At 50.7% G+C, this 66,428-nt stretch overlaps 2 protein-coding genes and 1 long non-coding RNA gene across 5 annotated transcripts; 1 reads left to right on the plus strand and 2 right to left on the minus strand.

Annotated features, from left to right (window-relative positions):
- Nucleotides 1-637: 637 nt before the first annotated feature.
- On the minus strand, nt 638-27,010 carry LOC115501268. The gene is made up of 4 exons (XR_003964760.1): nt 27,000-27,010; nt 16,079-16,082; nt 14,701-14,711; nt 638-742 (listed from the first exon to the last, which is right to left on the minus strand). It is a non-coding gene; the product is annotated as an uncharacterized LOC115501268 (long non-coding RNA).
- On the plus strand, nt 6,093-25,602 carry LOC115501267 (multidrug and toxin extrusion protein 2-like). The gene is given in 18 exon segments (XM_030296251.1): nt 6,093-6,287; nt 7,465-7,570; nt 7,829-7,893; nt 8,625-8,773; nt 9,485-9,527; nt 12,723-12,767; nt 13,001-13,098; nt 13,529-13,626; nt 14,591-14,722; nt 15,452-15,519; nt 16,752-16,860; nt 17,801-17,876; nt 18,302-18,371; nt 23,342-23,410; nt 23,412-23,484; nt 23,557-23,651; nt 24,309-24,411; nt 25,382-25,602. Coding segments are annotated over 18 exon segments (1,815 nt in total).
- Nucleotides 27,011-27,119: 109 nt separating the features above from the next.
- Nucleotides 27,120-49,847, minus strand: ALDH3A2 (aldehyde dehydrogenase 3 family member A2). Of its 3 annotated transcripts, none has more exons than XM_030295589.2 (12): nt 49,772-49,847; nt 49,484-49,645; nt 46,908-47,139; nt 45,513-45,598; nt 43,947-44,155; nt 42,235-42,352; nt 40,273-40,414; nt 38,119-38,285; nt 36,265-36,364; nt 32,215-32,450; nt 30,979-31,048; nt 27,120-28,929 (listed from the first exon to the last, which is right to left on the minus strand). In XM_030295589.2, the coding sequence occupies exons 2-11, from the start codon at nt 49,634-49,636 to the stop codon at nt 31,025-31,027; spliced, it is 1,467 nt and encodes a 488-aa protein (XP_030151449.1). In that variant the 5' UTR covers nt 49,637-49,645; nt 49,772-49,847; the 3' UTR covers nt 27,120-28,929; nt 30,979-31,024. The 3 variants fall into 3 exon arrangements, with proteins under 3 accessions (XP_030151449.1, XP_030151448.1, XP_030151450.1); XM_030295588.2 differs by having other exon boundaries at nt 30,979-31,102; XM_030295590.2 differs by lacking the exon at nt 30,979-31,048.
- Between the last annotated feature and the right edge of the window lie 16,581 nt (nt 49,848-66,428).

Below are 66,428 nucleotides of genomic sequence, written 5' to 3' on the forward strand. Positions count from 1 at the left end.
TAGCAAACTTACAGGAACAGCACAGAAGACAGACAACATTAAAAACATGTACTTGCATGTACGACAACTCAGAAAGGTATAGTGAATGGATGGCATCTGCCCTATGATAAAAATGCTACAAACACCACTTAGGTGCCGTCAATAGGAAATTTACTTGTTTTAAAAAAAAAAAAATCCAATGCTGGCATTGTCCAGAAAAATGTAACAGGTTTATTTATAATTGTTATAAAGTTGAACTGCTGACACGTGTTCACTGAAGCATTCCGACTTGCATTCATGCTTTATGTCCCCGCATTTGTATTAAAAATTCACTGATGAAAATGGAAAAACTGCCAATACCTGATTTCTGTCCCCGATTTTTCCATTTGCAATCACGTATTTCGGTACCTTCTGACCCCATGGGGGGAGAAATATATCTAACGTTCAGAACTACCAACAACGGGAAGAAGAGAAAAAATTTTTTTTTGTTTTTCAAAGAATGAAATGTTTTCCATCGGAGTGGATTCTTAAGCACGTTCTCCGCGTATGCCGCGCGCTGGCTGGATGTCTTTTGGCATAACTGTCACACGTTTGGCACGGATGGGCACACAGGTTAGTGTCTTCCAAGAGGCCCACCGGGTAGGCCTCCCTTGCCTCCTAAAAGCACCGATAGCCGCGCTCTGGAAGCGCAGGTGTGTTTTGAAGTCCTGAGCAATTTCTCGCACCAGACGCTGGAAAGGAAGTTTGCGGATCGGAAGTTTGTCTAATTTCGCGGAGTGCCGCGGTACCAGGCCCGTAACGATGAGGTTTCTTCACCCCTCCGGTAGAGGGCGCATTCTTGCGAGCGGCTTTTGCAGCCAGTTGCTTCCTCGGTGCTTTACCCCCCGGGTCCATTTGCGGGCAGTCTGCTTTGCACGAACCGTGGCGCTGAGACCTCCTCACTTAGCCCCCTTCTCCTTCGGCTGGAGCTCGGCGAGCTAGAGGCGGCGCTGGCGTTTTTTTTGTTTTGTTTTGTTTTGTTTTGAGAGAGACAGAATGGGAGCAGGGAAGGGGCAGAGGGAGAGGGGGAGACACAGAATCCAAAGCAGGCTCCGAGCTGTCAGCACAGAGCCCAACTTGGGGCTCGAACCCACGAACCGTGAGATCCTGACCTGAGCCGAAGTCGGCCGCTCAACCGACTGAGCCACCCAGGCGGCCATAATAGACTTTACTTTTTACAACATTTGTATGTGTATATAAAAATTGTACAGAACATGTAGAGTTTTATTTCCACTCTCCGTCTCCCCCAGTTTCCCCTATTATTGATTCCTTGCAGGAGGACAATACATTTATTATAACTAAGGAACCAATGTTAGTACATTCTATTAATTAAACTCTGTAACTTACATTAGGGTTCACTCCCGATGTTGTGTGTTCTGGGGGGGGTTGACAAATATACAAGAACATGGATCCACCATTGTAGTATCATACAGAATAGTTTCACTGCCCTAAAAGTCCTCCTTCCCTGCCGTTCATTCCTCCCTCTCCCCTAAGCCCTGGCAACCACAGATCCTTCTACTGTCACCATAGTTTTGCCTTTTCCGGAATGTCCTATAGTTGGGATCTTACAGTAGACAGCGTTTCCAGATTGGCTTCTTTCACCTAGCAACCTGCATTTAAGGTTGCTCGGTGTCCTTTCATGGCTTGAGAGCTCATTTCTTTCTAGTGCCGAATAATGTTCGTTTTTATTCCTGCAAACGTTTTCCCAGTCGGAAATGCCCCCACCATCTTCGGTTCCTGGAGCCTTGCCCTTGGCAGGGCCTAGGTGGGGGCCTCGCTGTGCCTGCTGGGGCTTCGACAGCTGGCTCTGTCCCTCTCCCTTACCTGTCAGGACTGGGCTCTAGGCGTTTCTGTGGGGAAGATGTCCCGTGAAGCTTTGTGGGAGGAGGGAGGGGGGAAAGAAGGAAGGGGTGAGGCCTGGAGGGAAAAGGTGCTGGGTGGAGGCAGAGAGAGAAGGAGGCAGCTGCCTTGGGGGTGCCGGGGTGACCTCAGGCATTTTGGTCAGGCAGATGTTGGTCACCGCTCAGCTGGAGGCCTGGGGACAGGCAGGAGGCCGACCTTATCCTTCCCAGCTGTCCTTTGTTCTGAAGATGTGTGGAGCTGAGGGACCGGAAGGCCGGAGTCCCCACTCTTCCCAGTGGGTAACTGGGAGTCCTCCAGTCACAGGGCAGTGAGAAGGGGTCAGAGAGAGAAACTCTGGTTCCCCGGCCTGGGGGATGTGGGGCTCCGGGCAGCCAAAGGGCAAATAACAGGTTCAGGCCTGGTAAAGTGCAACCAAGTGAAGAAAGGTTAACAGAGGCCCCAACATCCACGGTATCTGGCAGGACCCCCCGCCCCCGGCCAATCAGTCACCCGACGGCAGATCCAGGGACCGGGCCCACCCCCAACAGGACTCGTGCTGGCATTTGCTGCTGCTGGCCTGTGGCAGGTGGGGGGCCTGAGGCCCCCCCACCCTGAGTTTTCTGGGCCATGTGACTTGTCCGGGCCAGTGGCTTCTAGTGCATTTCCAGACGTGTCTCCTTACCCCATGCCTGTGAGCTGAGCCCTTCTTGTGAGCCCTCCAGGTGCCTTGCGAACAGTGGAAACCAACTTCAGGCTCCCCCTCCTTGGTTGAAAGCCTCCTTAACCTCGGGGTGTGTTGAGGGGGTCTTGCAATGTCTCCCCCTTCCCCTTCTTCCGTTTCCCGCCTCCTACTGTTCCCAGGACTTTGTGAGCTTAGGTCCTTCCTCCCTGTGGGGGGTCCTGGGCAGGCCTGAGCCCCCCTCCCCACTGTGTGCAGGAGACTTTAATCTGCTCCACCCTTGCGGGGTGGGGGGTGGGGGTCGGGAGGAATGGGCTGGACAGGGGAGAGGAGACAGGAAGAGCAGAGACGGGAGGGGGGAGGGGAGCGAGTGTGCCTTGGGAGAGTCACAGAGGCGACAGGTGGTCTGCCATTCTTCCCATCGGGGAGCAGAGGCCGTTAGGTCTGGGCAAGCCCTGTGATTAGCTCTGGCCAACGGGCAGAAGTGACCTGTGTAACTTCCCAGGCTGTGTCTTGACATGAGCGTACTTTCCTCCATGCACTTCTGGAATGTTCTCTCCTCAAGCCAACCCCGTGTGGTGAGAAGCCCAAGCTGCCCAGAGAGGCCCTGTGAAGGAAGATGCAAGTAGGCAGTATGCCAGCCTCAGCAGAGCGGGCTACCGACAGCAGGCACCCCCTTCTGGAACTGTCCAGGCTGGACCGGGCCGGCCCTACCAACTTGTAACCAAAAGAGCCAGCTGATCCCAGCAGCCTAGTAGACTCGTGATACAAGTGGTGGCTGACTTAAGACGGTTAAGTGTGGGGCTCATTTACTATGCAGGACATGCGGGTGATTTATCTGTACAGCATCCTGTCTTTGGGGGGAACCCCCTGCCCCACCCAGGGGGCACAGCTCACCCCTTCCCGCCCACTCCCCTTCCCTTCCCAGCGCTGGCTGTCTCCTGCTCCTGTTTCCCAGAAATTGGCCCCTGGGACTGAAGGTGTTGGAGTTGAGTCATCTCAGGGGCTTGTCTTAAAAGCCCTGGGTCCAAAGTTGCCCCGATTCTCTTGTTTTTACGGAGGGCTGCTCAGCTTTCTTCAGCCAATCATCACCGGCCGATCATTATTCCCTGCGCATTCCCTCCCTCCCCCTCCCCACCTCCTCGCTCTTCGGGCATTATCTCAAGTCAGCTCCTCCTGTTTCCACCAAAGAACTGTGATTGACCCCGAAACTGAAATTGGTGCGAGGGAGGACATTGTAGGTCACCACGCCCCTGGGAGGAAGGTCACCAGGGAAGTAACAGGCTCCGCGAGGTCACCGGGGATTCACGGTCCTGATACCGGGAACTGAACTGCTGATCGATGTGGTGTCTGCTTCTCTGAGGCCGCAGGGGATGCGGGACAGGAGGGTGGCACACTGGTCCCCGTGGTGCTGGACAACTTGGGGGGGGGGGGGGGCGCCGACACCCCTGGGCTCTCACCTCCCTGGGGGACGGCACTCCACATTGGCTGTCGCAGCTGGAGTCCCAGAAAACCAGACTGGGAGGCTGAGTCTGCAGGTGGCTGAACAGACACGCAGAATTTATAGTCACTTGGAAGTGGGAGGCGGTGGGGGGTGGTTAGTAGTGGGGTGTAAGGTGTTCCTTGAAAAAGTCTGGAAGCACAGTCACGTGGGAGCATTTGGAGGACTCTTCCTGGAGGAAGCAGTTCCCACTGTGCCCCTGGGCCTGAGGCAGCGACCCTGCAATGCCACCGGGGCCCTAATGCCTTGTTCCTAACCACCCCCCCACCCCGGCCTGGACACCCACCCAGGGCCTGAAAGGAGTGTTAGAAAGTATAGCTTTATCCAGAAGGAAATGTAGGAATTATTAGCTTATGCAAAAATGCTGGGGAATATTGTGGGAAATGCTTTGGGGACGCCCAACCAAGGAGCTGCCTTCTGGAGAACGAGCTGGCCCTGACCTGCTGTGGCCTAGTGCCCCACTGGTCTGCACGGGTAAAGCCTGACCGGAGGCAGTCGGAAGGTGCTGGACGCAGGCCATTTGCACCATATACCTTCCATCCTGGTGGGGGCGGGTTTGCCTTCATTAAACCAGACTTTGGATTTAGATTTGCTTGCCTGCCCCACACCCACGGGGTTCACGGAGGGCACCCCCACCCCCACCGCTGGGGACTCCCACAAAACATGGATTCTGACCACAGAAGTCACTTCGCGGCTGCAGGAGTAAGGCAGTGGACTTAGGCTGGCGGGGTCACTGCTCCCGCCACATGGCTCCCTGTCTGGGGACAGCAGGTGTCAGAAGAGACTCCTGAGGCCCAGGTGCCCTGAAGGAAGGTTTTTGGCCGCCCTCTCAGAAGCGGAAGCCAAACCAGCCAAGAAGGGGCCAAAGGTGAGGAGAACCGGAAAAGGCACTGGAGGATCAACGTCATAAATACTGGTGATGAGCTTATTACTAGGGCGTTGTGGCTTTTACCCGTTGCCCTGCCTTTTTTTTTGGGTCGTATCCTAATAATTACAACGGTAATAAAACGTCTTCTCTTTCCCCTTTGTCCGTGGCAGCTAACGTTACTGTTTGGTGTGCAGGTTGTAGCAATTTGCGCTAGGAGCTCGACAGAATGAGGGAAGGAATATCCATCACGCAGCAGGTGCACAAGCCAGGGGAGCATTTGGGATTCTGCGCGAAGACCAGGTCTGTGCGTGCATGTGGGGAGCAGCGAGTGCACAGGGTGTGTGAGATGTGGGTTGGAATGCACATCTTTGGTTTGTTTTCATCCTCACTCCTCTCCTTTGGCGGGGGGGGGGGGGTCTGCTCCTCCCTCCCTCCCTCCCTCCCTCCCTCTGTGCAGCTCGCACATCCCAAAGCCTGATCTAGGACTGGGCCAAGTACGGTGGTAGTTATGAGCCTCCCATGGTCTGGTCTGCCCTGCCTGTCCTTGGTAGGTCGTAGGCCACCCCTGCGTGGAAGAGAAAGAAGGTGAACTGGTCGGGCCAGAGAGGAACCTGGAAAAAAATGGAGGGCGAGAGGGGTGAGCGGTTTGCCCAAGTGGGGTCACCCTGGCTCTCGGGGATGCTGCCCAAAGGGATGGTGGGCAGAGGCAGGGCTGGGGGTCCCTCCCCAGGTATCCTAGCTCCTGGCTCCAGGCCACTGCCCCCTCCCACCATACGACTCCCGGGGCAGAGCTCTGGACGCTGCCCACCTGGACGGAATCCAGGTTCTGCTGCCCGCCTTTCTGAGTCTCCACTGTTTCATCTGTGAAATGGGAGTCGTCACCGGCACCATCATGCCGAGGGGTAGCATGCCCAGTGCTTCAGCGCAGCCCATCCGGGCCCCATGTGCCCCCACACTGCCCCAAACCTCCTCCTCCCAGGGCTTTGCAGCTGACTGCCCTGGGACCGCCCTGGGACCGCGGACACAAGCCCCCCACAGGCACCAGCCTGGGTGACTCCCAGGTGCCCAGGACTCTATCCTGTCCCCCTCTGGTGGCAGAACCCAGGGACGCTGGGCTTGTGTGATAGGCTGCCGCAGCGGCCCCTCCTCCTGCCCCTTACTCATTAGCCGGGCTGCAAAATAGCATGGGCTTGGCTGGGCAAGGCTGGCTGCTGGAGCGCTCAGGCATGCAGGGTGGCCGGCAGCCCAGTCTTGAACTGGACAGCGTTCGGGACACGGTCCCCCCAGACCGAGGGGGCTGTTGCCCTGCCCTCCGCAGGCTGGTCCCTGTCGGCTTTGGGGCCGAGGCGTGGACGCTCTTTGCCCTTTCCGGACCCCTGGTAAGTAGACGATGTGAGGGGCAGGCAGTAAGGCCGGCGGCAGCTGCCGTCCAGGTGTGACAGGGCTACACCAGGAGCCGCTCACACCTGTCCCCAGGAACTGCCCACATTGACCATGTCCAGACTGCACCCGAGGTCACCGCCCACAGCAGGTGACTACAGGACAGCCGTCCCTGGACAGGTGCATGGTGTGGCAGTGGGGCCTGACCTCGCTCAGCAGCCCCACTCAAGGAGGGACAGGTGTGTCCTCCTTAGGAAACAAATGTGAAGGCTGGGCTAAAATCCCTAGGGTGACGAATGAGACCATTCATGCAGGAGTCCGGGGGCCTCTGCTACAGGGGGAAGAAGGGAGCCTCTGCCCATTTTACGTCCCATGGGAAAATTGCTTTAGCTACCCTTTTTTTTTTCTGACCACAAAGACGAATCAATATGGGCACCCCATAAAAGCTGCAGATACAATGCGGGGCGCCTATGTGGCTCAGTCAGCTAAGCGTCCGACTTCGGTTCAGGTTGTGATCGCACGGTTCGGGAGTTCAAGCCCCGCATCAGGCTCCGTGCTACCAGCTCGGGGCCTGGAAGCTGCTTTGGATTCTGTGTCTCCCTCGTTCTCTGCCCCTCCCCCGCTCGCACTCTGTCTCTCTCTGTCCCTCAAAAATAAGTGAACGTTTAAGAAATGATTCAGAAAAAGAAGAAAGTCAGTCATCTACTCCCCCAACCAGGACATAGCCACTGCCAAGATTTGGGTGAATTTTATTCCATGCCTACCTTTTTGCATGTATGTGACCTGACCAAATGATGAGAACATCGGTAGAGTGTTGGATGCTTGAATCAAGCTCTCTGGGCTCCAGGCTCTGTGTGTTGCTGAGTGCTTTTTGTGCATTCCTGCACTTTCAGGCAGGGAAACCGGAGCCTGGAGGTTAACCACAGAGGTTAACACAGCTGCTGACGCCAGGACGGGAGCAAGCCTTGGGTCACCTGACTTCCAGCCCCGATCGCTGTGTCTGGCTCAGCCACAATGCCAGCTTCCTTGGGGCAGGGGATTGGCCCCAGGGCCCTGTGTTTTTCTGTTTTGTTTCGTTTGCAGGGTCTCTGGTGTGAGGCCCCCCACAGGACCTGGAGAAGCCTCTGTGTGGGGCTGGGCTGTACAGGGCCCTTGAGCCTGGCTGCTTTTCTCCAGTTCTTGTTCCAGGTGCTGGCCTTCATGATCCACATTGTGAGCTCGGTGTTTTGTGGGCACCTGGGCAAGGTGGAGCTGGCGTCAGTGACCCTCTCGGTGGCCGTGAGTATAGCTCCCTGCTCCGTTCCGCCCCCAGAAGACAGCACGAGGGCTGACAGCTGCATTCAGAGCTGGGACCTGGGGGGCCTCGCCCAACGGCACATGGCACGCGCAGGCCGGGCCTGGCCAGGAGGGGGCAGTGTCTCTGACTCAGCTGTAGGTCAGAGCTGCTGGTGGGTGGCCTCCCCCAGATGGAGGGTCCCCTCCCAGGGTCCCCTCCTTGGGCCCTGACAAGCCCTGTGTTTTCTCCTGTGCGTGGCTCCAGTTTGTCAATGTGGAATTTCCATAGGAATAGGCTTGTCCTCAGCCTGTGACACCTTGATGTCCCAGGTAGGTGTGCCTTTTGGAGTCGGGCGATGGGGTGCCCATCAAACAGGCGGCGGGGGGGGGGGGGGGCACTGGTCCCGGCCTGCCTGCAAGGATTGTGTGCCATCAGGGAATTAGACCCTTCATTTTGAAAGAGTCTGAGCAGACGGGCTAGAGAGCCATGGAGGGAATGGGCCAGAAGCAGTTCCCTGACCTCACGTGTCAAATGCTGAGGGTGCACAGAGCAGACCCTCCTGCCCCCGGGGTGGGGGGTGGGGGTGCCACAGCCCAGCGGGGCTCAGCTTTCCTGGGGGGTGGGGGGGTCTGGACTCACAGTGGGCCCGGGGACCTGGGCTTGGTCCTGGCTGCCACTTATCAGCATGGAGACTTGACAATGCTCTCAGAGCTTCCCTGAGAATAACGCCTTCCTACTCAGGCGCTTTTGAAGAACCGGGGACAACGGGTAGACAGAGCCTGGCGTGGAGCTAGTGCTCAGCAAATAACCGCTATTATGATTCTACGAGCGGGCTGAGCCCCTGCAGAGGAAGCCCACGCCCCCCCCCCAACCATGCTGCGATCAAAGGGGGCCAAATGCCTGCTACCGAGGCGTTGACGGGTGCCTGTCGTGTCCTGGGTTCGTCCCCATGGCACCAGCACTGGCTAGGAGGTTGATGCCCTGGCTGGGCTCACCCAGGGGACAGACGGAAGGTACTGAAGGTGTGAGCAGCTTGACCCAGGGATGGGCTCTTTTGCAGAGCTTCGGGAGCCCCAACAAGAAGCACGTGGGGGTCATCCTGCAAAGGAGCACCCTGGTGATGCTTCTCTGCTGCCTCCCCTGCTGGGCACTGTTCCTCAACACCCACAACATCCTGCTTCTCTTCAGGCAGGACCCAGCCGTGTCCAGGTACTGCTTGGCTTCTGCCGGGAACCCGGGGAGGGACCCCACCCCTCCCCCCAACCATGCTGCCAAAGAAGCCATGCCCTAGGCCCCCGTGCTTCTCTGGGTCACAAGCCGTCACAAGTGCAGCTCCTATGGGGAAGGTTCTTGGTTTTCGGACTCTCCCGCCCGGCATGCGATTCCAGCTGTGACCAGCAGGGGGAGGAGACAGGGCCAGTTTTAATTCAGGAGGAAAGGCAGAAAAATGGATGGGATTTGCCTGTCCCAGCAGGTAGCTGGGGCTTCCCAGATGCTTTTGGAGACTTGAAGTGTGCACTACACCGTCTTCCAAAAAAGAGACAGAAGGGCTGAACCAAGTTCAGATGAATCACACCGTTTGTTAGTATTCTTAGAAATGTCCCCTCGTGGGAATAGTGTGTTCATTTTATAGGATGGGCAAGTCATTTGCTTATTTTTTTTAAGTTTATTTCTATTTATTATTTATTTTGAGAGAGAGAGAGAGAGAGAGAGAGAGGAGAGAGCACAGGAGGGGGCAGAGAGAAAGAATCCCAAGCAGGCTCCACACTGACAGCATGGAGCCCCCACACGGGGCTCGAACTCACAAACTGTGAGATCATGACCTGAGCTGAAACCAAGAGTTGGACGTTTAACCAACTGAGCCGCCCAGGTGCCCCGGGCACAGCCTGGTCAGTTCCGGAGCTTCTGTTTCCTTCGCAGGTTAACTCAAGAGTACGTGCTCATTTTCATCCCGGCACTTCCGGTAAGTGTCACTGTCCCCGGAGCTGGGAGGACGGTGGACTTCCACCCCGCTAAACCCCGGCTTTTTTCTTTGCCGCGCCACGTGCTGGGGAAGCCCGTGAGCCCGCAGCGACTTTCCGCTGTGCCGCTGAGGCTGGCCGAAGGGACAGCAGAATTGCAGTCCCATTCCGTCCACGCAGATTGGACTTTCAAGACGTAGCATGGCATGTTTTTTGATGAGAAAACCATTCACTGGAGAAACTGTGGGAAGCGTGGGAAAGAAAACATTTTAATCGCTTCTAATCCTGCCACCCAGAGAGACTCTAGGGTCAGATCCCTTCCCAGGATTATTTCTGCTCGTGGACGCGTGGGTTCAAACACACATACACGTGTACGGTTTGAAAGAGGGTCAATGTGCGTAATATTGTGTTATTACCTGCTTTTCCCCTGATATTAGTCTCTTGATACGATTAAATAGCCTCCCACAGTATCCATTTCGGAGGCTATGCCCTATCCTACAGTGTCATGATTTATCAGCCAATCCTAATTTGTCAGGTATTCAGGTTGTTTCCAATATTCACTATTGGAAAGAAGATTGTGCTAAGCGTTCTTACAGAAAAATCTTTGTATCTGTAACGATTCCCTTCAGGCGCATCATGGGAATTGGTGTTGTTCCGTCAATGGCTTCTGATACCAACTTGTACAGATTTTACCCCCACTAGCAACACTCTTGTCAGTGTACTATTATTCAAATATTTTTCGCGGGGCGCTTGGGTGGCTCAGTTGGTTGAATGTCTGACTTCGGCTCAGGTTGTGATCTCACATTCGTGGATTCAAACCCCACGTGGGGCTCTTTGCTGACAGCTTGGAACCTGGAGCCTGCTTCAGGTTCTGTGTCTCCCTCTCCCTGCCCCTCCCTCACTTGCTCTGTTTCTCTCTCTCTCAAATATAAACATTAGAAAAAAAAATTTTTTTTTAATTTTTTCCCAACTAGAAACAGTTTTCACATGCGTGTTATTGCTAATGAACCTTTTTTTCATGTATTTTTTTCATCATTTTGTTTTTCTTCTGAGAACTGTCCAGACCCTTTTTTAGTGGGTTAATCTTTTCCTAATTATTATAACTCTTGTTAACTAGTATCTTAACCCTTTGCCTGTTAATTTTTTTTTAAAGTTGGTCACTTGCGTTCTAATTTTTTTATATTTTTGACCTAAAGAATTAAAAAAAAAAATTTTTTTAAGTTTATGTATTTGAGAGAGACAGAGCAAGCAGGGGAGGGGCAGAGACAGAATCCCGAGCAGGCGCCACACGGTCTGCTCAGAGCCCCATGTGGGGCTCGAACCCATGAACCGTGAGATCATGCCCCGGGCGGAAACCAAGAATCTGATGTTTATCCGACTGAGCCCCCCAGGCGCCCCTTGACCTCAGGAATTTTTAATGTATATGTAACAGACCCATAAATCCCATTCTTTATGAAGTCTTTGATGAACTTAAAACCACTTAACCCATTGCAAGATTATATAAACATTTTGCCCATATTTTCTTTGAGCCCTCTCGTGGCTTTTATTTTTACACTTAAGATTCTAATCTACCTAACACACTTATAACTAAGACTAATTATTGCCTGTTCTCCCCTTTCTCCACTAATTCGTTAAATCCCAGCTAAGCAATGCATCTAGTCAGGTAAGTTTCTGAGATTTCTCACCTGACCCCGTGGCCTGTATGTCTGCTCTGGAATCCATTGCTACTCTATTTGATTTATTGAATCAGTGACACGTGTCACTCAGTGACACGTGTCACTAGCTGGCAGTGTCGTGTCTTTGGAACAACAGCTCCCCTTTACCCTCTATGACACCAGGGGGTGGGGTGCTGGAGGACCGATCAGGGAAGGGTGAAGGTGGGGTGCTTTAAAGCATGCCAAGGCCTGGCAGGAGGAACCCCAGCCGCACCTGCCTGCCTGAGAGGCCAGTGCCATGACCCCTCTGGGGTCTGGTCAGGTCCAGATTTGCGTTGTATTATGGAAACCACCTGCAAAGGCCAGTCTGTCTCCTCCAAGGGTTTGCTAGAGCACACACTTCAGCCCTTCAGACCAAGGTGATGGTATCTTGCCAAACAGGGCCACCTGGGCTGGGTCAGGGGAGAAACCTCCTAGAGTGTCAAAACTGTGGCAACGCCTTTACCAACTAAAGCAAGTCCTTGCCTTAAAATGCTGCTGTAAAACTTACCAGTAAAGTAACAATAAAAATGACAAACAGGATTTACATAACGCTTACCTAACATTTGGAATGCTTAAATGGGCCATATACTGTTTTATAGGTATTTTCTGATATTAACTTTAAATATATATGGATACATAGCACACACACATTATCATCCCCGCTATAGATGAGGAAATTGAGGCACAGAGAGGGTAAGTGACTTGCCTAAGATCGCACAGCTCGTAAAAGGCAGAGCCAACCCTTGAACGCAGGCAGTCTGTTCCAGCTCATGCTCTTAAGCCCCATGCTATACTGAGGAGAAGCAGAAGGGAAAGGGAAGCAAAGGGAAGCAAAGGGAAGGGGTGGGGTAGCAGGGCGCAGGCCCTGGGCCAGGCTTTGGCAGAGGACAGAAAGGGCAGGGGCAGCACCCCTAACACGCACACACTGACACGCAGGCCCTCTCTGTCCTCCACAGACAGGAAAGGTCCTGCCACCCCACGGGGGCTTGAACCCCCTCAGCAGGGCCTACCGGTGGCCACACTGCTGGGTCCTCATCTCCCTGCCCAGCCCAAGGCCTCTCCTTCCAGATTCTTGGTTCCAGCAGCCAGAGCCAGGCTCAAGGGCAGTCACAGCCCGTGGATTTGGACTCTGATGGGCCCTTCTGTGCACGGGCCCCTGGGTGGCCTTCCTGAGCTGATGCAAGGTCCGAGCCGGCAGCAAGGAGGCCTGTTAGGCGCTGGGCCTCTTACACGAGCCTTGTGAGAGCCAACGCTGCTTGCGTATCTCGTCTGCGGTGGAGCCCGAGCCTTGAGGGGGCCTCTCCCCATAGGCAGGGCCAGAGTGCACCTGAGATGCTAAGTGGGCTTCTTGGGGTCCCAGACCTATTTGGATGAAATAACTGCCCCTCACTCAGGTACCAGGGAAATACCTCCTGATGTTCATCATGTGCTTGTTTGTTTTGCTTTTTTGGTAGTCGTTGTTTATGTGTGTGTCTGGTTTTTTGTTTTTATTTTACACAGGCGTTTTTTCTTTACAGCCTGCTGGCAAAATATTTGCAAAATCAGGTACGGGTCCCTGGCCAGAGGGGCGACCCCTGCCCCAACACACTGCCCCATTCCAGCGAGAAGGGGTGCCTGGGGCTTTTCCCCTTTCGGCACCCTCTGTGAACCTACTGACCAAGACCCAGTAAGGAGCCGCGTGTCCCCAGCCTCTTGCCAACCCCTGGACGTCCCCGGGCTTGTCCACACCCCCTGGCCCTGCCCCCCGCCCCAGCAAGGCCAGTGTTTGTTTATTTCAGGGAATCGTCTGGCCCCAAGTCCTCAGTGGCATTGTGGGCAACTGCATCAATGGCTTGGGCAACTACATCCTGGTTTCTGTGCTGAGCCTGGGGGTCAGGTGAGCACCGGGACCACTGGGCTGCAGGGGCCCACCAGGCACCCCACCCCTGACGGGGGCAGGTCAGTTGCCATCCCTGCCTTGCCAAAAGGGCAGAGGCTGCCCCTGCCGTCCAGAAGTGGGGTGTCATGAGGAATTGGGGGCCCTGCTGGTCCCTCAAGTTCTGGGGGACTCCCCACCAAGGAGACAAGGAGAGGAGCCCTCCTCATCCCTGCCCTAGCCCCCCAGGAGAGGCCGAGCGTTGGGACCTGGCAGGGGGACTCAGGGACACTGTACTAAGGTTCCTGGGTGTGGCTGATCTCTGGATGGGGGTGCTGGCTGCCCATGCCTGGGCCCCCTTCCCTTCCATGCTGGCTTCAGGGGAGAAGTCCCCTGCCCCCAGGGCCAGAGTCGGACCCTGGCCCCAGCTCAGCTCTCTCTCCTTTCCCAGGGGCTCTGCTTACGCCAACACTATCTCCCACATCCTGCAGACCATCTTCCTCTTTCTCTACATTGTGCTGAAGAAGCTACACCTGGAGACGTGGGCAGGTGTGGGGGCCACCCTGCCTTTGGGGGGCTGAGCAGACCAGCAGCAGGCAGGACCCCGGCTCGGGCATGGGGTGTTCATTTGGCAGGTGGACGGAAGGCCCGGTGGGAGCCCCTTTGGAGGAGCCTTGTCTCGGGCTTGCCTCCACTTCCCTTCAGGGGCTCCTTCCCCTTTGCTCTACCCCTCAGCACCCCTACCCCCAAAGGCCCAGGTGCCCCCCATCCAATGTGATACGCGCAGAGCCCTGCTGGGGACAGCCCCCAGGGGGCTCTCTGGCCAGCTCCCTGATCGCAGGTAAAACCCTAGGTGTCAGCAGTGGGCCGAGTGCTCGACATTTCCGATCCCCAGTTACTCCACACCACCTTATAATCCCCATTTTACTTACCTGGAGGAGATGGAGTGAGGGTAAACAATTTGCTCAAAACGCCAGAGGCGGCGCCCGGTGGGGCTGGACTCGAACCCGTGCCCACGTACTCCCGGTTCTGAGCTTTCCTGACTCCTGAAAGCTAACTCTAGATTTCGGGGTCCGCTTTCGGGCATTTGTGGACCAGCCCCTCCGGACGGGGCCTCATTCACAGGGCAGGGAGTCCTGTATGGCCACTCTGCTCTCCCTGTCCGCACGGCCCTATCTGCCCCGAGAATCCAATCCTTTGACCTTGACCTCATGCCATCCTTCCAGCAACCCCTCTGGGGCGTCTGGGCAAAGAACTCAGATTTTCAGAGGAGGGAATGGAGGCCAGAAAGAGCAGGGTAGTTGCCCAAGATCTCGTGGTGTCACGGGTGGAGCGGGCGACCTTCACCCACGCCTGAGGCTCCCATCCCGAGCCACCCCGTGGTGCACCTTGGGCAAAACACAGGAGGCCTGGGCTTGCGGAGCTGAGCCCGGGAGTGGGCGGAGCCAAGGGCGGGCAGGGGCTCCGGGCAGTGGGTGCGCGTGCGCGATGGGCTCCCTGCGCTGCGCTCCAGCGGGGCTTCTGTTCCTAGGCTGGTCCGGCCAGTGCCTGCAGGACTGGGGCCCCTTCTTCTCTCTGGCTGTTCCCAGCATGCTCATGGTGTGCATGGAGTGGTGGGCCTACGAGATCGGGAGCTTCCTCATGGGTATGTAGAGGAGCGCGGCTCGGGGAACCGTGTGGGCAGCCCGGAAGCCCCCTCTCCGGATGGGTGGTTTGGCGGCCTCGGCCAGGTCGGGGCTGTTGCTCTCTCCAGGTTGTGCGCTCCCAGAAGGTAGGCCTGGGCTTTTCATGTCAGGAACCCAGCATGGCTCTGGGCCTGGTCCTCAGCAGGTGTTGGAGTCAGTGGGGGAAGCGAGGGACGGAACCAACGTGGGTGTGAGCGTGCAGGGGCCAGGCAGGCGTTGGGGGTCTCTCACCTGACGCGCCTGTGTTCCCCGGAGCACCCCGTGCAGAGTCCACGCAGCCCAGGAATCGCAAGGCCCTGTGAGAGAATGGCCCTGAGAGAGCTCCTGGTCCAACCCTTGCCCCTCATTTACAGATAGGTAAACTGAGCCCCAAGAACAAGAGACTGCCCGGAGTCCCAGTGGCAGCGCTGGGACCCAAACTGGGGTCTCCTGATCTTGGTCCAGGTCTCTTTTCTCTCCACATGCCATGTACACCAAGGACTTTCAACTTGAAAGTCAAACCATACCGGGAACGAACAGCCCGTAAGAAATTCCACCACAGCTGGGTGGGATTTTCCTGCCAGGCTGAAGGCCAAACGGGAACGTTTTCTGTTGCAAAGCTGCCCTTGGAAGTCATTTGCCCCTTGGCCTCCAAAGCAGAGGGGAGTCCTGTTCCGTGTCCGTGAGCTCACCGTGTGTCTCTTCCGCAGGCCTGCTCGGCGTACTGGACCTCTCCGGCCAGGCCATCATCTACGAATTGGCCACCGCAGTCTACATGGTGAGTATGTTATGGCGGTACCTTCCGCACGCCCTCCATGCCGGCCCGGCCCCGCTGACGGCCTGGGGTGTCACAGAAGAGGGGCAGGCTGTCCCCCTAAAGGCCATCTCTCTCTCAGATGACCTCCTTGTGCCCATTAGGTCCGGGCCCTGCCAGACACACACAGGTGGCCCCCAGCTGCTCCACCGAGAGTAATACTGAACTCCCATGATGTTAGGATTTTTAAATTAATCAGGGCCACTTAAAAACGGGAATATTTCACATCATAATCTGAAGTTTTGCATTTTCTTGGAAAACGGGACATTCCGTTTAGCAGCAGGCCCACATTCCTGCAAACCCGAGTCAAGGAGAGCTCGGTGACCGCGTCCCTGGGTGGGGGGTTCACTGCTGTCCCCCACCCCCCCACAGCCCCATAGCTCCCTCCTCTTCTTATAGAGACATGAGTTGTCCCATGTTACTGCGTATGCCTCTGCCAGCTTCCTGGGGACATGCAGACTGCGACCCCTTGGGGACATGCAGTCTGAGTTTAAGGAAATGATTCACCAAAGTCTACACTTACAGCACTAAGGTATAAGGTGCTTAATTTTACAAAGGGTTTTCCCAGAATTTTGTTTTCTAACAGGGAGCTTTTCTGGCACACTTAAGACCACATTCAACTCTTAAAAATGCACTTACGTACGAGGTTTTGGCAACACGTTGATTCTGGTTGCAGGGCCAGTCTGCCTGTGATTTGTTTTTTAATTTGTTTTTTAATGTTTATTTATTTTTGAGAGAGACAGAGACAGAATGTGAGTGGGTTAGGGGCAGAGAGAGAGGGAGACACAGAATCGGAAGCAGGCTTCAGGCTCCGAGCCCGACGCGGGGCTCGAACTCACGAGCCGTGAGGTCATGACCTGAGCCGAAGTCGGACGCTCAACCGACTGAGCCACCCAGGCGCCCCTGCCTGTGATGTCTGATGGTGCCGGTGGGGGCAGGACTGACGGGTTCGCTGAGGGGGCCCCCACCCCATCTCCCAACCTCAGCTGTGAACGCCCTCTCTCCTCACGCTGCCTTCCTGGGATCCATCCTGTCTTCCTGCTGTCCTCCAGCTGGCCCCCTGATGGAGGGTTAGAGGGCTGTTCCCCCTGGCCCCCTCCGCCGCCCCCGGCACAGGCCTCTTCCTGGCTCAGGATCCAGCCCCTTCCAGGGGCAGGAGGTTGATTCTGCTGATGGCCCCTTATCTCTGATCGCAGATTCCCCCGGGGCTCAGCAACGCCGTCTGTGTCCGTGTGGGGATGGCCCTGGGAGCTGCAGATATAGTGCAAGCCAAGCGGTCGGCCAAGTCAGGCATGCTTTGCACAGGTGGGTGGAATCCTCTGGGGGTGGGGGTGGGGCTTGGGAAGTTGGGGCCTGGGGCAGGGGACAAATCTGCAATACCTGGCCCGGAGGAGCCCCGGCTGAATTGACGCCACCCTCCTACCCTCTCCCCCGCCCCCTCCCCCACTCCCTCCTCTTCCCCCCCACCAGCAAACCTCTCTTGTCCTGCACTCCTTCCCTGCTGCTGTTCTCGGGTCCTCCCAGGGACAGGTCACCAGTTTCCACCTTCCTGTGACCCTGTGAAGTCCCCTCCTCCCCAGACTTCTCCCTCCATGTCCAGGGGCCTTCTGCAAATTTGCCTTCCCAGCATCCCCAAGGATCTCAGGACCTGCCCCATCCCACCCCTCGGGACCAACGGACCTTGTGTCCTCCTCCCAGGCTCTCCTTTCTGAGGCTGACGGATTCAGATCAGCTGTGGACACCAGTGGTTCTCAGGCTTTAGACTATCAGAATCAGCTGGAAAGATTAGAATCAGATGGGCAGGCCTCCCCCCCATGGAGTTTCTGATCCAGTAGGTCTGAGATGGGGTCTGAGAACCTCCATTTCTCTTTTTTTTAAATGTTTATTTATTTTTGAGAGAGACAGAGCGTGAGTGGGGGAGGGGCAGAGAGTGGGGAGACACAGAGTCCGAAGCAGGCTCCAGGCTCCGAGCTGTCAGCACGGAGCCCAACGCGGGGCTCGAACTCACAGACGGCGAGATCATGACCGGAGCCAAAGTCGGATGCTTAACCGACTGAGCCACCCAGGCGCCCCTGAGAACCTCCATTTCTAACAAGTTACTAGGTGATGCTGTTGTTGCTGGTCCCAGAACCCCACTTTGAGAACCACAGGGGGAAAGGCATTTCCTATGCCTTCCTGCCTTGCACTGACCTAAGCTGCTCCTTCAGGGGTTGGGGGCAAATGCTCTTCCTTTGGTCTCTTCCAGGCGGCACCTCGCTGGTTGTGGGCATCGTGCTGAGCACCCTGAAAAATAAACTGGGGCGTATTTTTACAAATGATGAGTAGGTAATCAGTGTTCTTCACTGACTTCTGGGAAATGTCAGAGTGGCTTGCAGCTGGTCCTCAGAGATTTGTCACCTGGCTGGCTCAGCACTAGGTCCAGAGGAAGCAGGACCAGCCTCGACTTTGCTCTTGCTGGGAAGAAGCTATCATTGATGCTTCTCCCCCCGGACCACGGCCTCCGTCACTTGCTGGTCCGTAGACAGGATGCTGAGGGCAGGCAGTACAACATTGCGGGGCTCTCCTGGAGCTTAGGGCTCCATGCAGCAACTTAGGGCTGAGAGTGTCAGGTTTGTTGGGGGGGGGTGGGTAACTACCTCCGTTCCAATCATTTTTAGGAGGAGGCACAACAGGGAGGGCGTGGGTCTCAAGAACGCAGTGACGTCTTAATGCTCCAAGTGAATGTTCTTTCTGGTTTCTCCCGCAGACAAGTCATTGCCCTGGTGAACAAGGTCTTGCCGATTTACACAGTCTTTCAGCTCTTTGAGGCCATCTGTGTGAGTACTGCCCTGATGTGAAGCCTGACTCCCCTGTAGGAGTCCATGCTCACGGCCCCTCCCTGAGGCCTCGTCGGGCTGCGAGGATTAAATCATTCAAACATATAAAGGGGGATGGGGCGCCTGGGTGGCTCTGTCGGTTAAGTGTCCGACTTCAGCTCAGGTCATGATCTCACAGAGGGTTTGAGCCCCGAGTCCAGCCCTGTGCTGACAGCTCAAAACCTGGAGCCTGCTTCAGATTCTGTGTCTCCCTCTCTCTCTGCCTCTCCCCTGCTCATGCTCTGTCTCTCTCTCTCTCTCTCTCTCTCTCAAAGATAAACATTAAAAAATAAATAAAAGTTAAAAAACATGTAAAGGGCTAACTCTGTAGTAAGTGCCCAATGTATCTGCTTGGATTAATTCTATTATTATTCAAAACAATCCCCTTCTCTTCTGCAATTCCAACAAGCCAAAAGACGCATGCGGATTTGCAAAAAAACAAAAACAAAACAAAAAAAACACCTGAAAAATTACACCCACATAAACTCACAAATCTTTTTTCCTTCCTCATGCCTCCTCAAGAGCTGAGGCCACAGGCTTTGAGCCATGCCCCTATTGGTCAGACGCTCAACAGCAACCATGCTCTGTGAATCAACCCAGAACACAGAGGGGCCTGAGTTTTCTGTGCCTTTGAAATGGGTCATTTCAGAGGAAAGGGTCTCATTTAGTGCAGATGTGGATGATGTGAATTTTAAATTTTTTTTTTCAACGTTTATTTATTTTTGGGACAGAGAGAGACACAGCATGAACGGGGGAGGGGCAGAGAGAGAGGGAGACACAGAATCGGAAACAGGCTCCAGGCTCCGAGCCATCAGCCCAGAGCCCGACGCGGGGCTCGAACTCACGGACTGTGAGATCGTGACCTGGCTGAAGTCGGACGCCCAACCGACTGCGCCACCCAGGCACCCCTATGGATGACGTGAATTTTAAAGAGCATGACATAAAACAAAACACTGAAGTCTCCTTTTATTACTTTTTAATTCATTTATTATTTGAAAGAATATGCATGTGCACAAGCGGGGGAGGGGCAGAGAGAGCGAGGGGGAGAGAATCCCAAGTGGGGTCCGCATTGTCAGTACACGGACTGATGTGGGGCTCGAACTCACGAACCTCAGGATCATGACCTGAGCTGAAATCAGATGCTTAACCGACTGAGCCACCCAGGTGCCCCCGAATCCTCATTTTATTTTATTTTTTTTAATTTTTAATTTTTTTTTTTTCCAACGTTTATTTATTTTTGGGACAGAGAGAGAGCATGAACGGGGGAGGGGCAGAGAGAGAGGGAGACACAGAATCGGAAACAGGCTCCGAGCCATCAGCCCAGAGCCCGACGCGGGGCTCGAACCCACGGACCGCGAGATCGTGACCTGGCTGAAGTCGGACGCTTAACCGACTGCGCCACCCAGGCGCCCCTATTTTTTTTAATTTTTAAAATTATGTGTGTTTATTTTGAGAGAGAGAGAGACAGAGTACGAGTGGGGGAGGGGCAGAGAGAAAGGGAGACACAAAATCCGAAGCAGGCTCCAGGCTCCAGGCTGAGCCGCCAGCACAGAGCCCAATTCAGGACTTTGAACCTACGAGCCGTGAGATCATGACCTGAGCGAAGTCGGAGGCTTAACTGACTGAGCCACCCAGGTGCCCCTCCCCTTTAAATATTGGACAGAATTCACCAGTGAAGCCATCTGGGCCTGGGTTTCTGTCAGAAGATTTTTAAATTAATTCAATTTATTTATTTGTCTCTTCACTTTCTATTTCTTGAGTTACTTTCAGTAATCTGTGTCTTTCAAGTAACTTATTTACTTCAACTAAATTTGTCTAATTCTCTGGCACCAAGTTGCTAATAGTATTTTCTTATAATCTTTTTCTGTATGGTCAGTAGTAATGTCCCTTCTTTCACACCTGACTTTGGTCATTTGGGTCTTCGCTTTCTTATTTTCTTGGTCTTATTTTACCAAGGTCAAATCCTTGGCAAATGTGCATCCTTTTTGTGGATATTATCAAAGACCTAAAATTTTGGGTTTCGTTGATTTTCTGTTGTTTTTTTCTGTAGTCGATTTCAGTAATTTCCCCTGTCATCATTATCCCCATCCTTCTGTTTTATTTAGGTAGTTTGCTCTTCCTTGTTTCTTAATGTGGGCTATGGATTTGAGGCCTTTCTTCTTTTTGGATATAGGCATTTACGGCTGTGCGTTTCTAAGCACTGTGGTAGTGGCATCTACTAAATTTGATTATGTCGTTTTATTCTTCGTTCAAAATATTTAAAACTTTCTCTTGCTATTTATTCTTTGTGTTAACCAAATATTGGGGGCATGCCCATTTTTCTTTCTTGTCGGCGTCTCTAATTGAATTCTCTTGTGTGGCCTTGCACAGCCCCATCCCAGAGAACGTCAAAGCGTGTGACCTTTCTCTGAGGCCTCTTGTTGTATTTAGGAATTTGCCTGGACTATTTATTTCTGTGAATCCCGCCTCCTCTACAGCCTGGAGCTGCGATCTCTACTCAGTTTTGTTTTCTGGGTTTTTCTCTATGCTTATTTTAGGCTTAGCTTCCTAGGGGTCACACCCTTTTGTCCGCACAGCTCGGTGTTGAGGCAGTTGTTGGTCGGAGGTTGTGTTCAAACACCTGACAGCTCGCGAGGCTTCCGTTCTCTGCCGAAGGATCTGAATGTGCATGTGGGCTGTTTTCGAGTCTGCCCGGCTCTTACTTCCTTCTGGGTTCTCGCGTGTCTCTTCCGTCCACGTGCACAGGCTCCATTGTCCACAATGTGTGGGAGGCTGGGGCCTGCCCTGGTCTCTGCTATGTGCACACACAGCCTGCAGTCAACTTGGAATATGTGCGGAACGTATCGAGCTCCCTCTCCCCGCCACCCGGTTGTTTCGCCTCCCTGTTAAATCCCTGCCTAGCACACCGGTCCGCCGCCTCTCCCTAACAGACCCAAACCTTCTCAACCGCACAGACTGGTGGGGCCACTGGCCCTTCCTGGGTGCTTGCCTCTGACGTTGTCACCGTGACTCAAAATGCTTTAAAGGGCTTCTCAACCTTGGCACTGTGACATTTCGGGATGGAGAATCCTTGGTTGTAAGGGGGCCGCCCTGTGCCCTGTAAGGTGTTTAACAGCATTCAGGGCTTCAACCCTATGCAGGTAGCACTCCTCAGTTGTGACAACCCAAACCATCCCCCAACACTTGCCAAGTGTCCCCTGGAGGGCGAAAGTCGCCCCCGGGGTTGAGATATACTTGTTTGGAGCTCATCAATCACAATTTGGGAGAAGTCTTCTTCTAACCAAAAAATATCTTCTATGTCAAAATATATGACAATTGGGGCGCCTGGGTGGCGCAGTCGGTTAAGCGTCCGACTTCAGCCAGGTCACGATCTCGTGGTCCGTGAGTTCGAGCCCCGCGTCAGGCTCTGGGCTGATGGCTCGGAGCCTGGAGCCTGTTTCCGATTCTGTGTCTCCCTCTCTCTCTGCCCCTCCCCCGTTCATGCTCTGTCTCTCTCTGTCCCAAAAATAAATAAACGTTGAAAAAAAATTAAAAAAAAAATATATATATATATGACAATGGGAAACAAACATGCCACATTCAGAGTTCAAGAGGCACACACCTCCTATCCCGAATGCATTACCTCTTTGCTCAAAAGTGTGAAAGCAAACCACAAAATATTCCACATCCTTCATCTTTTTTTTTTTTTAAAGCTTATTTATTTTGAGAGAGAGAGAGAGAGAGCGGGGAAGGGGCAGGGAGAGGGGGAGAGAGAGAGAGAATCCCAAGCAGGCTCTGTGCTGCCAGCACGGATCCCAGTGTGGGACTTGAACCCACTAACCGCGAGATCATGACCTGAGCCAAAACCAAGAGCCTGATGCTCAACCGACTGAGGCCCCCCAGGCGCCCCGCTCCACATCCTTTATCTTAACAAAATGGAACTAACCAAATAGCTATTCGTCAGTAGCACTGACCGAGCATGAGCTGTGCCTTTCTCTCTCTAGTTCATCAGCTCTGAGATCAGGCTGGGAGGATGACCCTAGGAAAATAAAGCATCGTGCTCTCTCCAAAGTCGTTCTTGTCCGTGAGCATTACGGGGACAGGAGCCAGCAAGGACTGCGTGTCTCATCTGGAGCAGATGACACCTTTGTTTGCCACGTGCGGTATCCAGAATGATGGCCCCCCCCCCCCCCAAAGATCTCCACATCCTGATCCCCAGACCTGTGAATGTCAGGTGGCAAAGGGGGACGTTGTAGATGTGAGTAAGTGAAAGATCTTGAGGTGGGGAGATTATCGTGGATTATCCAGATGACCCAAAGTAATCACAAGGGTTCTCACAGGCGAGAGAGGGCGGGAGACAGAAGGAGAAGGAAACACCACGACAGCCGGAGAGGGTGGACCGATGCCACCACTGTCTGGGGGCCAGGAATGCAGGGCGGCCTGTAGAGGCCAGAAAAGGCAAAGACACACACATTCTCCGCAGGGGCCTCCAGAAGGAACCCGCCCTGACTAGAGGGCGGTGAGACCCACTTCAGACTCGTAACCTCCAGGACCAGAAACCAGCGCACGTGTCTTGTTCCAGGCCACTAATCTACAGTAATTTGCCACAGCAGCACTGCCAAGGCAACACAGCTCTGTGTGACGTCAGTCCGGCCTCCGGGGCCAGCTGGTGGTCGGTTTCCAATTTTACCTTGACTTTCTAGAGAGGCAGTCCTAGTGTGGAGGGGAAGACGGGGCCTCTGGAGTTGTGTTCAAGACGCAACTACTCTTGTGCAGCCGTGGGCAAGTGACTTGCCCCGACTCGGTCTCCCCACGGATGGGGACGAGAGCACCATCGTTGGGCTTAGAGTGAAATCAGGCCGTGCGACATGAGTGGCTTAGAAGAGAGCCCGCTGCAGGATCCCTGCCCAGGCTCATGCCCACCTCTCGCCCCTTTCTGCCTCCCCTCCCAGTGCGTCTATAGCGGAGTTCTGAGAGGAAGCGGCAAGCAGGCCTTTGGAGCCGTCGTGAACACGATCATGTCGTCGTGAACACGATGTCATCGGCCTCCCGCTGGGCATTGTTCTGACCTTTGTGGTCAGAATGGGAATCATGGGTATGTGCTGTGAGGGAAAGTGGGGGGAGGCCTGGGAGGACGCTGTCCCCATTTGTCACTTGTCTCCCCCAGGCCTCTGGCTGGGCATGCTGGCCTGCAGCCTCCTAGGAGCTGCTGCGTTTGCTGTCTACACCGCCCGGATGGACGGGAAGCTAGCCGCAGAGGAGGTGAGCGTGCGGAGATGCTCAGAGCACGTCAGGCCTCAGCAGCAGTGACCTGTGGGATGAGCTGGGAGGGCGGGGGGTCACGGAGGGGCCCCCTCAGCCTCAACATCTCCGGGCACCGTAACTGGACCCCAGACAGTGCCAGGATACGGTCTAATTTCAAGGAGAGGCACACACACCCAAAAGCTTCCACGGCCAGCCCAAGCTGCTTGAAACCAAAGCAAAGAGCTCAAACTAGTCTGAACCCGGATGAGCCCCCAAGAGTGTGTGCCCGACTTTGGAAGGGGGAACACCATCACTCTGTCCAACATCTTCTTGGCCAAATATTTTTTTTTCTTTTTAATGTTTATTTTTGAGAGATAGAGCACGAGCAGGGGAAGGGGCAGAGAGAGAGAGAGACACGGAATCCAAAACAGGATCCAGGCTCTGAGCTGTCAGCACAAAGCCCGACGCGGGGCTCGAACCCACGAACCGTGAGATCGTGACCTGAGCCGAAATCAGACGCTTAATTGACTGAGCCACCCAGGCGCCCCTTGGCCGAACTTTTTAAACAGGGCAGGCCCGCACCTGCTTCTCAGACACAGTAACGGTGACAGCTCGGTCTGAAGGCAGAGACGGAGGGGGGGTGCACTCTCAAAGACCCCGAATCTGCTCTTTTAGGCCCAGAAACATGCCGGACTGCTGCCGCAGAGCACTGACAGCACGGTGGCCACGGTGGCCATGGTCCCCCGGCCCGGGCCTGCAGAAGCCGTCACCTCTTCAAGTAACATTGTCGCAGTGCTTCAGCCAGCTGGGCCCCGATGCCAGGGGCAGCCTCTTCCTTGTGTGCCCCGGGCAAGTACAAGTCCAAGCTGCCGGTCCTCCTCTTGGCACAAACATGGCGTTCTAAGCGCCAGGAAGACGACACCACTCCCTGTGACTCAGAGGCCCCACGTGAAGCACGTCACGTCCTTAGCCTCGTGAGGCAGCCAGCTGTAGCCCCATCCTCGGGTGAGGGAGCCAGGCTGAGAGCTTAGGTCTCTCCCTCGACGATGGTCCCGCAACCGGAAAAGGTGAGATGATCCCAGTGTGGGCCCGTCAGACTCAAGGGCACGTGCCCACCACGGAAGCCCAGCCCGGGCCAGAAGGCCACATCCCAGCCTACGGCAGCTGGGTCTCAGCCGGTCCACCTGGCTGGACCGGCTGGTGTGGGGGGCATTTCCCCTGCCTGCCTCTCTGTATCCCGTCAGACAGGCGGGCACCTCTGGTGTATATCCAGCCTGTCTGTGATGCAGCGATGGCCTCGGCCCAAGGCGCAGGGGCCCTCCCGTCCCGGGCTGGTGAGGGGTGCCAGGTCTGGGTGTCCGCAGCCCAGAGCCCTCACTTATCCGGTGACCTCATCTCCCCCAGAGCCCCGCCGTCGTCAGCACAGCAGCGAGCTAGCTGACAAACACTCCGGGAGCCTAGAGCATCACAAGAGACGAAGGTGAGGTCCGACCGTCTGAGCGTTTAAGATGTGCTCCGAAGGCACGTGTGGGAGTGACACGCCATCGCGTGTCATCACAAGGCTCAGACGGGAACGCGCCTCATGTGATCTTACGAGCAGCTTTCTCTCTGCATCACGCTCACGTGTGAAGGTGTTTTCCCACATCATTGCACCCAGTGTGACAAAGGCAGCCAGGCTTCCTGGTTCCAAGGCCACAGCTGTCTCCCAGGCCCCCGGCGCCGCTGACTGCTCCTGTTTGCCTCCGCAGTGGCCACGGGTGCCTCTCCTGGCATCACCCTGACAATGTATTCAAGGCCCGAGAGCCACCTGGACCTCTTCAGGACTCCGGAGGCGGCCCAGGACCTTCCAGCTCCGGCCAGCAGACTGTCAGCCAGACAGCTGGCCATCCGCCGCGGGGCCGCCCTGGGGATGGCGTCAGGCACGCTGACGGCCGGGCTGGTCGTCCGGGTCCTGACCCCCAGACACTAGCTGAGCGGCTCGGAGACGGAAAGGAGGCCAAGGGTGGCCGCGCCCACAGGCCTCCACACCGGTCCCCCTACAACAGCACCCTGGGGATCCAGTGCGGGTGGATGTACACTTTGGACCGCACCTCAAAAACAAAACCTTCAGCCGGCGTCTCGTGTGACGTGACGGTTCTGTCGACCTGGCCTTCTCTGCTCTGTTCTTTTAAGAAGACATCAGCCGACCGGAGAGGGACAATCCTAGGGTTGCTTCAAATCGGGAGATTTCCAATCAAGACACAATTTAAAAAACCAGTTACCCAATTAAAAGCTACATATTTCCTAGGTGAGTCTGCCGCCCCCCTGTCTGTTCACAAAGCCTTTGAGAAGCTTGGACAAGGGGGCCCATGGGCCCTGCATGGGCAGCCCGGTTCGCCACACCCCCCATGTGCCCTGTGCCCCACGGGCCCCTGCAGATCCAGGCACTGGCAACCCCGAAGGGGCAGGTGGCCGTCCATAGACCCTTCATTCCATCAGCATTGTGCTGATCACAGACCTTGAGAAACCCTTGTTCTTACAGCAGCGATGGGGTAGAAAGAAACAAGAGTAGCAAAACCAGATCGATCGCTTGGCCATGCAGCCTGGGGGTGAATGCAACGCCAACCCAAATTCCAGGCTGCTTCTCTTTGTGGCCTGGGACTGCCGAATGTTTTCAGGCTGCACGCTGTCATCCAAAGTGGAGGCAGTCTGGCCTCTGCTGCCACAGTCCCTTAGGCATCAGTGGCTCTACGCACGTTCACAAACAAAATGATCAAAGCCAATTAAAAAACAAAGTACACACAGGATGTAATCCCTGTTTGAAGAGTCAACATGAATTCGTGTTGTTTTCGGTACCTGGTGACAGTCCGGGCCTCCCGCTCACAGGGAGGAAGAAGCTGGTACCCTTGTCCGTGACACTGACACCTTAGTGAGCTTCTGGCGACCAAACAAAACGACTGAGGACGGGGCACAGAGAAGCAATGCTGTCGTTTCCCCAAAGGTGCTCTAAGGTTGAAAAAGGATCTCGAGAAAAGGGTTCCACGGTCAAGGAAGTTTGGGAAACGACCCCCACTAAACGCCACACAGGTTCTACAGGACTCGGATCCTTTGAGATGCTAGTGTGCTTTACAAATCCCGACACACAGGATGGGTGGTGGGATCGGTTTTTGTGTAAAACCTTATGGAATTAGTGTTCCTGGAGTACTCTTACGGAAACACTTGGTTTAGACTGGCAAATGGGGATAGGAGGGCTTAGCTGGAAAAACCCTAAACTCCACAGGTGCTTTAAAAAATAAAAACCTGTAAGGGACAGAGAAAGCAGAGCTGGAGAAAATCTTCTTGGCTAAGAATTTCAGGGAGAAAGCAGGACTTAAAGTTGATGAATACCACCTCTGAACAGATGAAGGCAAAAAATGGATTTATCGTTGGGGCAAAATTTCCGGCCAGAGAATGGTCTCTATCGGGACATAAGAGGCTCCCCACTAGGAATCTTAAAATTCATGCCACTTTTATCAAATATGACGTATTTATTTTGCAGCAGAACATAGTAGCAGACAAGCCAGTGGTTAGCGTAACTAGAAATCACAGGGCACAATTTAATGTGCTAAACGAGAGCTCCGTATTGAAATTTTGTCTAAGGTATTTCATGACCGATTATCCTGACATCTTAAACTAGCCTAGTGATTGACACCGCATCCTGTGATGAAGACAGTGAACTTCAGACAGCCTCCCTGGGACAGATTCATTCAAGGCAGCTGATTACATGTTCTCTAAAGTGAATTACATTCTCTCATGTGGGGGCGGGCAGGGAGGGTGGAGGCACCGTAGCCAGGAGTCACCAATGCTTGGCAGGGAGGCTGCATTCCACAGGGCTCCTTCCCACCCTGGCTGAAGTCCCTCAGGTCTCAGCCATGCTCAGGAGATCCCCTTCCTGTGTCCTCTGTCCCCTTCTCTTCCAGCGGGATGCCGTGGCTTACACAGTCCTTCTCCAAATGTTCCACCATCAGCCCCCCTGAGGCTCTCAAGCTCCACAGTCCAGAATATCCAAGGCCTCTGGCCCGTGACAGGAAATGGCTTTCCACGTTAAGTCCAGAAGGCTGAATTTATTCAAAAAGGGATCTCTCTGAAGTTTAAAAAAGTGAAATTTATTTGCATTGTGCTATGGAAATGAGAAACTTAAAAGATCTGTCCTTGAAGATCCACTGACTTGAAACTTTTAAGATCCTGAGTGTGTTTTGTTTTTTTCCAACATTTATTTTTGAGAGAGCATGAGTTGGGGAGGGACAGAGAGGGAGACACAGAATGTAAAGTAGGCTCCAGGCTCTGAGCTGTCAGCACAGGGCCCGACACGGGGCTCAAACTCACAAACTGCGAGATCGTGACCTGTGCTGCAGTCGGACGCCCAACCGACTGAGCCACCCAGGTGCCCGAGAATAAGTGTTGTTGTAAGTAATTTTATTACAGCATAATAAAAGTGCCAGTTAGGTTTTATAAGATGCAGAATTCTACAACTCCTGCCCAGTAAGAATGACAGGTGATACTTGCATGGAAATTGGCAACTGTCTTCCCTGGAAGCCCTGGGATCTGCAGGATGTCTTGCGTGGTGTTACAGAAGGCATCTGCGGATGGCCACAAAAGCCTCACAAACCAAATACAAGAGACGGTGGAGAATGGACGGGAAAGGAGGAAGACCACTGGTCAGACAGCACATTTGACAGGAGGGCTGGCTCCGGAAGGTCAAGTCCTCAAGTCCCAGTGGGTGAGGGACAGGGACCTCCCCCCATCCCCAACACACAGATCCAGTGCCTCAAACCTCAGGCAGGGCGGGGAAGATCTTTCCTCACCTCTGTGGGCTACAGAGGGCTGTTGATAACCCCGGGCAGGGAGGAGCCCCTTGGAAGCTTCATAGAGTGATGGCGGAAGGTGGGGGGGGGGGGGGGGGGAGGTCCTGTGTCCCATGAACTGGAGTTAACAAGTCACTCAACAGGTTCAGAGACTCCTTTTACATCTCCCTGGGAGTCAGCCTAGTACCTTCTCCGCCCCCACCCCGCCCCCCACCGCGAGCTGAGGAACACAACGTAAAAGACATTCTCTGAGTGTACCCCCACAGTGGGGGAAGGCTGGGGGGGTCAGATGAAACGGGAAGTTTTATTAATGGTGAGTGGCAATGACTTGCAGGCTTGATTAGGGTGCATTTGCATATTTCCTTCCTATTTTTGGCAGGATTTTAAAATGGTTCGTTAACTATTTAAGAGAGGAATAATTCAGTACAGGCAACTAGGAGGTTGAACAGGATCTTTCTTCAGTAGTATCCCGCCTAGAGAGAGGAGAAAGGAAGCCAGGTTACTCTGCTGGTTTAAAACCCCCACGCAACCGGCCCTGGAACACGAACTCAGTATCGGGACTCTATCAAATGCCTGCTATTTTAAGAGATGCTTGAATGTGCTGTATACAAAAGGTCCCTGTGTCCCTAAGAAGGTAAGTGCAGTCTGGGCTGATAAAAGATTAGGGCCTTCCCTGCAAAGCGACAGCAACAAGGTGGCGACGGAGGCAGTGTTGTCTGTTATCACTGAGACGACAGCAGCGTTGACACAGGAGTGGAAAATACTCATTTACTATCCTCCTGTTGTGCGTGGGGAGCTGAAGTCTACGTGAAGTCTGAAAATGGATCGACACTTTCGTTTCTGAAGTCCAAAGTAGTACTGAATAGAATCCATACCTACTGAGCCCAAAGGAGTTCTGGCAGCCGTCTCAAGAGTTTGTCATAGTTCATTTTCAAGGGCCTAATGACCTCTATCAATTTTAAACCTTCCATGCTTTTCAACGTTTTAACACCCATATCTCCTGCAAGGCTTTTGGTGGCTTAAGCTTTATAGGAACTTTACTTTGTGTAGACGTGTAGACACACGCACACACACACACACACACACACATCTTTTAAATGTTTTCGGAACACTCCCTTCCACTCTGAGACTGACCTGTTCCCTTTAGACTAATAATCACTACTTTCAATTTCCCATTTAAAAATGTTCCAAGACCATCGTCCTCACTGTGGTAAAGAGAGTTAATGAAATCACATCCAAGCATGTAACAGAATCACAAAGTGCAGAAAAGCCGTTTCAGAAAAAAATGACTGCAGTTGCAAAAAATAAACACTCCTCAAACAAAAGCACAATTTGAGCTTAGAATCACTTACTTAAAATAAGAGGTGATTTGAGAAAGAGGACAGAGAGGCTCAGACAGAAGCAGAGAGAAGCAGCAAAAAGGGAAAGAAAGCCAGATCCTGAGCGGTCTCACACTGAATCCAAAGCGGTGTGGACCACGAACACGTCAGCTCACGGTAATGGGAACTGAGGAGCGCCCTGGGAGATCCCTGTAGGCTGCCCTTGTCCTGGAGACGAGCAAGCCAAGCGAGGCCCCAAGGCGGGCTCAGAAAAGGCCTTGCTCAGAGTCAGAAATCTGTTGATCGCAGAACCAGGAATTAAAGCCACATTTTCTTGTTACCAGGTTCCATGTTTTTACACACTGCTGCCTCTCTAGATCTTATCAGAGAGAGGCTTGTCCGCCAAACCCTTTTGGGAGTTCACGCGGGCTACCCGGCCTGCCCCGGCCTGCCTGGCCCAGCGCGCTGCGGCAGTGGGAACCTTCCTGGGTTAGAGGGGGAGCACAGTCACCCTCCGAATTTGCCACGGCGCTACGAAGTTCCATCCCCAGCCAGAAGGTGTGTGTCAGGCTGGGGACTGATGTCCTGGGATCAGAGATGACAGGCAGGTAAGGGCCAGAGAGCCGAGCACACCTGAGACCTCAGGACGATGCGGAGGCAGGAACAGAAAGCCTCCCAGCTGCACACAATGTTTTGATTCGCTCAGTCTGCCACCATGAATTCTAAAGCCAAACTTCTTGTTAAACACCGAAACAACGCAGAACCAAACGGGACTCGGAGAGTTTTAGAAGATAAGCCTCAAATTACAAAACAGAGCGTTCACTGGGTCCGTGTGCTTCTCACAGATCTGAGCTGGTCAGTGGGCACGTCCTCTGGGAGAGCTGAGTAGATGGGGAGGAGCGGGGAGGAGCTCACGTGACTCCCCTTCTAGAAATGCTGCATGCTTCCTCTAGACCTAGCAGGGCCACGTTACCTCCACCTCCACACGTTTTTTAAGATCCCCACAAACCACCCCCGCCCTTGCAACGGTATGGGTAAGTTTTGATGCCCTGAGATGCTGGGCCAGGCTCCAAAATGTCTGGAGACAGAGAGGTGAAACGCTGGTTCGATAACCCCTGAGCCTCTAGCTATACAGAAACCACTAGAAGAAAACATACCCCCGCCTGGCCCACTTTACAGAGAGAGAAAACAAGCAGTTCCTACCTCACTCTTAACAGACAGAGCTGGGTCCTGAGTTCGGCGGCTCTCATCACTGCTTACTGGACGACAGAGTCTGAAATGCCAGAAAAATCGACAGGGCCTTTCTCCTCAGCACAGCTTGGTATTTCTGAGAAAACCCAAACGATTTCAAATGCAACTGGTATTTCCAGTTCCACCAAAGCTGTGACCCTCGTTTAAGACAAGCCAACCCCCTTTTTGACCTTGAAACAAAAACACAGACGTGAACAAGCCACCTTCTATTCAGCGCTCGAATCTCGCCCCTTTTCCGAGGCTGCTGACCACGAGCGTTGCCGCTATTTTCAACGCATCTCGTCAGCTGGCTGGCCGAGGGCTTCAGGGACACGGTCGCCCTGCCCCACTCCACCTTAACTTCCAAAATCCTGGCTCTGTTCCCTCAGCCCAAGGATATGCGGACCGCCTCGGGATGCCAGCTCTCAGGAGGGCCGGGCGGTGAGCCCGCGTCTATGATAACTAATCGCCAAAGACAAAACGTATGTGGCAGAGTTAACTTTGGAGGAAACACATTCCACGCCTCGCTCGCCAAAGCTGTCCTACCACTGCTATTGCCCACTGTGCAATTCTCTCCTTTGTCTCCACGGCCTGCTGACCCCAGGCACACTCGAGAACACGACTGACACGGACATACGGGAGGCAGAAGGATCAGAGGGCTGAAAGCTCAGAGTGTGACAAGTTCTACGGGGCCTTAAACTCTTTTTTTTTTATCATTATTGATTTATCTTTGAGAGAGACAGAGCATGAGCAGGGGAGGGGCAGAGACAGAGAGACAGAGTCAGAAACAGGCTCCAGGCTCTGAGCTGTCAGCACAGAGCCTGACGCGGGGCTTGAACTCATGAACTGCGAGATCGTGACCCAAGCCGAAGTCAGACACTCAACCGACTGAGCCACCCAGGCGCCCCTTATGGGGCCTTACACTCTTAAACCAGAGGTCGGCATACTTCGGCATACTTCTGGAATCATTTAGGTTCTGCGAGCCACACAGCCACCTGTCCCAAGGACTCCACTCTCGCTACAACGAGTCAGTGAGGGGTTGTGGCTGTTCCCCTGGCAAGACGGGCCGGCAGGCTGCGAGTTCGCGGACCCTGTCCCAGACTCAAGGTTAATTTCAGAGACGGAGTCGGATTTCTACAATCAGAGGAACTCCTGAGACAGAAGACGCGCATCTGGCAGCCATGTGGGACCAGAGAGGCGGGGACTTACCTTGACAAGCACAGCCGCCACGATGCCCAGGAAAGCAAGTAACAGGAGACCGAGCTTTCCTTTGTTGAAGCGTTTCAGGAGGAAAAATTTGGCCCAATCCACCTTTGACTGGCTGTTGGGAGGGTACCTGAGCTTGTTAACACTTTCCCTCTTTAAAGTTTTCAGTAAGCAGGGACGTTGATGCGAGAAAGTATCAAAACTATGTTTGCCGTGGTAAGCGCCCATCCCACTGGAACCTGAAAGAGAGGAAGCAAAACAGGCTCCGCTGGAGGGGACACAAGCCACAAGAAAGCCACAAAGCTCCTGCCGCCGGGGATGCCCCCCTCTCGCTTCTCAGTGAGTGGCTCTTCCAGGAAATTGCTCCCAGCGCCCCCAGGACCCCCAGCAAGGTGAACCTCCCTGTCAGGCCGCTTTCCGGGGAGCCTGGGTGGCTCAGCCGGTTGAGCGTCCGACTCGGTTTCGGCTCAGGTTATGATGTCGCGGTTCATGGGATCGAGCCCGGCATCGGGCTCTGTGCTGATGGGACAGAGCCCACTTGGGGTTCTCTCTCTGTCCCCCTCTCTCTGTTCCGACCCCGCTCATGCTCTCTCTCTCAAAACAAAATAAACATTAACAACAAGACAAATCAGGACGCTTCCCAGGAGTCGAGCCAGGACCTGCCGCTCTCCGGCAGTGGCTGTCACTGATACCGAAGACCACACTGTGTTCGTTCCCGCCACAACCCCGCTGTACAAAGTCACCATTGCCCCCAGTTCCAGGCAGGGAAAGGGAGCTTGGCCGGTCGGGTAACCTGCCCAAGGTGGGGAATGCGAAGCCAGAACGCTGCGTCCAAGTCGGCTGGACTCTTAGGCACTGTGTCCTCTCTTCCTTCTGTTCCATGTGGCTCTAGGTACCCACAGCCCTTATTCACCCACTAATGTCCTCAAAGATGCGACAAAGTAACAAAGGCAGGATGACAGGGTTCCCGCTGCCGGGTGAGAGATAATACGCAAGCGTAAACCTCTGCCTTCTTAAAAAGCCATGCCCTGTGACAGTTTTCACGTCCTTATCGTGGGTGCTGGGTGGCAGCTACCTGCGTATGCCACGAGGGTATAAGGCACAGGCGAACGGGGCCACGAAGCACTTTACTGGTACTTTGCAGGCTGCTGGGACATCATGTAGGGGCAACCAAAGCTGCGGAGAAGTCTGGCAATATACTCAAACGAGATGCATTTTTAAAGAAAACTCGAAACCGTCAATATGTTAATAGTGTTTGTGCCTGGGGGCGCCGGGGGGCTCAGTCGGTTCAGCATCTGACTCTGAGTTTCAGCTCAGGTCATGATCTCGCGGTTTGCGACAACACCGTGTGACATTTTCTCACATCGGTATGCTTGTGCGTCACGAGTTAGTAACTGCATGCTGTTCCAGCCTACGAATGCCGCCTTAGGGTCTCAGGATTCCACACTTTTTGTGTGATGATTCTGATGTATTTTTGTGCAGTTTCTCATTATTTCCTTAGGGAAGAGGTCTAAGAGTGTAACTGCTGTGTTACAAAGGCTTAGAAAGTGAAATGCTTTTTTCTCCCAATTCTTTTTTTTTAAAAATTTTTTTTTTCAACGTTTATTTATTTTTGGGACAGAGAGAGACAGAGCACGAACGGGGGAGGGGCAGAGAGAGAGGGAGACACAGAATCGGAAACAGGCTCCAGGCTCTGAGCCATCAGCCCAGAGCCCGACGCGGGGCTCGAACTCCCGGACCGCGAGATCGTGACCCGGCTGAAGTCGGACGCTCAACCGACTGCGCCACCCAGGCGCCCCTTCTCCCAATTCTAAAAGTAATACAGGTTTTAAGGGGAAAAGGGCCAAAACAAATAAAACACTACAGAATGGGCATAAACATACAGGCATAAACACTATTTTTTTTTAAGTTTATTCTGAGAGAGAGAGAGATCGCGCTTGTGGGGGTACGAGTGGGGGAGGGGCAGACAGAGAAAGAGAATCCCAAGCAGGATCTGTGAGGAACGTGCAGAGCTGGATGTGGGACTTGAACTCATGAAACTGTGAGATCAAGACCTGAGCTGAAACTAAGAGTCGGACGCTTAACCCACTGAGCCACCCAGGCGCCCCAAAGGTTATCTCTAAATAGTGGGGTATGGACAATCTAAGTATTTATTCTTTGGGGTCTTCTCTCTTTTCTTAAGAAGCCTATATTCCTGGGGCTCAGGACATGATCTTGCGGGTCGTGAGTTCAAGCCCCACAAGGGGCTCTGTGCTGACAATGTGGAGCCTCCTTGGGATTCTCTCTCCCTCCCTCTCTCTCTGCCCCCTCCTCCTCTCACTCTGTCTCTCTCTCAAAAGTAAATAAATAAACTTTTAAAAAATTAAAAATTTAAAAATTAAAAAAAAAAACAAAAAACGAGAGAAGCCTGTATTCCTTTTGTATTTAACAGGAGAAAGGGTTTGTTTCGTTGTAAAGAAGAGGGTATGATCAATGACACTGAATGCCACCTAGTCAAGTCAAGTTGGGACTGAACAGACATCACTCGACTTGCACTCGGGAGGCATCAGTGACTCCAGGTGGAACAATGAGAGTCTTCGGTGGGAATCGGGACCCCGTGGGGCCCTGAGGAACGGGAGACTGGAGTCAGAGTGAATCCTCTAAGAATCTGGGCAGTAAAACCGGAATCACGGCAGCCCCGGTCCTCCAGGCTACCCTTCCTTTCCTTCACCGCCTCCCCCCTACGACATACTCAATCCATCAGGCAAATCCTGTTGCCCGACTCCCCGGATCCACTCAGCCCCTTTCCCCAACCACCCAAGTCCAAGCCACCACTCGCACCAGCCCGGACCCCTGACCCGGCCTCTGCCCACTCGCCCCTCGCGTATGCCGGCCCTGCGCTGGGTACTGCTGATTCCTTCGCCTCCTAGGAAGGGACACGTGGCCTGCGGTGGAAGCAGGCCATGGGAGGAGCTGGCCTCGACTGGGAACAGGTAGTCCTGCTAAAACGAGCCATTTCATTCCCAGGGACGACTTCACTTCTGCTCTTACAGAGGAACAAAACACAGCAGAGCTTTCGAGACGGTAGCTTTTGTTGTCTGCTTTTTATTACGAGAGTTCCTATGCGCTCGTTATTTGTGATTCTTCGATGAGCTATTAGAGAGGCCTACCACCTAGCTCCTGAAGGAAAGATACAGAGTTGAGCCGTCATCTCTGGCATCAAAGAGGCAGGCGGGTCACAGCCCAAAGGGCATGTGTCCACGGAGCTTCACTGGGAATACTTCCTGCCCGTCTTCTCTAGAACACACGACATCTCGTGCTCTTCTCAAATCACGAGACAATTTGAGGAGAGGCTAGTCCCCACACCAGGGGCTTGGGGAGCAGTGCAGGTGGGGACTGAGGACTACTTGATGCCACCCTGAGCAGACAGCAGACATCAGAAACCCCAGAATGCTGCCTGCCCTTGGCATTCTGAACCTGTCATTCACGACCTCATCTTGAAAAAGACAGATGGAGGGGCGCCTGGGTGGCTCAGTCGGTTAAGCGTCCGACTTTGGCTCAGGTCATGATGTCGCCATTCAGGAGTTCGAGCCCCGCGTCGGGCTCTGTGCTGACAGCTCGGAGCCCGGAGCCTGCTTTGGATTCTGTGTCTCCCTCTCCCTCTGCCCCTCCCCCGTTCACACTCTGTCTCTCTCTCTCAAAAATAAATAAAAACACTAAAAAAATTTTTTTAATTTAAATAAACATTAAAAAAAAAAAAAAGACAAGGGAACCTTATCAATTAATTTGAGACCTGACTTCCGGCCAAAAAAAAAATCCCCTAAGTCTAGGGAAAGGACAACAACTGAGTAAGAACCAACATACAAGTAAGTCGACAAAAGGAGCAGAACAGTTCCAGACTGTGGTGAGTGCTAAGGATGGAAAGTGGGTGACAGGACACACAGTCACCCCTCAGCAGGGGGCCTGGCAGGGTGGCGTCCCTCAGGAGAACACCATCGAGCAGGGACCCCAGACCGCCTGGGCAGATGATTCGATTTGCAATCTACGCCATGGAGGGCAGAGAGGAACACTCACCCACTCCTCCAAAGGGTAAAGAACTGAGCGTGAAGTGCATGATGACGTCGTTGGCCGTGACGCCACCGCTGGACGTGCTGTCAATCATCCGTCTGATGAGCTGTGGAACAGAACAAAGGCTCCGGGTCAGCAGCATCTGGGGGACCTGCACTTGCTGACTTCACGCGCTGGCACGACTACCCGGGTTTGGGACACTGTGCCAAACGTTCCATAACATGTAAACAACTTAACAGGCTGTTCAATTTAGCAAACGTGTGATCAGTATCTTAACTTCTTAGATGCACGTCTCGTCCTTCGAGGGAGGCAGCACTGAACCAGTCCTGCTCACTCCATCACGGCCCAGAGCAGGACTACCCAATGTAGCCACAAAAGTCTTCGTTTAGAAGGGACAGTCCGGGGGCGCCCGGGTGGCTCAGTTGGTTAAGCGGCCGACTCTTAATTTCGGCCTGGGTCGTGATCTCACGGTTCGTGGGTTCAGGCCCTGCGTCGGGCTCTGTGCTCACAGCGTGGAGCCTGCTTCGGATCTTGTCTCCCTCTCCCTGTCCCTCCCCTCCCTTCAAAGATAAATAAATTAAAAAAAAAAAAATGAAAAAAAAGAAAGGACTGTTCAGACTACATATCTGGTTGTTAAACATTGGTAAGATTTCCCTATCTCTGTTCTAAATCATGGCATACAATTAATAGATGCTGTTCAGTTTTTGGGAATTGCAAAGAGCTGACATTCTAGTTTTGAGAATTGCAAAGAGCTGACATTCTAGTTTTGAAGAAATGGTTGGCCTGAGACCAGAACAGGCATGATGACACCTGACTGGGAAATTTCGCCTCGCTGCCTAGGTGAAACTCACCAACAAGCGCTTGAGAGTTCTAGAATGAATGTCACAATGGCCTGTGGTCACCACAGGTGACCCCCCCCCATTGTGGGAAGAGCACCTCATTGACCTGTACCTGGACCGGCAGACTTTCTGCTTCAAGGTTCCTATCCACGTTACCTACGGTCCTTTAAAACGTCATGACCGTCGTCAATAACCCATTTTGTACTGAGCCCCATGCATCTGATCTCACTTCACAAAGCTTCATCTCCGCGGCACAGCAGGCTCTAGAAGCTGCCATGAGAGGCTCTCCTGAAAACGTGTGGTCTGTGAACTCCTCAGACCTTGACCGATCCCCATCTCCCCTTTCTAGATTTCCCTCTTCTCCAGAGGGCTCGAACCTACTTGCCCACCTTGAGGCCACTGTCCCTCTGCAAGAGCCAGTCCCCTTCTCGGAGGGCTCGAACCTACTTGCCCACCTTGAGGCCACTGTCCCTCTGCAAGAGCCAGTCCCCTTCCGATGCAAACGAACAGGCCCCGCAGCAAAGCGGCTGCCCAGTGCCTTGCCCTGGCTACAGTATGACGCACTCCCTGGGCTGGTATGGTTCCATCGCTCGAACAACAAAGGGATACCGCTGGAAAGACGGAAGTGTGAGGTTTTGCAACCATTTCCACGGCCGTGCCAGAGATCGTGGCGCCACATGGCCCACTTCAGTGGCTGCGAATGCCATCAGGGTGAGAGGCAAAGCTCTTACACAGGAAAGCCCTGTGGGTTAACGGCAGAACACGCAAGTCTTCCAATTCCAGGGGAGATGTTTGCGAGTCAAAGAACTTGTGACACAACCCTGAAGACTCCTGCTGAACCCCAGGGAGTATAGGAAAGGTTACAGCAACAACCCCAGAGCCTCATTACCCAAGACGGCAAGCTGCGACTACAGCCTCACTTGGTGGAACTCTGCTGGAAACCATCATTGCTTTGTGGCAAAGAAGGGACACGGTCTGCGGTGGCGGCTTCTGCCAGGGAGCCGTTCTCCGCAAAGTTTACCTTCTCGTTATGAGAAAAGACGTAGAAGGCCAGAGGCTTTTCACGGTCGTTTATGAACTTTATGGCTTCATCGGCATTCCGCACAGGCACTATTGGAAGAATTGGTCCGAAAATTTCTTCCTGCATCACCTTGGTTTCGGGATCGACGTCGGTAAGGATCGTTGGTGCTGAGAAAAGAAATACGCAAAATGAAATCCTAAAGTAGAAGACAGAAATGCCAAACTCTCATCCTCCGTTTGTTTCGCTGGGTCACCTCTCCATCCCCTTCCCACTCCTGCCCAAGTATTAGCTATTGAGAAAAGAGTCCCAAGGATGCATGTGGATGAACCGTGCATGTGTCTCCGAGCGTGTGCATCAGGGGATCCCCATGCAAACCGAGAGAAAGATCCACACACCTGAGTATATTCATACTTAACCCTGTTCATAGCCATATTCCTATGTACCAGGAGGTTATGTTTCCACCTTTCTGTGGACAGGTCTTTTTGGGAGTGTAGACAGCCCCTCTGTGGATCAAATCAACACCACTTCTTAATTCAAGTGCTTTCACGCATATGATCTCATTGACCTTATTTCAACTCCGTTAGAGAGGTTAGGAGAATGTATTTAAAATGGCCAAGGCTCCCTTAGTTCACTGTTCTATCCGCTGTGGGGAAGGGACGCAAGGAGGGAGGGCAACATGGATGCTGACGAAGCTTTGCAGAGTGTCCAGGCGTCCGCGCCAGGTCAGTCCCCAACGAGCAGTGCTCCAAAAGACGCTGTAAACAAGCTGGGTCACCAATGAAAAGGGAAGACACTCGACGATGACAAGCTTGCTCTCTTCGCTTCCCCCTAATTTCCTGCCAGGATACCCTGGCGATGCGGCAGAAGACGGCTGTTGCCAGCACCTTCCAGGGGGACCTATGCGGCTACCCCAAACCCACTGCCCGCCGCTGCCCGGGCTCAGAGAACCGTTTCGGTTTGGGTGTCTATACTCTCCACATAGCCATGTGCTCAGGTAAGGTGACCCTGACGCCAGGTCAGGGGGAGGTTCCTAACTGGTTGAGCGAATCACAATAGACCTTTCCTCCTGCCACTGATTGGCCTGGGAGCGGGCAAAAGCCACGGCTGATGGGAGAACAGAAAGATGAAAGAATTGGGGGTTTTGAGGCCATTACTGAGCCACCAAATGAACAGGCCAGAAGCGCCTTGGGATGGCTCATGACCAGAGAATGTATTTTTCCTTACTGTTTTAAGTCCTTTAAGGTTTTAGGGTTTTCTGGTGACGTGTAGCATCCGATCTGCTAAGAAGGGATAAGTAAAGCTATTTGGGGCAGCTTTTTTTTTTTTTTTTGCCAAGTAAGTGTCTCGGTAATCCCCATCATCTTATGTTATTTTAGAGCAACATGTTTAAAATTCAATAGTGATGGGGTGCCTGGGTGGCTCAGTCGGTTAAGCGTCCGACTTCAGCTCAGGTCACGATCTCCCAGTTCGTGAGTTCGAGTCCTGCATCGGGCTCTGCGCTGACAGCTCAGAGACGGGAGCCTGCTTCGGATTCTGTGTCTCTCTCTGTCTCTGCCCCTCCCCCACTTGTGCTCTGAATTTCTCAAAAATAAACATTAAAAATAAATTAAAAATAAAATTCAACAACAAGACATATTCATGGCAAAGAATAAAAGAACACAAAAACAGAGTACGCAAGTAATAAGGTCCAGCACAACAGATCAACACATTATTTCTGCACTTGATCTTGCCAAAAGGCTGAGAAAGCGATTCAACACATTATTTCTGGAAGAGAACCGCGACTGGTTACTTGTAAAATTGCAGTTAAGTGATTTCCTTCTTTGTGCTGTTGTTTTCCCAGCCAGAATCCAGAAATAATCACACGGAGTTCTATTTTGCTTCTCAGGGTTGTTAGGTTACAGGTTGTAGGAGGAAAACAAACCAACAAAAAAACAGATGAAACGTGTAGAGGCAAAAAGCCAGTGCATCACAGGGGGTGTTATTTATAAAGACGTAAAACCCTCTTGAAATGGGTTAGGAAGCAGTATACCAGACGACAGTCTATAATCTTTGATTAAACGTTATGTATCTAAGGGCTTATTTAGTATGGGTAAAGAGCGTCAATAAAAACCATCAAACTGCACGTCCCCACAGCAAAAGGTGAATTTCCATTACCTATATAGCGTGTGGCCTCGTCGGTCTCGCCACCAAAGGCTATCTTTTGTCCTTCAAGCAAACTCTGTATCCTCTTAAAATGGCGAAGATTGATGATCCTTTCGTAATCAGGGGATTCTTTTATATTTTCTCCATAAAATTCCTATTGAAAACAACAGCATTTAATTGCCACAAAAGACCCATGTGTCAATTTCCTTAATAACTATAAAACCCGCTCATGCCCCCAAAACTGATCTGGGGGGCCTGATCTGATATCCTCACCCTCCTCCCTCAAGTAATAGTGTCTAAGCTTTCTGGCAGGTCAAGGACACGTGCACAGACCTAGGACTCTCCATAGTTTGGGGGCTTCATGGTGATCCCTCGCAGACCCCCGGGGGGCTGTCCCGGGGGATGAATGTGGGTGTAGGAGGAGGTCTGGCTCTGAGTCAGGGCCACCCATTCGTTTACAATGCGACTGTGGCCGCCCTCCTCCTGCTTATTGTAACAGAAACCCGTGGCCTGCTGCAAAGCCTAAACTATTTACTATTTAGCCCTTTACGGAAAAAAGTTTGCTGAACTTTCTGCTACTGCTTCTCTGGACTGGTATTGCCAGCAGTCACAGGTGCCAGGAAAACGAAATCCTATGATCGGCACCAATTACGTAAAACAAACACAAAATTACTGAATTGCCACATCACTTTGAGGCTTTGTGAACGCTCTCGACGTGCTCTCCAATCACAACAAGCGTTCACCCACCCTCCAACCAAATGCCCTCAAGGCTGGGTGACAGCCTGCTGGTGCGAGTTCCTGTGCCCCAACTCCGGAGCCACCAATGATGCTGTTAATGCTGGCTGTACCTGAGGGTCACGTCGAGACCCCAGACCAACTGAGTCACAGCCTTTGCAAGGTGAGGAGCAGAAACTTTTCATTAATTAAATGGCTCCCTGGTGAACCTCAGTTACGAACTGCTTAAGAATACAAAGCCCGCAAGGCAGGCAGAGGGGAGATCTTTCTTATGCCTCTGAAACCGAGTTCATTTCCATCCTCAGCTAAGCACGTCCTCAATCTCCAAGGGCTTTCTGTGCCATAGGTATCCTGAACCCCACACTGCCGCCCCACATTCCATGTTCTCCTTGTCTGGCCCCATCTCCAGTCCTAGCTCTCACATCCAATTCCCCCATCAACACCCTCCACCCTCGTGCCTGGATCACCATTCTTCTTCTAAACTTCCCGGCATATACGCTTTCCATTGTCTGATCGTGTGTGTTACCCTTCAGTGTTCCTGATCCTTCCTTTCAGTGCTCAGTTAGCATCTGTTGAGTGAACAATGACTGTCCCAATAATTTCTTCCACTCAGGGGGCTTAACGACCCCTTCCGACGGGTGAGCTCAGTCACCCCAAGCCTTGCTTCCAATCCAAATCCTACATTTCTTTGATGCTTAGCTCAGGTCACTACCATACAGCATTCCCTGATTCCCTCTACAGAGAGCTTGAGTTTCAACACCCCGAAAGACTGATAACCAAGTCAAGAGTATTCTACCAACAGGTACTGGATAAACTATCCCCTCTAAACTACAGGTCTTCCTACGCCCCCTCACGCACAAGAACGGATAACCTTAATCAGCAATGGCCAATATGCCGAAGGACCTCTGGGTGCACTTCAAAGAACTGGCAACATTCTCTCAAAACCACGAAACACAGTTATTTACTCTTTTTTTCAAAGCATGTGCCACAGCTAACCTGTGGTTTCATCAACAAAACTAGGCAGTTGATGTGGGTTAAATGCCAACTTAACCTGGCTACTAGCAGACCCTTCTGTGAAAGGTGCACGGGGCATTTTTAATAAGCCCACAAATGAATGCAGCCACATGTGCTACTGGAATTTTCCTGGGGGGAGGGGAAAAGGGGTGCTGCCTGCAAAGAGCTGATTTGACTCCATTATCTTAACGAAACCAATGAGATCAGATGTGTTAAAACACAAACCTTCACGGTTTCCTTAATCTTCTGCACAATTTGATTCTGGAGGGATGGTTCGCAGAGAACGTAGTCAGGAGCAATGCAGGTCTGACCACAATTGATGTACTTCCCCCATGCTATGCGCCTGGGGGGAGGTGGGGAAACCAGAACATCCATAAAATCCAGCCTACTATTCATTTGACACACTTTTGTATTGTTTATTTTGCAACTAGCATGCACTCACAGATTTACTTGATACTCTTTATAAAGAATCAAAATGCTGGGGCGCCTGGGTGGCTCAGTCGGTTGAGCATCTGACTTTGGCTCAGGTCATGATCTTGTGGTGGGTGAGTTCAAGCCCCGCATCGGGCTCTGTGCTGACAGCTCAGAGCCTGGAGCCTGCTTCGGATTCTGTGTCTCCCCCTCTCTCTCTCTGCCCCTCCCCTGCTCTCACTCTGTCTCTCTCTCAAAAATAAATTAACATTAAAAAACATTTAGAGAATGAAAATGTTGTAAAACTCATCTCTAAATCAGTTGGTTGGAACTTAGAATGCATTTTCCAACTGACACAGAACATTCTACGGAGGAAGGGAATTCTCGTGCCAGCTCATGGGAAACAACACTTTACGAGCAGTGACGCCACGGCCTGCTTCCAGAAAAGAAAGCCCCCCCACACCCTCCTTTTCTCCCACTTCAGCCAAGGGGACATCAGGGATGACAGGAGTTCCACACAGACTCCACTTCTGGTTGTGGCTCTAAATGCTGTGGCAAGATGTTCAGGTACGAGCAGGACAACAGCCAGCCTCCAAGACACCCTCATCTCTGTGGAGCCCCCTCCCCACTTTGGAAAGCTGTGCCCAGACATGGATCAAAACCTTCACTGGGGGCCTCATGTTCTGGCAAGGAGACTTCTATTTACAAAGCCAACCTGGACGCGGCCTGATTGCCTACAAACCGTCCTCGCCCATCTCTGAAGGGGAGAAAAGAGCCACACCACCCCAAACACGCAGTCTGTTCTAGGTCTGGGTGCTTCCTGGTAGATGAACCTGATTTAGCAGAGAGAATCTGCAACCTTTTGTTTTCTGGTTCCCAGCCTGACAAGATGGTATTCCTTTTTGCTCTATTAGAGAGAGAGAGAGAGAGAGAACACACCCAAGTGGGAGAGAGGGCAGAGAAAGAGGGGGAGAAAGAATCCCAAGCAGGCTCTATGCTGTCAGCGCAGAGCCCTGCATGGGGCTCGATCCCACGACCGTGAGACCGTGACCTGAGGCAAAATCCAGAGTTAAGACGCTTAACCGACTGAGCCACCCAGGCGCCCCTGCGAGATGTCACTCTCAGTTAAAACAGGAGTCTGAGTAATCCTGAGTTTGTCAACAAAGGGACTTGTTAAAGAGGTCAACAACCTTTCTTTTGGGAATTTAAGGATTTTATTGGGTACGCACGAGACTTCATCTACTTCCTGGATCATCTGCCAGCCAAACAGTTAAATCTCCTGCCACAGCCAGACAAAACTTTTTTCCTAACTCCTAAGGACAACCACGCGACGTCCAGAAACACTGCTCTTCCGGCAGTGGCACCAGAGTCAGCTTGGGAACAAGTCCCAGTGCCCTTGAGGACGTCAACCACCGTAGGCTCATGATGTCTCTCAGAGCTGGGGGGCCCAGGGTCTCAGTGCCAAGAGGATCCATCAACCCGTCAGGTTGTCGGGAACCCCCCCCGGGGGAACCAGACAGCCTCACCTGCAGGCGACGTCCAGGTCACAGTCTCTGTCCACGTAACACGGACTCTTCCCTCCTAGTTCAAGAGTCACAGGGGTCAGATGCTTGGCGGCGGCCTCCATGACGATTTTTCCCACCGCCGTGCTTCCCGTATAGAGAATGTGGTCAAATCGCTGCTTCAGCAGCTCTGTGGTTTCCTTCACGCCACCATTGATAACGACATACAGGTCCTTCAAGAAGGAGAAACGCAAGCACTTGTGTGGGTACGTTAACCCTATCCTCGGACGAGCAATTTCTTTAGCATAAACCTGTCGCCTTCGGAGACCGCCCCCTGTGAGGACAGACGAGGGAACGGACAGAGGACAAGTGGAGAACACAGTCCGATGGCATCTGAGAACCATCAATCTGCGGTGGAACTGACCAGTGAGTCCACTGTTTTCCACCTGAGCTCAGCAGGGTAGGCGCCAAACAGAGCCAACAGTTGGATTCGACCAGGGAAATGCATGAGATGCGGGCTGTGCAACCTCAAGATTTTGGTGAAGAGTCTGCCGTCAGAGACCGCAGGACAGGTCCCGGCTGAATGTCTTAACCTGAACGTTCTCGCCCGACCAACAGTGCAGGGCTTAGCCCGTGGCAGGAACCAAGTAAAGGTCCGCTGAATGAGGGGCGTGCGAAGCAGCGGTGGGGGAGAGCACTCACTTTTGAAGTCAGATCTGGACCGCACCTGGGCTCCGTCACTCGCTAGCTCGTGTGACCCTGGGTGACCTGCTGAACACCTCTGAGCCTCAGTTTCCTCACTTGTTACCGGGGAGAAGTCACACAGCCTTGGACCGAGCCCTTACGTGCACTGTGCTGTTATTAAGAGCTATTGTGAAAGAGAGTATCTGGCATAACAGCAGCCGGGGGAGAAATGACAGAGAACGGACGGCAAGGAACGAACACAGACTCACAAAAGATTCTGAGATACGGCCCTAAAACGAAAGGTGGCTTGTGGGGGTGCCTGGGGGGCTCAGTCGGTTAAGCGTCCGACACCAGCTCAGGTCGTGATCTCACAGCCCTTGAGTTTGAGCCCCGAGTCAGGTTCTAAGCCTGCTTCGGATTCTGTGTCTCCCTCTCTCTCTCTGCCCCTCCCCTGCGGGTGCTCTGTCCCTGTCTCTCAAAAATGAATAAACATTTTTTTAAAAATGTTTTTCTTAAATAAATAGATAAATAATTTTTAACAAAAAAAAAATGTTTTTAATTTTTTAATGTTTAGATGTATTTATTTTGAGAGAGGGAGAGCGGGAGAGAGAGAATCCCAAGCAGCCTCCACACCCAGCACAGAGCTTGGTGCAGAGCTCGAACCCACGTACCTCGAAATCGACCTGAGCAGAAATCAAGAGTCAAAGGCTTAACAGACTGAGCCACCCAGGTGGCCCTGCAGCTCTGACATTTTGAAGCTGCCTTTCCGTGAGAGCTGGACGAGGGCTCCTCTCCACAGTGATTCCACGTCGACAGGCATCCATGACACGTGCCAGCAGGAAGATCCGATGTGCAACCCCCCCCACCGTGAGCAGACACACTGAAGGTGGGTCAAGACAACGTTACCTGGTCTAAATACTGTGGCAGGAGTTTGGCCAAGACCGTGGCTGTTTTTTCACACAGTTCAGAAGGCTTGATAATGACAGCATTTCCTAAACAAGGCAAAAAAAGCAGGACAGCGCCATTTAATACCCGAGTAACCTTAATACCTATGAAAACGGTGCCCGTGGGAGGCGGGGAGGGGGATCCAGGCTAGGTGCTGAGTTGGCCTCCAAATCTGCTGTTCCTCAGTGAGTATCTGTCTGACTTCCTCAGGTGCAAACTCCTTGGTTCTCATTCCCTTCACGTCACTGACGACGGGCTCCACCACCCTCCCTGACTGCTCCGGCTCTTCTCTCGGTTTCCTCCCCCTCTCACGACTAGGCTTTCCTGTTTGCCTTGGAGTTATTGGGCAAACAGGCCTCATCAATTAAAGCTGTCACTCCGGATCCTGCTGAAGTGAGAAAGCAACCTCTTGGCATCTGCTGTATACTCAAGCCAGCAATACTTCCGGGGCCCGTATCTGAATGAGGAAACTGATCAGCCTGAATCCGATGGTTCATCCGAGGCCACGGCCGGCAACTGAAACCACTGGAATATGGACGGCTAACTCCAAACTCATGGGCCCGTCAACTCACGACTTTAGAACCTCACAGGTTCACTTTCCGGGTATTAAGAAACAAAACAAAACACAACAAAAAACAGTCACCATGCAAATCTCTGGAGCCCATTTAGAAAATAATAACAAAAGGGTGCCTGGCTGGCTCAGTCGATAGAGTGTGCGACTCTTGATCTTGGGGTTGTTGAGCCTGAGCCCCAAGTTGGGTGTAGAGATTACTTAAAAAAAAAAATTCCTTCAGGGCACCTGGGTGGCTCGGTCAGTTAAGCGTCGACTTTGGCTCAGGTCACGATCTCATGGTTCGTGAGTTCGAGCCCCACATCAGGCTCTGTGCTGACAGCTCAGAGCCTGGAGCCTGTTTCAGATTCTGTCTCCCTCTCTCTGCCCCGCCACCTCTCGCACTCTGTGTCTGTCTCTCTCTCTCAAAAGTAAATAAACATTTAAAAAAAAATTTATTTTTTAAGTCTTAAAAATAATAAAATCCTTTTGTACAACATGGCTCATCTCAGCCCAGAGAGACCCAGTAATACCCAATCCCAAACAGCCCAGGGCTGTTTCCACCTCACGGGAGGACCTGCCTGCTCTCCCACCTTGAGAGTTGTAATTTCACTTTAAGAAACTGTTTGGAACTTGCTAAGAAATATATGATACTATTTTCTAATTCTCGGTTCACTGCTGGTGTAAACAAAGGCAAACCACCAAAGCAAACACGTGTATTCAATTGGACACTATCCTTAATTTACAACCCACGTGAGAGGATGAGCCCGTCCCCAAGGTCATGAGGAGAGAAACTGACGCCAGACCTGCCGCAATGGCTCCTATCAGAGGCTGAATGGTGAGAACGAAAGGGTAGTTCCAGGCTCCGATAATCAGTACGACTCCCAGGGGCTCTGAGTGAATGTAGGCCTCATCCAGCATGGTGAACAGATTCTTCTTAGCTGGCTTAGCAGCAACCCATTCAGGAAGATTCTCCAGCACGAGATCAAGTTCTCCAAGAACGGTAATGACCTCCTGACTGTATGCATTGAGTTCACTCTGTTATAAGAGGATCACAGTTAATCTTGCCCGAGCAAGACACACCCGGCCGTGAAGAGCTAGGCCAGATACACCTGCTGTGACAAACGGCATTATCAGACTAGCTGGTTTGCCATTCAGATCCCTTTCGTAACCTTCAGGGTCTGAGGTTTTGCTAACTCCCTCACGAATATATTCAATCCCTCTAAATCCTGCTTTACTGATCCAAGCCTTTTAAAGTCAGGATTAAACACTGTCTCATTCAGAAACATTTCCATGATCAATATTAGCCTGCCTTGATCAACCTTCGTAAACCAATTATGCTTCTGATGTATATCTTGGTATTACACCCTTAGACACTGATTTATAACCGTACTCACATTGTATCTGTGTTTGTTCTGTCTACCAAATTGAAATCCCTCAAGGGCAAGGAACTTCTGTATATTTCTTCAGTAGTCCTACATATATACATACGTAACTATCTCATGCTTACAGAAAGACTGATTGATCCTTTCTGAAATCTTAATTACGTCACCTTGTTTATTTGCTATCACAGGCTCCTCTCTCTGTCAAAAGTCCTAGAAAGGAAATTTTATATAGTTACTGTTGTTACTGCTACTCCTGATGTCACTACCCCTCAAAATAATCTTTGGGGGGAAAGATCTTTGGGGGAAGTGAGAGAGACCCGCAGAGCCAGAGCATGGTCTGGCTGCCCCTAGAATTCGTTAAAACGTAAAAACAAAATGAAAACAGTATTAGAAAATATAGACTGATATATCTGCACCCTAAAGGCTACTCCAAACCTTGCAACTCAAAGAGTGGTTCCGGGTCTTCTCGTTGAAGATGGCAGAGGAGGATCCTGAGGTCTAACTCCTCCCATGGACACTCCCTGACTACAAGTGCATATACAGTAACTGTCTGAGAATGACCTAAGGACCCACAGGACACGTCGTCCACAGCTAAAGTCCTTAAGAAAAAAGCAACACGGAGAGGGGTAGGAGGGGCAGAGATGCGGTCCAGACGGAACCCACACCCTGGCACTGGGCCCCACAAACAGCAAGGATATCACAGGTATGGAGATCCTCCCTGAAAAGGGAGGGCTTCAAGCTGCACATCAGGTGTCCTCGCCCTGGGAACCTGCACCAGCAAGAGGGGCCTCTATAACTCGGGCTTTAAAGATCAGCGGGACTTAACTGGGATGGGGTTAGTTAAGAACCGAAGGGCTACAGGAGACTCAGCTCTTACACTGCCGGCATGCAAACTCACTCCCTCCGAGACCCAGCACAGAGGTAGCAGTCTGGAAAGCGCCTGGGCCAAACATGACAGAGATTTATGAGCTAATCTTAGGGTGTGTATGCTATTAAAAACAGAAATACCACAACATCCAGGAATTCCACTTCTGGGTATTTAGCCGAAGAAAATGAAAACACGAACTCAAAAAGATCCGTGCATCCCTGTGTTCACAGCATTAGTTACAACAGCCACATCATGAAAGTGACCTAAGTGTCTGATAGATGAATGGATAAAGGAAATGTGGCATATACACACACACATATGTATTTATTATGGAGTGCTACTCAGCCATAAAAAAAAAAAAAACATGAAATCTTGCCATTTGTGACAATATGGATGGACCTAGAGAATATTATGCTAAATGAAATAAGCTGTACTGTGCACCTGTGTTGTACCCCAAACTAACACATTGTACGCCAACTAAACTGCAATTAAAAAACCGTAAAATTTAAAAAAAGGGTAGTTCCCAAACAGGAAGCATGGTATCACCTGGGAGCTTGTTAGACTCTCAGGTGCCCTCCAAGACCTGCTGAACCATAACTTACATTTTAACAAGATCCCCAAGTGACTCATCAAGACACTGGAGTTTGAGGAACACTGGCCTAACACAAAGTCAAGGAGGAAAATTTCAGTGCAACAACGACAGCCAAAAAACCTCTGTCTACGAAAGAAATCGTAAAAAAGACAAAAACAAATAGACCCGAGGAAAAACATAAACAATGTACTAAGCTGACAAACTACCAAAATCCACACTATACAAAAGATTCGTACAAATAATAAAGCAAAGAACCATACATGCAACAGAAAAACGGGCAAAAATATAAAAGGCAATTCACAAAAGAGCAACAGAGGCCAGAAGACACATGTGTCTTTATTTCTCTGTATCTGCAAGGTAAGAAGATCGGGAAAGTCCATGGAAATTTGCCTTATCACGACTGCTGGAGACAATACTCCCACAGTGCTTGCATAATCAAAAATAAATTAAAAAAAAAAAAAAGGCAGCAAAAGCTCCGGTGGAATGCGGTTCCCCAGAGGTAGGCGGGTGTCCTGGCTCCGCCCGCGGGGCGCGTACCTTGCACAGGTCGGCGGCGATGGCCTCCAGGATGTCCTTCTCGCGCTCCTGCACCATCCTGCGCAGGGCCTCAAGCTGCTGCAGCCGGAACCTCAGGGGGCGCGACCGGCCGGACGCGAACGCGTCGCGAACCCGCTGGATCTTGCTGTCCATGGCCTTGTCCTAAGGGGAAAGCGGAGGTCGGGCAGCGCCGCGGGGGCGTGGCGGGCCGGAGGGATGCAGCGGCGGGCGGGCGCCGTCGCCCTCCCCGCCCACCCGGCGACCCTCTGCGACGGCCCGGAGCCCTACCTCGCTCACCCGCCCGCCGGCTCGCTCGCTGCGCCGCGTTCTCCGCACCCGCCGCGTCCCACTGCCCAACAGCGGCCGGGCGGGGCTGGGCTGGACCCGCCGCCGCGCGCCGATTGGCCGACGCGCCCCACGTGACCTCGGAGGGCCGGACGCCGCTCCGGGGATCTAGCCCGGGGGTGGGGGCTGCGGCCGCCGGGGGCCGGGGGAGGGGTGGGGCGTCGGGGTGCGCGTGCTGGCGAGGTGGCTTCAGACGGGGGACGGGGAGTGGCCGGGAAGTGGGCCGAGACGCGGAGGGCGAGGGGCTGGGCGCCCGAGAGAGCCCGGCGCGGGGCAGGAAGCTCCCCGACAGCCGGCGGAACGCGGCCCACGGGCCCCGGCGCTTTCGCCATCGCTTTTCCCTCCCGCCTCCATTTTGTGGCTCTCAGAGGTGGCCGAGGGGACCGAGGCGGGGGCGTCCGGCGCCGCGCAAGGCCGGGCCCGGCCTCTCGGCGTCCGTGGAGAGCGGGCGCCAACACCCCGCGCGCCGCCTTAGCGCTCTGGGCCCCGAGGCCGCCGCGGGGGGAGGGGGAGGTGGCGCAGCACCCTCGTCCTCGGCCCTCGCTGTTCGCTGCCCGACTGCGAGCTGCGAGGACGGGTTGGCAGAAGGCCCTCCGACGAACGTCCCCGGAGGGCAGGAAGCCAGGACCTCATCCAAGCTGGTGCTGGCCGTGCAGCCGTCCAGTTCGCCAGCGCTGTGCAAACGTCATCATCGCCCATCCCCTAAGAGCAATGTCCCTCGGCTGCTTATCAGCCGCCAGCCACCTTCCCGTTTTTCCGTTCTCCTCTGCGGCCGATCTCCCCAGAGAGGGAACCCACGCCACCCAGTGTGCCTCCCCACCGGCTGGGTGCCAAATCCAATGTGTAATCCTCAGGTCCCTTCTCGTTCTGCTCAGCGACGGCTGGCACAACCGAGCATGGCCATCTTCTGGAGACCCTGGCTTGGCTTGTTTTCCGTCTCCCTGCACTCTGCTGGTTTTCTTTTCACCTTCCTGGCTGAGCCCTCTGGGTTTTTGTTTTGTTTTGTTGTTGTTTTGGTTTTCTTGCTGAACCAGTCCTTGGACTTCTTCCCTTTCCAGAGTTCCAACTTCCTCCTCTAAGCCCATGGATGGTCATCTGAGGCTTTCATTCCATCTCTGGTCCCACCCTCTCCTCCAGACCCGAATGGCTGCGTTCAGCTACATCCTGTTCGTCTCTATGAATGTATAAAGGGCATCTTCAGTCAACTTTAATTAGAACTTTTCATTTACCCTCATCCACCAAGCAAACACAGTGCACATCCCCCTCTAGTGTTCCCTGTCTCATAAATGGTACACCCTTTAGCCCGTTTCCTGGGGCCAAAGTCCTTGCAATCATTCTCGAGTCCTCTTTGACCCTGTCTGCCAAAAATATGTTGACTCCAACCACTTTTACCCTAGTCCAAGCCATATCATGTCACCTGCATCATGTATTTAGCACCAGCATCCTCCTGGGTTCCCTGCTTCCACTCTTGATTCTTGGTATAGATGTGATTTCTCGTGTCTACATTTGCCCATTTATACTGCACTGCAGGGGCCCAGAGTGTATGAAAATCTGTTCCCCTGAAAATTCCCTCTGCCTGAAATAAGTAGAGTGCTTTCTCCCTCTCCGTGACTAGACCCTTACTGAGACACTTGGCTACATACAGCCTTTTCTCCACCGAGCGGTTCACGATCCTTTCAGAAGGTATCTTGACCGTGTTAACTTCCTGCTCAAAACTTTCTAACAGCTTACCGTGACATTTAGAGTAAAATCCAAACTCACGGCTACATTCTACGATCCCTGTATGTTCTGGCTTCTGGCCTCTTCTCCAGCCTCACTGTGGAGGATTCTCTCATTTAATGGGAGTGGATTCCTCACTGTCCACGGAACACGAAGCACTTCCCCACCCCGGGGCTTTTCCGGCCTGCTGTTTTCCTTGCCTGGAGTGCTCAGCTAACTTTCTCCCTTAATTTAATCTCTGCTTAAAAGTTACCTCCTTAGGGGCGCCTGGGTGGCTCAGTTGGTTGAGCATCCGACTTCAGCTCAGGTCACGATCTCGTGGTCCGCGAGTTCGAGCCCCGCGTCGGGCTCTGGGCTGATGGCTCAGAGCCTGGGGCCTGCTTCCGATTCTGTGTCTCCCTCTCTCTCTGCCCCTCCCCCGTTCATGCTGTGTCTCTCTCTGTCTCAAAAATAAAATAAAACGTTAAAAAAAAATTAAAAAAAAAAGTTACCTCCTTAAAGAAGCCTTCACTGACCACCATGTCTAAAATAGCAGGCTATACTTCCCTGTCCCTTATCCTGTTTTAGTTTATGTCTGTTGTCCCCCCTGGAATGTCTTACAAAGTCAGACTTTGTCTTTCGTGCTCGCGGTAATATTAGCGTCTAGTGTAGAGCATGGCCATGAGTTGGTATTCAATAAACATTCATTGAATGGATGAAGGACACACTGTGAAATACTCTAGTCTCTGTGTCTTGGCAACGTCCACATTTGCGACTTTCTCAACAGCTTGTAAAAATTGGGGCTTATTTAGAGGCGCCTGGGTAGCTCGGTTAAGTATCTGACTCTTGATCTCTGCTCAGGGCATGATCTCTGGGTTCGTGGGATCAAGCCCCGCATCGGGCTCTGTGCTGACTGTGTGGAGCCCGCTTGTGATTCTCTCTCTCCCTCTCTCTCTCTGCCCACTCCCCTCCTCTCTCTCAAAATCAATAAACTTGAAAAAAATTGAAGCTTATTGATAGAGATTTGTAGGGAAGGAAGAAAGTTGACATGACCATCAAACTCTTGTCCTCTACTTCTCCCTTGCCTTGTTTTGGCAAAAACAAAAGAAAAAAAGAAAGGAAAAAAAGGGGGAGGGAGAGATACCATGGTTAAAGGGGAGATCGCAGGTGAGCAGGCTTCTTACATTCAGGGAAAAGCTATGGTCTCTTAACACACACCAAGTCTTTAAACCAACTCCATAGCTAACAGAGTTGCTTGTGAATAGGAGGCCAACCATCTAATATCAATATTTAGAATTGTGGAGCAATGTTTGAATTAGCTCAAAGTTCACCACAGAGTAATACCCGACTATCTTTTTGATCATATCTGAGTGGCCATTTTTAAACTCTCAGCTAGTAATCTTTATGTAAGGGACTAGGTAAGCCGAAATGCAAATCTTGCCACGGTTCAAAAAAATGCAAATAAAGAACATTAATTCCACCATGAAAATAGAATAGGAACCAGTAGCATCTAAGGCAAACTCATCTCTAAGTACGGAGCTGCTTCTGCTGAGGATAAGAGGTGAGGGTTTCTTTAAAAGAATCTATTCTCATGGTTCTAACGGCACAGTCACGAGAGCTTGACCCTTTACCAACTCTTGAACACTTTATTAGCTGGAGAAATCGATGGCATTTTGTTGGGCCCACTTAAAAATCACATCCAGGGGCGCCTGGGTGGCGCAGTCGGTTAAGCGTCCGACTTCAGCCAGGTCACGATCTCGCGGTCCGTGGATTCAAGCCCCGCGTCGGGCTCTGGGCTGATGGCTCGGAGCCTGGAGCCTGTTTCCGATTCTGTGTCTCCCTCTCTCTCTGCCCCTCCCCCGTTCATGCTCTGTCTCTCTCTGTCCCAAAAATAAATAAACGTTGAAAAAAAAAATTTTTTTTTTTAAAAATAAATGTGATAAATGCATTGATTCAAGGAGCTATGGGCCAGTGCAATCACCCCTGCAGGACACAAGACTAGGACATGAGTACGTACAAGCTATTTCTCTCAGGAAATGTAGTCGACTATGGTAATTTTAGTTTGCCTGCCCACCATACTTTTCCTAACCCCCCTCTTTGTGTTGTAAAAGAAAGTTTCTTTATTGTGGGTGATGCACTCCACAACCCCTCTTCATCACCTCACGTTTCCATATGACCCGTGCCTGTCTAGTCAAGTATCAAACCCTCCTAGCCATAAGAACTGTGATTGATTCAGGAACATCCAAGTGACTCATGCCTGACCATTCAGCCCTCCCAGGAGCTTTTGTTAGAACTAGGAGACATGCCTGCCTGCCTGCCTTCCTTCCTCCCTTCCTCCCTCCCTTCCTTCCAATCTCTACACCCAATGTGGGGTTCGAACTCACAACCCCAAGATCAAGGGTCACATGCTCTACCGACTAGGCCAGCCAGGCGGCCCCCACTCCCTCCTCGAACATGCTTTTCCCCATGGGATCACCGGCTAATCAGTTGGCACTCTGAGGGAAACCACTTGCTGAGAAGACAGCTAATACAGAGAAAGGCAGACCTCGGAGACCGACCGTGTCTTGATAAGATTATTTGTATCTAGTAAGGCTTGAAGCGAAAAGTACATCTGTGGAGTTCATCTTCCCAGTTTCATAAGCCGATAAATTTCCACGTGTTACAGACCCGAAGGCTGAACTGAATTTTTGCCACTTGCTACCAAAAGAGACTCCTTATAGAAACCCTTGCTACACTTAATTCTGTTGTCTACATCCTCCGATTAATTCCACTATGGGGTAAAAGGAGTTAAAAGATCTTAAAAGTGTGAAAATATACGTGAGCAGTCAATGTACTCCTTGCAGGAGAGCATAAGGTATACCAAATCATCCAACTTTCTAGGAATCCAAATTGGGGCCAGAAGGAAGAAGTCCTGGGCACACACACTCACAACCTTAGTCGCCCTGAGGTTGAGAGATTAAGGGTGTCTATGTCACTTCTGCCTTTATGAAAACTCTCCCTGGGGCTCCTGGGTGGCTCAATCAATGAAGGGTCCGACTCTTGATTTTGGCTCAGGTCATGATCTCATGGTTCGTGAGATCAAGCCTTGCGTCGGACTCTGCACTTACAGCTTGGGATTCTCTCTCTCCCTCTCTCTCTCTGGTCCCTCCCCAGCTTGTGCTCTCTCTCTCAAAATAAATTAATTAATTAAAAAAAAAAAGAAAAATGAACTATTCTGGTGGATGTGTAGTTGGTATCTCGTTGTGAAGAAGATTTTCGGAGAGGCATTTAAGACAACAAATCTCAACTGAAGCCTCACTGTCCGACCTGTCCTAACACCACACTCTTCTTCAGCAAACGCTTGCCTGGTGTAGCTGTTTGTGTCCACAGATCAGTCATAGGAAAGAACATAGGACCCATCTGTAGACACCACTCACCTGCGCACACACACACACACACACACACACACACACCCCTCTAAGGAAGTAGAGATAAAAACCTTATACAAAAGAAGTATCCACATGTATAGTTCTCACAATCTCTTGAGAAATAGATACAACCTTTGAAAAGAAAAAGAGCCAGAAGAAATACATTAGCGATAGATTACATAGAAAAAAAAGACGTAGGACAATAGGAGAAGGCAAACACCAGTAATTAAAACTCCGGAAAGAAATGGAAGGGAAAAGAAACGCTTTCAGAGAGCTGAAAGCCAATTGGAAAAACAAAAAGCAGAATAAGCAAGAGATAAAAAGGGAAGTGTGACAAAATTACATAAGATGAAATGGAGACAAATATTGCATGACTCCAGTTATAGGTGTTACCTAGAGTAGTCAAACTCATAGAGACAGAAACAGAACGGTGTTACCAAGGTCTGGAGGCTGGTGGCCGAGTTTTGATAGGTACACGGTTTCCATCTGGAATAATGAAAAAGTTCTCGAAATAGATGGTGGTGAAGGCCCTTAATGCCACTGAATTATACACTTTAAAAGAGTTAAAATGGTGAGTCTCTGTTATGTACATTTGACCAAGGGGCACCTGGCCAACTCAGTCAGTAGAGCGTGCAACTCTTGATCTCAGGGTCATGAGTCCAAGCCCCACATTGGGAGTGGAGCCTACTTAAAAAAAAAGTTTTTAAAAAATAAAATGGGAGAGAAAATATAAAAGTTCTTAAAACAAGAAAAGATTCTTCAACATGAGAAAGGTCATCAAGGAAAAGCTAACAGCTAAGATCGTACTCAATAGTGAAAGACAGAGGGGCACCTGTGTGGCTCAGTCGGTTAGGCATCCGACTTCGGCTCAGGTCATGATCTCACTGCTCCTGGGTTCGAGCCCCGTGTCGGGCTCTGTGCTGACAGCTCAGAGCTTGGAGCCTGCTTTGGATTCTGTGTCTCCCTCTTTCTCTGCCCCTCCCATGCCTGTGCTCTGTCTCTCTCTGTCTCTCAATAATGAATGAACGTTAAAAAAAATTAAGATTAAAAAAAAATTTTTAAGTTTATTTATTTTGAGAGAGAGAGAGGGAGTGGGGGAGGGGCAGACAGAGGGAGAGAGAGAAAATCCCAAGCAGACTCCACACTGTCAGCACAAAGCCTGATGCGGGGCTCCAACTCACGAACTGTGAGATCATGACCTGAGCCCAAACCAAGAGTTGGACACTTAACAGACTGAGCCACCCAGGCGCCCCAAGATTTTTTTTTATTTTTAAGTAATCTCGACACCAAATGTGGGGCTCAAACTCACAAAACCAAGATCAAGAGTTGCATGCTCTATGGACTGAGCCAGCCAGGTGCCCCTACACTTTTCTTTGTTATGACCTCAGTCCAAGACCTGGAGGCCATCTGTGTTTTCATAAAATGAGCACTTCTCTGACATTCTCAGCTTTTATGTTCATGTACCTGATGAACATTTTGGAAATGCTAGCTTCTGCTCGGGCATGCTTTTATCCTTTTCCTTGTGGAGCTTTTACACATTTCTTTTTAAATTTCCCTCTGGCCGTTTTATCTTTCTGTTGCCATTGTAGGTAAGGCCTTCCTTTTCGTTACATGATCCAAGTGGCTATTGTTGGTATGTAGGAAGGTTGTTAATTACTATGTGTGAATTTTGTGTCTTGTTAAAAATTTGAATTTCCCTGGGGCGCCTGGGTGGCTCAGTCGGTTAAGCGGCCAACTTCGGCCCAGGTCATGATCTCGCGGTCCGTGAGTTCGAGCCCCGCGTCAGGCTCTGTGCTGACAGCTCAGAGCCTGGAGCCTGTTTCGGATTCTGTGTCTCCCTCTCTCTGACCCTCCCCCGTTCATGCTTTGTCTCTCTCTGTCTCAAAAATAAATAAACGTTAAAAAAAAATTTTTTTTTTAAAAATTGAATTTCCCTTACCATTTATGGTAGTTTTCAGTTGATTCTCACGGGTTTTCCAAGGATACAATCCTATCATCTGCTAATAAGCTTAATTTTATATTCTCCTTTCCAGAGTGATACCACTGATTTCTTCTCCTATGTTCAAGACTTCAGAGATAACATTCTCAATGTTTCTCTGCTAATAGTATGCTGGCTTTGGGCTGACATGCACACACATGCACACACACACACACACATAAATAAATTTGTGTGTTCATGTGTTTTAAAATCATGTACAGGAAGTATCCAGGGAGTCTGTTTTATTGAATGTTTCCAACAAGAATGATTGAGCTTTCTGTCCAATGACTTCATAGTGTTTATAAATAATCCTATAGATTTTCTCCTTAGATCTATTATGATGGTAAGTGATATTAATTGGTTTCTTCATATTGAACTATTCTGGTTACTATGCGAGTTTATTAAGTTGCTAGACTCTGTTAATATTTTATTTAAGAATTTTTCAATGATATTTATAAGTAAGATTAGTCTTTAGTTTTGTGTGTAATCTTTCTTAGGTTTTGATATTAATGCTATCAATATAATGATATCAATATCAATTATCAAATATTCAAAAAAAGAAGAATGTTTTTCTTTCCTTTTTGCGTGCCCTGGAACAATTTACGCAGAATAGGAATGGGATGTTTTATAAAGGTTTGGTGGAGTTTTTTTATGAAACTGTTGTGACCTGGTGTTTTGGAGAAGTTTATTCTTACAGATTTCATGATTTCTGCTCAGAAAATCAGTGTTTAGACCTATCCTTTGTTGGGTCAACTTTAGCAAATTATATATTTTTAAATAAAATTACCCATTCAATCAAGATTCTAAATGTATGGAATTGTGCAAAATAATCTATCACGTGCTTTGGAGGTAAATTGTTATATATGTATTTGTGGTTTTATGCACACTTGCAAATCTCTATATATTTCCTTCAGTAACAATGGTTGTATTATTTTTAGAAACAATGGACTGGATGCTATGTAGGTATCCAAACATGTATTCAAATATGTAGTATACATTCAAATATCTCCTTTATTCCTGTATCCAATCAGTACATTTTTACCATGGAAAAATTTTGAACCGGCCCCCATTTCTCTGAAATTTTAATCTTGCTGCTGTCAGAAGAGCCTCCCCTGTGTCCACACAAACAGGTGACTAGTTCCTTATCTTTTTTGGAAATGTTACTTGGTGGCTTAATGAGTAACTGTCTTCGACGTCATCTCTCTTTTTAGAGACTGGAACAGAACGGGGGCCGATGGGGCATTCGATTGATGTCAAGCTGGACTTTCTCGTTCTCTATTTGGGACACACAACTGCCAAATATTTATTACTATCTCATCTCTACCAAGCACCATCCTAAACATCGGGGAAATGCCATGTAACCACATTGCAAGAGCCCCTACCTTTAATAAGCTGCTGGGGTTTTGCAATTCGACTTTAAAAAACCAAAAACGGGGGACACTTGGGTGGCTCAGTTGGTTAAGCATTCAACTTTAGCTCAGGACATGATCTTGCAGTTAGAGTGAGTTTGAGCCCTGCATTGGGCTCTGTGCTGATGGCTCAGAGCCTGGAGCCTGCTGAGAATTCTGTGTCTCCCTCTCTCTCTGCCCCTCCCCTGCTTGGGCTCTGTCTCTCTCTCTCTCTCTCTCTCTCTCTCTCAATAAATAAATAAATAAATAAACAGATTTAAAGATTTAAAAAAATACTTAACAGATTTAAAAAAAGATTTAACAGATTTAAAAAGATTTAAAAAATAAAAAAGCAAAAACTATAAAACCTCTTCCTGTTAGGCTCTAAGCTTCTTTAGAATAAAGACATGTCAGATTTCCCTCTTTGTCCACAAAAGCACTTCTTGCTACTGTACTTAGTAGGTATTCAGATTTCTTAAATAGCCCTTTTGAATTATTAAAGTTATACTTTAACAGTATGGAATATTTGTGAAAGTGCATCAAAATGTAAAGAAGAAAATTTAAGTTACCTACTCCTCAAATATAAAAACTGAGGCATTTTGGGGTACCTGGGTGGCTCAGTCGGTTAAGCGGCTGACTTCAGCTCAGGTCATGATCTCACAGTCCGTGAGTTTGAGCCCCACGTCGGGCTCTGTGCTGACAGCTCAGAGCCTGGAGCCTGTTTCAGATTCTGTGTCTCCCTCTCTCTGACCCTCCCCTATTCATGCTCTGTCTCTCCCTGTCTCAAAAATAAAAAAAAAGTTGGGGGCGCCTGGGTGGCGCAGTCGGTTAAGCGTCCGACTTCAGCCAGGTCACGATCTCGCGGTCCGTGAGTTCGAGCCCCGCGTCGGGCTCTGGGCTGATGGCTCAGAGCCTGGAGCCTGTTTCCGATTCTGTGTCTCCCTCTCTCTCTGCCCCTTCCCCGTTCATGCTCTGTCTCTCTCTGTCCCAAAAAAAATAAATAAACGTTGAAAAAAAAAATTTAAAAAAAAAAAAAAAAAAAAAAGGGGGCGCCTGGGTGGCTCAGTCGGTTAAGCGTCCGACTTCAGCTCAGGTCACGATCTCACGGTCCGTGAGTTCGAGCCCCGCATCGGGCTCTGGGCTGACGGCTCAGAGCCTGGAGCCTGCTTCCGATTCTGTGTCTCCCTCTCTCTCTGCCCCTCCCCCGTTCATGCTCTGTCTCTCTCTGTCCCAAAAATAAATAAATGTTAAAAAAAAAATTTTTTTTTAAATAAAAAAAATAAATAAAAAAAAGTTAAAAAAATATTTTTTTAAAAAAACTGAGGCATTTCAATGTCTTCTATTTCAGTATTTAAAAACTGTCTTATCCAGTATTTTTCCACTTACTCACAAATGTAGGATTATACTGAATATGTAATCCTATCCCATGTTAAAGACCTGGTTTTTAGTACCTCTATAATATTTCCTTATATCGTCTCTTTAATGCTTCCCTAACAGTGGACATTTAAATTGCTTCTCTCTCTCTCTCTCTCTCTCTCTCTCTCTCTCTCTCTCTCTCTCTCTTTTTGAGGGGGGTGGGTAGGGCAGAGAGAGAGAGAGGGAGAGAGAGAGTCCCAAGCAGGCTCTCTGCCCACTATCAGAGCCCAATGAACTGTGAGATCATGACCTGAGCTGAAATCAAGAGTTGAACACTTAACCGACTGAGCCACTTGAGTGCCCCAAATTGTTACTCTTTGAAAATAAGATTGTGATGAGCATCTTGAATGATTTACTAACATTCCTGACTCTTTCCTTAGGAATGGAATTCCTAGGAATGGAATCACTCAACCAAAGTGTGTAAACTGTCCATCCACCTACTTCTCAACGGAGGAGAAGTTGGATTTAATTATCAGGAGTCTTGTTTAATTCCAGTTTTGTATAATCAGCAAGAGCCTACAGAGGACTAGTCTCAGTGTGCCTCAGTGAGGCCCCAGACATGTCATGAATGAATTAATGGACTAATTCTCAATTTATGCCATATTCCATCTGTAATCAAAGCAGCCTGCTTTGTAGTGAAATTGTTGATATACAAGTGGATATTTTATATCCACTTTGATATATGATGTTATTTAAGTGGTTTAAATAGTTTCTTCTCATAAGTAGACAGGCATTGTTTATGTCATTTTTTAATGGATCCTTTATGTTCTCAATAAGGCATTGGAGATAGCTTTTTTTGTTGTTTATTTATTTTTGAAAGAGAGAGACAGAATGTGAGTGGGTTGGGGCAGAGAGAGAGGGAGACACAGAAATTGAAGCAGACTCCAGACTCTGAGCTGTCAGCACAGAGCCCAGTGCGGGGCTCGAACTCACGAGCTGTGAGATCATGACCTGAGCCGAAGTCAGACGCTCAACCGACTGAGCCACCCCAGCGCCCCAGAGATAGCATTTTAAAGTGGGCTTTTGAGGGGCACCTGGGTGGCTAAGTCGGTTAAGCATCCAACTCTTGATCACAGCTCAAGTCTTGGTCTCAACGTCATGGGTTCAAACCCCACATTGGGCTCCACGCTGGGCATGAAGCCCACTTGAAAACAAAAACAAAATGGGGCACCTGGGTGGCTCAGTCAGTTAAGCGTCTTGACTTCAGCCTAGGTCATGATCTCGCTATTCCCGAGTTCGAGCCCCACATTGGGCTCTGTGCTGACAGCTCAGAGCCTGGAGCCCGTGTCTCCCCCTCTCTCTGCCCCTTCCCCACTCGTGCTCGGTCTCTCTCAAAAATAAATAAACATTAAAAAAATTAAACAAAGTGGGCTTCTGAAAACCTCAGGTCTCCCATCCACAGATGCACACACCAGTCTTAAGCCCTTCGGTGGTTCCCATTAGGGTTGGAATCAAACCCCGATCTTTCCGGGCCCAGACGCCCATCATCATGTCCTGCTTCCCTGACCTTCTCCCCTCCACTCCGTCGCTCCCCTGCTCCTTCCCAACTGGCCTTCCCGCTCCTGGGACTTGCGGGCCGGTTTCCCCTGGGCCAGGCCTGCTCTTCCCTCCGCCTGCAGGGCCTGTCCTGTCACTGTCACAGCGGGCTCCTCGCCCTCGAGGCCACCTGCCCGTCTCCCTGCCTCTGGGCCGCAGGCCACCCCTCCAGCGCTCTGCCCAGCGTCTCCCACGGCCCTCACCACCCTGCCAGCCGTCACGTTTGCTCCCTTGTTTGCCCCGTGTCTCCCCCAGCAGCACAGAAGCTCCACGAGGGCACTGATCCCGTCAGCCTGTTCGGTTCTGTGTTAGACACAGCACTTCAGGCAGCGCCCGGCACAGACAAAGCCAGTAAATGTTTGTTAAACAGTCAACGTATGAAGCGGCGGACACGCTCGTGCCGTTTTCACTCTTCGTGGGTCCGTTGCTTGCCACCGATCCACCCACGGTGAGCTTGAGGCTAATCCTGGCCCGTAATTGTCTCAGTTTCGGGGGAGTTAGTTTAACCGGAGTTTATCGTGTAGATCCAGAAGTTTGGGAAGCACGTTAATGACGACGGGAGCGTAACTGAAGGACCTCTGAGCCGTGACTCTCACCCTCCACCCCTAGGTCTCTGGTCTGGATTGATAGTCTGTGTCTTCTTTCAAGCCCTTTTCTACCTGGTGCTCGTCCGGAGGACAGACTGGAAGAGAGTTGCAGAGCAGGTAAGAGCGTGTCCTTGGAGAAGCGTGGCTCTTGCCTGGTCACGCGGCACCGGAAGGACTCTTCGCGGGTCAGAATGCCGAGAATGCCACGGGCGGCGTGACTCCCTTTGACCCGTGAAAAGGGTCTAAGGTGACAGTTGGGGCCAAGAACATCCCATCTCAGCGCATTTTCCTCTGAGTGTAGGGCCAGTGCAGGATCCGCTAACTAGGGCTCAACAACAACAGCAAGGAGTTAGCTTAGGAAATATTTTGCTGTTTTCGTAGAACAGTCCTTAGAAGAGTAGTCGTCTTTTCCCCCAACTTACACTGAGTTGTTACGCGTTTTTTAGGCCTCTTTTTACCGACATTTTTGGTCCGTGTTTTCCATATGCTTGAGAGCATCTGTGATCGGTGGGAAGTAGGTGGGGCAGAGCCATACCCTGCACGGAGAGGACAGGCTCTTGACTCAGTGGGCATCTCCGTGTTGAACTGTGAGCCCCGTTTATTCTGTCGAGGCTTGAGATGGGATGGATGGGGGGCCGGCTTAGGGGCGGTGTCACCGATGAGGAGACGGGAGGATGAGCTCAGGTGCGCCAAGCGTCACTGCTTACCTCTTGTCCCCCCTCCAGGTTTCTCACGGCTTTGGCTCTCCTCATCGTGATGTATGATGTCTTCCGTAGCGTAGTGTGATTCGTGGAGGAAGTGAAGTGTACAGGGTATTAAGTTGGGCCATAAACTCTCCTCTATGTGATAGCACCGTTTGCCTTTAGACTTTATTCCTCATATCAGTGCTTAGGAACACTGACGTGCACGGTGCAAAAAATGTTACATTTGCAACTAGAGCAGCGGGTAGCTTTTCATTATAGAAACCCTGAGCTTTCCCTGTTCTTCTAGCATACATTCTAAGTAGAGTTTTCAAAGAGCATGACCGAAACAGAAGAATAATCACCAGCCTACAAACTGGAAATTTTAATCAAGTGCCACATATGAAGCATGGAGACTAACCTCATCATGGTTTTCTCTCAACTCTGGGTGCACAGGGTATCAGTGATGTTTTCTTAATTTTTCAGGGGGTCTGGATTATCCTATTGGAGATCAAGAAGGGAGCTACAATTTTAAGTAAAATTTTCTCCCAAACATTAACTATCATGTATACATTTGATTTTCCTTTTTATAAAATTCTTACGCTTTCTTTTTGTTACTGTTTATTCATTTTTTGAGAGAGAGAGAGAGAGAGCATGAGTTGGGGAGGGGCAGAGAGAGAGGAGACACAGAATCCGAAGCAGGCTCCAGGCTCTGAGCTGTCAGCACAGAACTCGATGTGGGGCTCAAACTCACCAACCACGATATCGTGACCTGAGCCAAAGTTGGATGCTTAACACCAACTGAGCCACCCAGGCGCCCCTTCTTAAGCTTTCTTATACTGAATATATTCTTCCATGGAAGCAGTTCATTTTCCTATAAAAATAATTACTTGCTGACCTAGTTTTGCTTGTATTCCCCATTAATGTGTTAAATCTTGTCAGTGAGTGCCTTTTGTCAGGAGATTTTGGTTACTGATTAACTAGTAACTAGACCTAACTTGTTGTAGGTCCACTCAGAATATTTCTTTGATTTAATCTTGTGAGTTTTGTGTTTAGGAATTTGTCCATTTCATCTAGGTTATCCAATTTATTTATTTAAAAAAATTTTTTTAATGTTATTTATTTTTGATGTGGGGCTCAAACCCATGAGCTGTGAGCTCATGACCTGAGCCGAGGTTGGATGCTTAACCAACCGACTAAGCCAACCAGATGCCCCAGGTTATCCAATTTATTACCATACAATTGTTATAATATTCTTTTATGAACTTATTTTTTTATTAAAAAAAAATTTTTTTTTTTCTTGAGACAGAGACAGAGCGTGAACAGGGGAGGGGCAGAGAGAGAGGGAGACACAGAATCCGAAGCAGGCTCCAGGCTCCGAGCTGTCAGCACAGAACTCGATGTGGGGCTCAAACTCACCAACCACGATATCGTGACCTGAGCCAAAGTTGGATGCTTAACACCAACTGAGCCACCCAGGCGCCCCTTCTTAAGCTTTCTTATACTGAATATATTCTTCCATGGAAGCAGTTCATTTTCCTATAAAAATAATTACTTGCTGACCTAGTTTTGCTTGTATTCCCCATTAATGTGTTAAATCTTGTCAGCGAGTGCCTTTTGTCAGGAGATTTTGGTTACTGATTAACTAGTAACTAGACCTAACTTGTTGTAGGTCCACTCAGAATATTTCTTTGATTTAACTTGTGAGTTTTGTGTTTAGGAATTTGTCCATTTCATCTAGGTTATCCAATTTATTTATTTAAAAAAAAATTTTTAATGTTATTTATTTTTGATGTGGGGCTCAAACCCATGAGCTGTGAGCTCATGACCTGAGCCGAGGTTGGATGCTTAACCAACCGACTAAGCCAACCAGATGCCCCAGGTTATCCAATTTATTACCATACAATTGTTATAATATTCTTTTATGAACTTATTTTTTTATTAAAAAAAATTTTTTTTTTCTTGAGACAGAGACAGAGCGTGAACAGGGGAGGGGCAGAGAGAGAGGGAGACACAGAATCCGAAGCAAGCTCCAGGCTCCGAGCTGTCAGCACAGAGCCCCGGCGCAGGGCTTGAACCCACCAACTGTGAGATCATGACCTGAGCGGAAGTCAGACGCTTAACCGACTGAGCCACCCAGGCGCCCCATGATCTTTTTTATTTTTGTAAAATAAGCAGTAATGTCCCTATTTTCATTTCTTTTTTTAAAGTTTATTTATTTTTGTAATCTCTACACCCAACGTGAGGCTTGAACTCATGACCACAAGATCACGAGTCATATGCTCTTCTGGCTGAGCCAGCCAGACACTGCCCCATTTTCATTTCTGATTTTATTTATTTGAGTCTTTGTATTTTTTCTTAGTCCACCTAGCTTAAAAGCTTGTCAATTTTGTTGATAGTTTCAAAAAACCAACTTTTGGTTTCATTAATTTTATTTTATTGTATTATGTTTATTTAATAATTTTAATTTATGTTACTATAAATATTTTACTATGTTTTATTATAGCCATTCTAGTGGGTGTGAAGTGGCTCTTCATTGTGGATTTTATTTTATATTTTATCATTTCATTTATTTTTGAGAGAGAGCATGCACATGCCAACAGTGGAGGGACAGAGAGAGAGGAAGAGAGCTCCACGCGGAGCCCAAGGCGGGGCTTGATCCCATGACCATGAGATCATGACCTGAGCCAAAATCAAGAGTGGGACAGTTAGCCAACTGAGCCACGCAGGTACGCCTTAATTTGCATTATGCAAATTAATGTCTAGCATCTTTTCATAGGTTTGTTGGGATTTTTTTAAAGTTTTTCTTTATTTCTTTTGAGAGAGTGCACACATGTGCACGAATGGCAGAAGGGCAGAGGAAGAGGGACAGAATCCCAAGCAGACTCCATGGTAAGTGCAGAGCCTGACACAGAGCTCGATCCCACGACCATGAGATCATGACCTGAGCCAAAATCAAAAGAGTCAGACACTCAACTGACTGGGCCACCCAGGTACCCCCAGTTTATTTTTTAGTAATTTCTACATCCAACATGGGGCTTGAACCCATGATCCCAAGATCAAGAGTCACACCCTCCTCCAACTGAGCCAGGTAGGTGCCCCCTTGTTGGCTTTTTACATGGCTTTTTTGTCCTTTGTCCACTTTTAAAATTGAGTTGTTTCTCTCTCTTTTTTTTTATTGAGTTGTAACAGTTTTTGATTTTCTGGATACTTGACCTTTATCAGATTACAGTTTACAAATATTTTCTCCCATTCTATAGGCTGTCCCTTCACTTTCTTGTAGTGTCCTCTGTTGCCCAAACCTTTAATTTCAGGCGCACAATGATTTTATATTTGTATATATCGTAAAACGATCATCATAAGTAGTCCAGTTAACGTACACCACCGTGGATGGTTGCAAAGATTTTTTTTCTTATGACAAAAACTTTCAAGATTTACTCTCTTAGTTTTCAAATATAGGTCTCATGCTGTATATTATATCCCCTCACTTACGGATTATAGCGATTTTGAGCACCTTTTTGGGTGCCTTTGGCCATCTGTATGTCTTTGGGGAAAATGTCTATTCGGATCCTCTGCCTTTTTTTTTTTTTTCCTCTGCCTTTTTTTAATGTTTATTATTTTTGAGAGAAAGAGACAGAGTGCGCACAGGGGAGGGGCAGAGAGAGAGGGAGACACAGAATCCGAAGCAGGCTCCAGGCTCTGAGCTGTCAGCACAGAGCCCTGCGTGGGGTTCGAACTCATGAGCCGTGAGATCATGACCTGAGCGGAAGTCAGACGCTCAACCGACTGAGCCACGCAAGCACCCCTCTGCCTATTTTAATTGTTTTTTGCTATTGAGTATTGGCACAAAAGTTTTTAATTGTTTTTGATGAAGTCCAGTTTATTTATTTTTTTGTTGTTGCCCGTGCTT

This window comes from Lynx canadensis, chromosome E1 (assembly GCF_007474595.2).
Source record: "Lynx canadensis isolate LIC74 chromosome E1, mLynCan4.pri.v2, whole genome shotgun sequence".
NCBI lineage: Eukaryota > Metazoa > Chordata > Mammalia > Carnivora > Felidae > Lynx > Lynx canadensis.

Bases quoted from the DNA above. Each gene is read 5' to 3' on its own strand.
- ALDH3A2 (XM_030295588.2), bottom strand. From the start codon at position 49,636: ATGGACAGCAAGATCCAGCGGGTTCGCGACGCGTTCGCGTCCGGCCGG. The intron at 42,353-43,946 runs GTGAGGCTGTCT...ACCTCCCCCCAG, and splicing joins GACCTGGACGTCGCCTGCAG to GCGCATAGCATGGGGGAAGT. The intron at 31,103-32,214 runs GTAAGTCCCCGC...GGGTTTTCTCAG, and splicing joins TGGCGGCTGTGCTTGTCAAG to AAATACCAAGCTGTGCTGAG.